Genomic DNA, 71,274 nt, shown 5'->3' with positions numbered 1-71,274 from the left:
TGAGTGCAGAGCCAGGAGTAACCCCTGTGCATCGCCAAGTGTGACCCAAAAATAATTAAAAAATAACTGAAAAAAGAAACTTACTTGAAACCCATTTCAATTAGTAAACTGCCTTACTTAATTCGAGAACAGATTTGGGGAGAGAGACAGAGCGAGAGAGAGAGAGAGAGAGAGAGAGAGAGAGAGAGAGAGAAGAAAAGTGCCTGCGACAGAGGCAGATTGAGGAGAGGTGGAGGGTGGGATGCTGGGGACACTGGTGAAGGAAGGGAGTTGGAACATTGTATGATTGAAACCCAATTGTGAACAACTTTGTAACTGTGCATCTCACAGTGATTAGATAACAAATTAAAAATATAAATAAATAAAAATTGAAGAATTAAAGAGAACAGATTTGATTGGCTCAAGCTGGACTTCCATCCAAGACAATGCAAAGTACTAATAAAAATGCTTTCTGATTTGGGAATCCAGAGACCTAATCCTTGGTCTAGGTGAATAGTAGAATGTGGTGGCTCATAGCACAGACCCTGGGGTCAAGCTGCTTCAGTTAACATCCTGGCTGCTGCGCCTTGAACAAGTGGTTTATGTTCTTTCTGAGCTGCTTATTCATCTGTAAACTGATTGTGCTAAGCAGGCACCAGTAACGTCTCCATTGTGAGACTTGTTACTATTTTTTGCATATAGAATATTCCACAGGGAGCTTGCCAGGCTCTGCCGTCCGGGCGAGATACTCTCCGTAGCTTGCTGGGCTCTCCGAGAGGGGTGGAGGAATTGAACCCGGGTCGGCTGCGTGCAAGGTGAATGCCCTACCCGCTGCGCTATCGCTCCAGTCCATGTAAACTGATTTAAAAAAAACAGGGCCTGGGAAGTAGCTCTAAAGAATGTATCATATGCCTTGCTTACAGGAAGCCAGGTTTCCATCCCTAACTCTGCATGTTCTCCACCTGCCTCCCACTACTGCCAGGAGAAGTTCGCCAGGAACAGTCACCAAACACTGCCAGGCTAATGTGCAGAGTAAGTGAAGTCATATATGTTCGGCAGCACCTATAAGATCTCAGTCAGTGTTGAATTTTACTTTGAACCCTAACTCTGTGACCTTCAGAGAGTCAATTCTTCTCTCTCTCTCTCTCTCTCTCTCTCTCTCTCTCTCTCTCTCTCTCTCTCTCTCTCTCTGAGCCTTGGTGACCCCAGGACTTACTTGAGGCAGCTTTCATTCATACAGCTAATCATCTAATGCGCATAAGGTTGTCACTACCTTCTAGAGACCGCAACTGATAACTTTGTCCTTCGAAGGACCATCAGTACTTCTAAGAGAGAAACGAGAGAGGGGCCGAACAGACACAAAACTAGATCTGTGTATTTTCATTACTCTTTCATAAGTATCCCAACTTGCTCACTCAGTTTCCACCCCTGAACTCTAGTTTCTTCTGCATTGCCCAAGCTACCCAACTCCCTTGATTGTCTTCTTCACAGAGCCTAAGGGAGATCTATCCCGAGCGTTTCTCTCTTTTGGAAGGCTTCTCTGACCCACTCGCATTTGAAATTAGAGCCCCAAGTCTTCCTTTAGATTTCTCTTCCCTACTCCTCTCCACCCCCAATGCCAACCCAAGGAAATGCAATCACATCAACCTCTGCTGCCCTCTGCTGTCCAGTTCCAGATATGCTGACTCCAGCAGGACAGGTTAAGTCAACTTCCAAGCACCCACCCATCAGTTCCTCTAGCACTTCGTTGCCATCCTGACTTCAGGAATAGGTCGATGAGGCCTTTGGAAACACCAGCAGTCTTGTGTCATCTACATACAAGCACAGTCTTTCCTATCCAGACCCAATATACCCTACCACAGCTGATGTGGACCATGAGTTTGGCACCATTGTCTGCAACACAGGCAAGCTACTCGAGTCAGCCCTTTCCAATATTGTTTACATGAACAAAATATGATCTACCCATACAATGGAATACTATACAACAGTAAAAAGAATAAAGTACGGCATGTGACTACTTGGATGAACCTGGAAGATAGAAGAAATGAGCAAAGTCAAACAAAAGGTCACATGGTACATTATTTCATTTATATGAAATGCTTAGAACAAATAAATCTACAGAGACAGAAAGTAGATTTGGCTCCCAGAAAAATGAAGGGCTAGAGTACATGCTCTCCATGCACAAAGCCTAGGTTTCATCTGCAGCAACATATGGTACCCTGAACCTCGAGCACTGTGCCAGTATTCCCAGAGCAACTCTGGGTGTGGCCCCAAAATAAAAAAAGAAAGGAATTTGATTTGTGGTCACCAAAGGACAGGAAGAAGAGGAAGGATTGGGCGTAACTGTTTGGTGAGCATGATGTCTTATTTGGATAAATGGAAATAGTTTGGAAATAGATAGAGGTGGTAGTTACACAATATTGTGAAAGTACGAAATGCTGTTGAATTATTCACTTAAAATACTTCAGAAGAAGGGGCTGGAAATATAGTAGAATGGGTAGGGCGTTTGTTTTGCATGCAGCCAACCCAGGCCAACTCTGCATCCCGTACAGTCCTCCAAGCACCCCAGGAGTAATTCCTGAGTGCAGAGCCAGTAGTCCCTGAGCACCGCCAGATAAAGCCCCCAAACTGGAAAGAAAATGAAATGATTCATCTGAGGGCCTGGGAGATAATTCAGAAGTTAAGATATTTGCCTTGCGTGCAGTCAACCCTGGTTTCATCCTGGTATTGCGTATATATCCCCCAAGCACCACCAGGAATGACTTCTGAGCACAGAACCAGGAGGAAATCCTGAACATTCCTGGAAGTAATCTGCAAGGATAGAACTGGAGTAACCCCAGAGCACTGACAGGTATAACACTAAATCCAGAAGTCAAAAAGAAAATCACTTAAGTACGTAATTTTTTTTATTTGATGTTAACCTCAATTTATTCTTTTTTAAAAAGCTGTATGTGACATATAAAACAATATAGTAAGGGAAGAACAGTCTGTTGCCACTGGACACAGATAAGAGGGTTGCCCTAAACAGAACTTAGTTTACCAAGAGGGTGGGTTGGGGTGAATAAGAGGGGCCCTTGAGACAGTGATGAAGGGACACTGACACTCTGGTGGTGGATGCGGTGATGGAACATCAGTGTCTAAACTTTATTATTAATAGAATTGTAAACTGCAGTGCTTAAATTAAAAGAGAGTGGAGGGGCATGGATAACAAACAAGGCAGCTGTTATTCTTTGTTTTTTTTTTGTATTTTAGGATTTTGGGCCACGGGAGTTACTCCTTGCTCTGTACCCAGGAATTACTCCTAGAAAATTCTGGGGACCACATGGGATGCTGGGGTTGGAACCCAGGTCAGCCGCAATAAGAGCAGCACCCTATTATCGCTCTGGCCCTCTTACATCTTCTTAACTAGTCTCAGAAATCACCAATATCCCTATGTTCAAAAGTCAAAACAGTACAGATAACCTGCTCATTGTCAAAGTGAGCAAACACAGCCCTACACACACACACACAAAACACACACATGCGCGCACACACGCACGCGTGCACGCTTCTTAGTAGATGAATGCTACAAAGTCACAGACAGAAGAGTGATAGAAGCTAAAATCAGGCCACAGCTCCACAGTGGGTGAGGTGAGGATGGAACTTGACTGACTGAGATAAATGAAGAGACATGGCACATCCCAAAGGAAAAAGACAAGATCCTTCTCCCTGAACATCAACTGGGAGAGGCCCTGATTTTTTTTTTCTTTTTGGGTCATACCCGGCGATGCACAGGGTTACTCCTGGCTTTGCACTCAGGAATTACTCCTGGCGGTGCTCAGGGGACCATATGGGATGCTGGGAATTGAACCCAGGTCAGCCGTGCTATCGCTCCAGGCCCCAAGATCCCGATTATAAAAGAATACATTTATGAGACCGGAGAGATAGGACAGTGGGTAAGGAGCTTGCATTGCATACATCTAACCTGGGTTCGATCCTCAACACTCCACATGGTGCCCTGAGCCCATCACATGTAATTCCTAAGCATAGAACCAGGAATAAGCCCTGAATACAATCAGGTGAGGCCCCAAAAGGAAAAAATATGCCATACATGATTAAGAAATCAAAAAGGACTCGGTCCTTTACAATGTATATGTATAACAGAGCATCACAACAGGCTAGGGATGTACTTAGGTGGAATAGCACCTACCTGGAAAATGTGAAGCTCTGGGTTCAATTCCTGGTACAGAAAAAAAAAATCAGATCATCATGATGTGTAATTTGAAATATCTTAAAATTTTATCTGTCAATTATATTTTCATGATGCTAGAAAAAATCCTTAGGCATAACAGTACACATTTCCCCCCAAATTAATCCATGCATCAAATACAATCTCAATTCATATAATGACATGAATTTTGTTTTGTTTTTATGGGGGGGCATACCCTCCAGGGCTCAGAGGTCATGTCTGGTGGTCATGGGACCAATGGACGCAGCTGCGTGCTAGGCTAACACTTTACCCTTTGTACTATCTCTACCACCCATGATAAAAATTTTTTTTGTTTTTGTTATGAGGCCACACCCAGTAGTGCTCAGGGCTTACTCCTGGCTCTGCACTCAGAGATCACTCCTGGCAGTGCTTTAGGGACTATATGTGGTGCCAAGAATTAAACCCAGGCTGGCATGTGCAAAGCAAGGCCTAACCTACTGTACTCCAGAACCCATAAACTTTTATAGGACCTACCTGAAGGGGGCTTCTTTTGAGATCATCTGGAAAGGAAATTCGCTAATTCAGACTAAAATATTTGAGAAAGGGGGGAAGGAAAATTTGCACTACCAACTATCAGAACAGAATATCACACAGCATATAATAATAAAAGTAGTGTAATTTGGCACATTAACAAATAGATAAATATAATAAAACATCAAGTCTTGTACAGTTCCATGTATATGTGTGAATATAATATGCACTAAACAAAGCTTTGCAAATCAATGAGGAAAGATACAACAATCAATAATTGATGTTAGAAAAATTGTCAAGTGGGAAATAATACTTTGTTATCTTACAGACAAGTTAAATATGCAAACATATAATATACAAATATAAATTCCAAATGGAATAATTAGCTAAACACACATGCATTCACCAAAACAATCCACATTGCTATAGGAAAATATGAGACATTTCCTTTCAAGCAAATCACCAATCCTAGAAACCATAATATAACATCTTGATAGATTATTGAATGCATAAAATATGTGCACTGGTGAAGGGATGGGTGTTTGAGCATTGTGTAACTGACTTAAGCCTGAAAACTTTGCAACTTTCCACATGGTGATTCAATGAAAAATTAAAAAAATAAAATAAAATAAAAATTAGACAGAGTTAAAAGTGAGAAAATATTCTTGCAACATAGGTATTTGTAGTAAGTCAAATAGATAAATGAGGGATATGTGAAATACACAATGATCTCCTTTTACAAGTCAATAAGAGGGGCTGAAACATTTGTGTACAGCAGGTAAGGTGTTAGCCTTGCATGTAGCCAACCCAAGTATGATTTCTGGCATACCATATGGTCCCCCAGTACCACCAGGAGTCATTCCTGAGTGCAGAGCCAAGAGTAACCAAGAGTATTATATCACACAACATATAATAATTGTTGAGCATTGTTATGTGTGACCCCTGAGCATTGTTATATGTGACCCAAAAAGCAAAGAAAAATTGTTAAGGATTTTTTAAATTGGTACATGCATTTTTCTTTTTTAAAAATTTTTTATTAGTGAATCACCGTGAGGTACAGTTACAGATTTGTATATTTTTGTGCTTGTGTTTCAGTCATATAATGCTTGAATACACATCCCTCCACCAGTGCCCATTCTCCACCACCGATGATCCCAGTATCCCTTAACCCCCCCAACCTATCCCCCCACACCCAACTCTGCCTCTGTGGCAGGACATTCCCTTTTGTTCTCTTTCTTCTTTTGGGTGTTGTGGTTTGCAATAGTGGTATTGAGAGACCATCGTGTTCGATCTATAGTATAAGCACGCTTCTCCCATCCCAAGCGGGTCCTCCAACCACACTTTACTTGGTGTTTCCTTCTCTATCTGAGCTGCCTTTCCCCTAGCATGTGAGGCCGGCTTCCAAGCCATGCAGCAAACCTCCTGGTACTTATCTCTACTATTCGTGGGTGTTAGTCGTGTTAATCTCCCATTTTATTATTTTATATTCCACAGATGTCTGTCTCCTTCTTTCTGACTCATTTCACTTAGGATGATACTTTCCATATTGATCCACTTATATGCAAAGTTCATGACTTCATCTTTTCTAACAGCTTCATAGTATTCCATTATGTAGATGTAACAAAGTTTCTTTAACCAGTCATCTGTTCTCGGGCACTCGGGTATTTTCCAGATTCTTGCTATTGTAAACAGTGCTGCAATGAACATATAAGTGTTATTTCAACTATACTTTTTGGGCTCTCCAGGATATATTCCCAGAAGTAGTATTGCTGGGTCAAATGGGAGCTCAATTTCTAATTTTTTGAGAAGCGTCCATACTGATTTCCAAAAGGGCTGAACCAGTCGGCATTCCCACCAGCAGTATAGGAGGGTCCCTTTCTCCCTACATCCACGCCGACACCGGTTGAAAAGCAAATAAAAATTTTTAATAAAAAATGAAAAAAAGATGAAAATAAAAATAAAATAAAAGGGAATATGTACTCAGAAAGGAAAAAATAAAGACAAAACATACAAAAAAAACATATTCAATATTTACTAGTAATTGGATAAACACAAAACAAGAGAACAATTTACCTTACAAATTGACAAAACTGAAACATGGATGCTATTTTGTATAGACTGTGGAAACAGTTCTTTTCATACCTATGGTGGAAGTGTGAACAACTGGTGCAACTTTTCTTGCAGAGCAGTTTGGCAGAATCTCCTGAAATTAAAAATGTACACTTCTACTTCTCGCTATAGCCCCTAGAGAAATCCTTCTATTTTTACACAGATTTGTACACTGTTTGAAATGATGCAATGTTGGAAACAAAGTGAACATCCACTGGTAATGGAATGCAGACAGGTTTGAGGACAAAGGGAAAGGTCTAGAATTCTCTATAGACAATGAAGACAATGGGAAAGGAAGATGACCCAGGGTGAGTAAAAGGATTGCTGAGTAAGCCTCTAGAATTCTTCTAGCTTGAGCTGCATAGAGTGAGTGCAGTGACTCCAATCAATACAGTTCTGATATTTTATCCTACAGAGAAACCAGAAGAAGAATGAATAAGCCCAAATTCCTGGGGTTCGCTCATTCATCCAACAAATACTTGAAAGTGCCTACCAAGTACCGGGCAGCATTCTAAGCTGTGAGACATGGCACAGAATATATAGAGTCCCCTTTTTTATGGAGCATATGTCCTAGTGGAAGAGATTAACAGAAATAAGAAAATAGAATGCTCTGAAGAATAAAGCAGAATAAGGTGATAAAGGATTGAGGTGCTTTTAAAATAATGAGACCAGGGAAAGCCTCTCTAGAGAGGTGAGGATGTGAAGGAAGCAGAGTGAAGCATGTTGACATCTGGGGAAAGAGCAACCTTATTAATGGGAATGGTATGTGCAAATGCCCTGGAGGGAGTGTGCTTTAGGGAGTGTACTTTAGGGAGTGTGCAGACTGACTGGAAGGCTGTAGGAGGACAAAGGGGCAAGAGTGTTAATAAGTGGCTGGAAAGATAGTCCAGGGGGTAAGGTGCTTTCTTTGCATGCACCTGACCATGATTCAATTGTCTGTACTGCATATGGTTCAAAGCATCTCCAGGAATGACTCCTAAGCACAGAACCAACCAGAAGTAAGCTCTTAACATCATTAGATATAGCACAAACTCCTTCCCCACCACACGCGCGCGCGCGCGCGCACACACACACACACACACACACACACACACACACACACACACCAAAAAAAGTGCTAGTAAAAGAGAGGTTGGGATAATGAGTTGGTTTACTTTGATCAAAGAGAGAAGGAAGGAAGCGAGACTTCACAGATGTTGATCAGTGGGAAGGAAAAGGTAAGAAGCTTCATCTTGGCGTGGTGATGAGGCCTGATGCGATGTCATAAGATAAGAGACATGAAGTGGCAGTGAAGTCAAAAAGGAAGTATAAGAAGAGTTGTGTGGGGGTGAGGGTGGGGGGGAAATTGCCAGGTTGTGACAATGTAGTCAGAGAATAGGATGCTGGAGTTTATTATACTATTCCAAACAGAAATGCACCCACAAGATATTGCCTTTGGTTTGGGCACTTGGAGAGAAGTGGAATAGTAAGGGCTTTGAACTGAGCAGCCTTGAACCTGAAGAAGCAGAACATGAGACAGATCTTGAACAGGAGCCTTGGTGTCATGCTGACAGTATTTCTCAACATGGGGGGGCATATGACCCCCATGCACCTCCAGGATATTCCAGGAAGGCCACAGGTGAAAGTTACATAGTGTATGGGGTTGGAGTGATACCCTACCCATTGTACTATCGCTCACGCTCCTATATATCTTAATACCAGGAGATAAGGAAGACAATACAAATTCAAATAAAAATAGAGGTTCATATAAAATATTATGGAAGGCACCATGACAAAGAACAGAATTTGAAGCAGAGATCAAGGTTTGGTGAACAAGGTGACTTTTGTGCTAGAGTCTGTTGGATGAAGGAGAAAACTTCAACAGGAAGATATGGGTAATGGGATATACCAGAAAGCAAGGGCTGGGGCTGGAGCAAGTGTACAGTGGGTAGGGCATTCGTCTTGCACACAGCCAACCCAGGTTTGATCCCTGCCATCGCATATGGTCCCCTGAGCTCCCCTTGGAATGATACCTGAGTGTAGAACCAGGAGTTAGCCCTGAGCACCACCAGCTGTGGCACCTCCCACACACACAAAAGAAAAAGAAAAGAAGGCCTTTGATCACTGGGCTAGAAAGATTGGGACAGGAGTGATAGTACAGAGAGTAGGGCATCCTATGTGTTTTCTCAAACACCACCAGGAATAATTCCTGAATGCAGAGCCAGGAGTTACTCCTGAGTATCATTGGGAGTGACCTGCCTCCCTCCCCCCAAAAAAGGGAGATAGATTTACTTCTAACTGGAGGACAGTTGGAACCAAAGAGAAACTTCAGATTGGGGTCATGATGAGGCCTGATGGAGAGAACATGGAGTCTGAAGCTCCTAGACCCAGATTTGAGTCCGAGTTCTACCACTGATAAACCTATACGGCCTATACTTCTCTAGCCTGTCTCCTCTCTCGCAGATGAGGACTCCATCTTTTTTGAGCATGGTTGAAAAATCTGGTGGAAGAATGAGAAGGAGATTTTCAGGTGGCTGCAGGCATGACCCAGGGCATCCGGTCCCTCAGCCTCTGAGTTCACATCATCAGTGAGGTCACATGTCGCCTTTCCATCTGCAGGATTTCAGACCCCCTTTCATATTGTGTTTTCAATATGTTGGGGCATCTCCGGGGCTGGGGGTGTTTCACAGTTCCCAGACTTCCCGTGAGTCATTGATTTTCACCCTAGTGCTGCCTGTCTTTACTCTCTCAAGCTGTCATTTATCCTCCCAGCCAATTTGGCCACAGACCCACCCATGACCGCTGGCCTCTGTGCCACTTCTGTGCCTTGCCCTTTCAATGTGTGCCCCACTGCTGCTTCTGAGAACTTCCAGGGTTCTCTATGCCACTCTGACCTGCAGGTTCTCATCTTTTTCTTGAACTGTCCTTGAGTTCCACCCTTCCAGAGGGTTCCACAGCATAGCCACTTACGGCCCCAGGACTAACACTCCTGGTGGGCCACCAACTTCACGTGCACTTACTAAGTGACACAAATGAATGGCTGTCATCCAGATCTGAACTATGACTCAGGACACCTCTGTCATTGAGTGAGAGAAATACAAATGCATTATGACTAGAAGTTAGTTAGGCAAATATGGGGCCCCAGAAAGATCCCACCAAGCTGGGAAATGTGGTATAACATGCCTGTGGTGGATCAGAGCACACACATTTATAAATGTCATTGTTGGGGCGGGAGTGGTAGTACAGTGGTTAGGGTGCTTGCCTTGCATGCTGCCGACCCTGGTTCGATCCCTGATATCACATATGATCCCCCGAGCCCACAAGGAGTGATCTCTGAGTGTAGAACCAGGAGTAATCCTTGAGTATCACCAGGTGTGCCCCACCTTCCACAATAAAAAGAGGCATTGCCAAAAGGAATCCAGAAGAACAATTTCTCCGACTACAGGATATGAGTATATGAGTGTAGGCGAGCTTTGCTCTCCCCCCCAAAAAAAAGTAGAGATGAGCTCTCTGTGCTGGCCACGCAAGACTCTAGGGATTTCTGGTTCTTCCAAATAACTTGAGACAAGGACATTTTGGCCGTTCAAGCTCGTTCACCCTTCCCGTCCTGAATCATTTCTTTCCACTCCAGGCCTACTGCCAACTTGGGTTCAAGTTCCCCAAACTGATGAGTAAAGACATTGATTTCATGATAAAGAGATAAGGGAGGGAGTGAAGGTCAAAATGCGTTAAGCCAGTCATTGCCACCAGAGTCAAGATAGGCATGGCAGGGACAGCCCTTTGTAGCCATTGAGACCATCCCTGGGCAGAGTCCAGAATATGGTGGGAGAGATGCCTGCTCAGTTTATATTCTTCCGGGATTGGCTGCCTCTTCTGCTGAAATGGTCTCTGTTTTAACATGAACTACCATTTCAGCAGAGTTTGCTGCCAGGGCAGAAAGAACAAGGTACAGACGAGACTGGTTCCCACTCTAGTTCTGCACTGACCTAACGAACACATAGCATTTTTATTCCCTATGTCCAGCATGTTCTGAGAATTTTACAGTTCTCACACCCCCACAAAACTTAGGTATATTATGATCCAATTTCCTAGATGAGAAAACTAAGGACTTAGAAGATCTAAGACTCTTAAGAATGTTCCCTAAGTTACCAAGCTATTGGGTGACAGAGCAGGAATAGACAACAGGAAGTCTAATCCTACGGGTCATGGGTGAAGGCCAGCTGGGTTTGTCTGAGGAGGTTATTCTCAAGGCTCCTCCCCCAGATGACTCCAGCAAGTCTATCTGCTTGTTCATCCAGGTAGTTCACATAGTGCACAGGGGAAAGCCTTGGAAGAGCATTGCCCCAATCTAATCTCTGGGAATAATTTTATTCCAGTGATAAAATAGGGAGGAGGGAACAGAGCAGGAAGCCAGTGAGAGAATCAACTCACAGAATCACACTGAGTACTCGCATGCCTTGTCCCTAGTCTGCTCTGGATTTTTGCTTTGTTCTGTTGGTTTTGTTTTGGGGCCACACCCAGAGGGCTCTTAAGCTATGGCCATGCTAGGAGGACCCTATGTGCTGCCGGGAACTTGAACCAGGGTTGGCCCATATGCAAGGCAGCCATCTTAACCCCCGTACTATCTCTTTAGTGCCTAGTTCTCTGCTTTCCCCCCTGAAAGTGCCATTTCCCCAAAGCTCCTAACTCCTTTCGACATCCCCCCTCCTTCAGGAAGGCCCATGAGGTCCCTGCTTCCCTCTTTGAAGGGGTGTCCTTTATTGTATTTGGATATCTCATGTGAAAGTGGCCTTAAACTTGTAGGGCATAAACAGAGCATAAAGACATTAAAAATAAGATGAAGGGGCTGAAAGGTGTGGCTCACCAGTGCCTTCCACGTGTGAGGGGTTCAATCCCAAGAACCAAATTGCTCCCTGAGCACCACGGAACCATCACGCATCCCCTGCCCCTGAGCACCAAGCTGGGAGTAGCTCCTGAGAACTGCTCAGTAGCAAGGTGTGGTTCCGAGAGAAGCAAATGAAAATGATAGGGAATGGGGATGTGCCTCTGACCTCCTCCAGGCTAGTTCAGCAGAGTTCTGGGTGCATCCATCCTGGAAGCAGTCATCTCTGAACGCGTGAGGGACGGAGTCCCAGAAAGAGGAGCAGAGGGGTTCTCAGAGGGCAAATTGGGTTCACTGGAATGCTCTTCTCTTTTAGTTTGGGCGACCACAAATTTGGGGAAAACATCTGATAGTGCTCAAGGATCACTCCTGGATCTGTGCTCAGGGAACATCCCTGGAGGGTTCAGGGGACCATATTGGGTGCCAGGGATCAAACCCGGGTCTGCCGCATGCAAAGCAAAAGCCCTACCTGCTGTACCTGTCTTGGCCCCTGGACGTGCTCTTTTTTTGTTGTTTGGGGGAGCATGCCTGGTAGATCTCAGAAGCTATTTTTGGCTCTGTGCTAAGAAGTGACCCCACCTTCGTTTCATACAGTGGGTCCTCCATCGGTGGCATCGGTGCTCTCAGATGCCCATAGTGCTAATAGTCTAGATCTCCCAGAGTGGAGAATGTGCCACAGAATGGGCCTTGGCCACACAAACCATCCCTGGGCCAGTGGCTGGTGATACTACAACACTGTGCATTTCGGAGAGAGCCATAAGAACTAACTAGAAAGCCATGCTCGCACCACACGCAACAGCTACCAGAGAAGCAGGGAGGGCTTCTGGGGCGCCAGGGAGAGAGGATGCTGGCGCTGGCTGAAGCCATTCAGCTCAGAGGGGGGACAAAGGGTAAACATTCATTTCCAAGCAAGGCTGCAGCCAGGACCCTGGGTGGGGAAGCTAATAGGAAACAGCTTGCTGAAGGGATGGGGACAGAAAATGGGGGTGGCTGGGGCTGGCTGCTGACAGAGGGGGCTGGGAGAAGCAGGCTAATTGAAACCAGCTGTTGCTTCTCCACCTTAGAGATCTTTGGACTCGGCCGCAGCCTCTGGACTCTGCCCGGGCCAGGCTCCTTGTACTCCTGGAGGCACCAGAGCGGCCAGGGAGAGCTGAGACTCCTCCACTCTCCTTGACTCCTGGAACCCTCAAATTCAAAAGACCAGGGCGCGTTCTTCTTCCACCTGTCGGAGGCCTCCTCCCCATCACCAGCCTCCATCCCCTGGTCACTCCTGCCCTGCAAAGGCCTACACGAAGAGAGCAAAGGGAGCCAGCCCTGCCCATTCCGCCCCGTCCCTCCATCTGCTCAGCTCCGGCTTCCTGAGACCCCATGGCCTGGCCGGACAGGGGCTGCGGCCCCTGGCTTGTCCTCCTCTGTGGTATGTGTCTCCCTTTCTGTCCCTTTATAGCAGGGCAGTTCGGCTCTGGCCTCTGGCTTCTGACTTCTGAGCTCAGAAAGGGTTTGGAGGGAGGGCTGGGACATGCGGTGTTTCTTTTGCTTTTTGTCCTCTCTAACTGGTTTAGTTTGGGGGCCCCATCCAGGGAGGGGTCAGGGACTGCTCCCAGCTCTGGGCTTGGGGGACTGAGGCGCTGGGGCTTGAAGCTGGGCTCCTTTGGGGAAAGCATGCATTCTGCCTGTTGAGTTATTTGTTCAGCCTTCCCCTCTAATTCTGAATCAGCACCAAGGGCTCCAGAGGCTCAGATTTGGGAGTCAGAGAGGTTTGAGGGCTTAAGACAGTTGCTTTGCATGCCTCCAATCCAGGCTCAATCACCAGGACCCACCCATGATCCCCTGAGCACTAACATGGGTCACACAGAGCACAGAGCCAGAAATAGCCCCTGAGCATGGATGAGTTGTGACTTCTCCCCATCAAAAATATTTCTGGTTTGGCAGTATTCGTTTCACTTGTTCAAGAAAAAATAAGGGGTCAGATAGATAGTACAGAGAGCAAGTTTGCTTGCCTTGCAGGCAACTGACCCCTGTTTGATCCCTGAACCGACCTCTAAGCACATAGCCCTGAGCACAGAGCCAGGAGTAAGCCCTGAGAAGCAGTGAGTGTGGCCCAAAAATGGAGAGAAGGAGAGAGAGAAAGGGGGAGGGAAGGGAAGGGAAGGGAAGGGAAGGGAAGGGAAGGGAAGGGAAGGGAAGGGAAGGGAAGGGAAGGGAAGGGAAGGGAAGGGAGAGAAAGGAAGAGAAAGGAAGGAAGGAAGGAAGGAAGGAAGGAAGGAAGGAAGGAAGGAAGGAAGGAAGGAAGGAAGGAAGGAGGAAGGAGGAAGAAAGAAAGAAAGAAAGAAAGAAAGAAAGAAAGAAAGAAAGAAAGAAAGAAAGAAAGAAAGAAAGAAAGAAAGAAAGAAAGAAAGAAAGAAAGAAAGAAAGAAAGAAAGAAAGAAAGAAAGAAAGAAAGAAAGAAAGAAAGAGATCCTGGCACTTATTAAAATGGCCAGGAAGACTTTATTTAAGGCATTGCAATAGGGAGAGATCAGGCTCAGTTCTGAATGCAGCAAAGGCGGCTGAGAACTCAGAGCCCAGTGAGCAATACAAAGGGCCAGTGAATGGAAATTGCTAAGAGATGACAAGAGTAAGGAGATTCTGGCTAAACAGACTTTACTATAATCTTTGCTGAATGCAAGCTACAGTGTTCAGATATCAAGCAGAAGGGTGAGGAATGTGATTGGATGGCATGAGCAGGGGATTCTCTTGAAATCAACCTAGCTGGATTCATGCTAAGACTGTGTAACATAGGTCCAGTAGGGATAAGATGAACATCGAAAGGAAGAGCAATTCCCTGCTCGGTGCTTGGGGAATCATTCTTGGTGGTATGCCTGAGATTGAATCTGGAACTCACACTACAAAGTTCTAGTTCTCGAGCTATCTCCACAGCCTGAGAGTTTATTTTCTTAACCAACTCCATTTTGAGCTTATGAGACAATCTAGGCAGGATATTCATGGTCATGAATTCTAGCCATCTCCAGGTCAACCCAGTCAGAGAGTAAAGTCAGTGTCTCCCCACTCTCAGGCACTATTATCTCCTGAGGAGATAGCCCTTGCATCAGCAGGCATCTAAGAGATCACTGGACTTTCAGGCTGAGGGACCCAGCATCTATAGTACTTGGTCCAGTTCCTGTCAAAGATAGACACTCAGGACATGTTTGTTCAAAAGATACTGGCGAGTCTTTTTGGGTCACACCAAATTTTCGACAGAATCCAAAGCAGAAATGTTTTCACACATACTATCCCCTTCGTGTCATTACTTTGCCATGATGGACAATTAAAAAAAATCAGGTGTCCGGGTTCATCATCTTCCTGTCTTGCTGTTGCATCACTCTGGCAAAACTTTTGTGAGTGACCAAACCTGCGTGAGTCTTAGTTTTCTTCTCTATAGAAAGTAGATGGTAAGACCCACTGTAGTGGGTTGTTGCAAATATGGAACGAGATACAACCGATAAAATGCTGAATTCAGTGTTTGGCACGTAGTAGGAGAGTGGAGAGGTCTCCATGCTAACTCACCTTTCCCCACCAGGAGACAATGTTGGAATGGAAATGCCTGGAATGATAGGCAGATTTAGATCGTAAGGAATGGTGGATATGGGCCTTGAATTTAAGCAAACCCAATATATATATATATATATATATATATATATAATTAGATTTATAGAAGGGTGAAATGAAGGTGGGCTGATTATTTAGTGAGATCCTCTAGAGCATTTCAAAGAAAATTTGATTACAAAATTTTAATTTCCACACAACTTTTCCAGTTCGGTAGACCCTGAAAAGACCCAATTAGATTAGAAGGGGGAAAAATTGATTTAATGAACACTAAAACTCACCCAAAAGTAGCAATAACTTGTCGGTGAAACAGGTTTCTTTGATTGTAACCCAGGGTGCCATCTGATTCAGCCTGGTTTCCTATGAAATGTGATTATTTTTATCAAGTGGCATTCGACAGAGAGGACGGAGGCCCTGTGGCGATGAGTGCAGGGCGGTGGGGGCAGGGGGAGAGGATGCGCGCCGAGCTTTCTAGGAACTCTGGTCACGAATGATCCTGGACTTTTCTCCTGGTTTACAGTTTGTGTCTCGGGCCATCACAGTCCAGCGAACCTAGGCCGAGAGGATGTACGGAACTGTTCCACCAACCCCCCGGTGAGGCTCCGCCCCGCCGCGGCCCCCCCCCCCCCACACACACACACGCAGCTCCCACCGACCTCCCATCCCCCATTGGCTTAGCTGTTAGCCCCTCGCTTTCACCCGCCTTTCTCCCCATTTCCGGACTCTGGGGCCCCTGTTTCTGATTAACATCCCTCCAGGCGGGCAGCACATTCTCAGGTGTCTGACATCCGCCCCATCCCTCCCCCAACACATTCTTCCCGCCATCCCCCACACAAATAAGACCCCCATTCCCACAGCACGTATCTACTTCCAGCCTGGCAGGGAGGAAGGAGGGGCTGTAGAGGGGCGGGAGGGCCCCAGCTAGTCTTTGACTGAGGCTAAGGCAGAACCGAAGAAGGGGGAGGATGGTGAGCGGGGGAGGAAGGAGGGAGAAAAGGAGAAAGAGAGGAAACCCAAGTTGTAGAGGAACAGTCAGGAAAGAAGCAGAGAAGGGAGGGAGGAAGGAAGAAAATGGGGCTAGAAGAGCCAAGGGAAAAAGGCAAGGGACTTGGGCGAGGGTTCTGGGGTTGGGGACAGGGGTAAAGGCCTCGCAAATTGGAGCAAAGACACTGGAGGCCAGAGCCCTTCTTGCCTCCATCAAAGCCCCACTTCCCAGGCTGCTGGGCCTGCAAGCAGTTCACGAAAGCATAGGGGCCATCTGCTTGCAGTGTCAACTTTATGAGCGCCCTGGGGCAGGCAGATGGGTGGGCAAACCACAAACTTTTATTCTAAGACAGAAGTGGATATAATGCTTAGTGAAAGGCAAAACAAAACAGAAACTTCGCCCAGTTTATTAGAAAGAAATGACTGGTCTTGGAAGACCTTTCTGGATTATGGCCCCAAATTGCTGGAGCAAGAATCGGAGGAGGAAGGAACCTCGTTCATTCTCATCATTTTCATCGGAGACCAGTGAGGGGAAGCTTGACAAAGTCCTCCAGTGAAATACAGGATGATTGGTTACGTGTAAATTTCCTGGATAAACTTATCTCTAGGATCCAGATAGTGCACGGGACACGTTTCTATTAAAACTTCATTTGTCACTACCGGGAGTGTCCTCTAAGTGCAGAACCAAGAGTGGCCCTCCGAACACTTACAGTGCACACCACCTCCACCACCACCACCTCCAAAATGATTATAAACCTTTGGTTGTTGATTAGCTGAAATTCAAGCATGTCTGTATACGTAATCTGAATCTTTATCTACTAAATCTGGCAACTCTACCTCTAGATACCCAAAGATAGACAGTCCTCCACCTGGCTTAGTTCCTGGGCTCAGATCCCTATAATTCATTGCTAGCCCCCCGCTCCACCATCCTAAAGTCATGTCCTATTACTGTCACAAAGGGTCCCTCTCCAAGGTTTTCAACAAATTCATCTCCATGTAGCCCAGGCACCTGATTCTAGTCTATTTTTTGTTGGATTTTTGGACTACACCCAGCAGTGCTCAGGGCTTCCTCTTGGCTCAGAGATCACTCCTGGTGGGATTCTGGAAACCATATGCAGTGCTGGGCATTAAACCCAGTCACCTGTATGAAAGACAAGCACCCTAACTGCTGTCCTATCGCTCCAGCTCCACCTGATTTGAGACTAATCCTAACATCTTTTCCCATGCTCCTCCGAGTGGCCCTCCTTCTCCTGGTTCCCAAACAAAAGCTAGTGGCTGCTGTAGAGGCTGGAGGTACAAGTGTCATTTTCGGCAAGCACTGTGTGTCTATGTGTATGTGTCTTGCTGTCTTTCTGCTGCCAGTACCTTCCAGGGACTGCAGTCAATACCACAGTGCAGCTCACCGCACTCCGCCAGCAGATGCGTGCCCACAATGTCTTAGCGTACATCATCCCCGACACAGATGCCCACATGGTAAGTACCGCTCTTTCCCACACCCTTGCTCTACCCTGCCCCTGAGGTTGGCCACTGAGAACTGGCCAGTCGAAGAAGGCTTCTAGACTCAGGAGATGACGGCAGAGAAAAGATGGGTCAGGCCAAAGGAAGAAAATGGGGAGCTTGGATCAGGGAGTTTAGGGTTACTGAAACATTGTATTCCTTTATAGCAGAGATAAGACATTGGAAAATCTTATTTTTAGAAGAAGAGTCACACCAGGCAGTGGTTAGGGGCTACTTCCAGCTCTGTGTTTGGTGGTTGCTGTAGGCAATGCTAGGGGGTCAGCCGGTATAGGGGCTTGATCCAGGCCTTCCACATACATAGCATGCCCTCATCCCATTGCCCTTTCTCTCCAGCAACGCCATATCGTCTTGACCACAAACAATGATGCTATTAACAACTTCAGAACTGATTTTTATCCATTTCTGTGCATTTTGTGGCAAGTGATGCCAGGGTCTCGTTCATGTGAGGCAGGCAGTCTGCCACAGAGCCACATACCCGGCCCTGGATCAATTTCTGAACAGCAGATCCAGGATTAGTTGTTGGGGTACTACCCTAAGTGGACTTAAAATTAGACTAAAAGGACTTTAATATGCCCTTCAGAGGCTGAAGCAATAGCACAACAGATAGGGCGTTTGCCTTGCACACGGCCAACCCAGGTTTGATTCCCAGCATCCCATGAGGTCCCCTGAGCACTGCCAGGGGTGATTCCTGAGTGCAGAGCCAGGAGTAACCCCTGTGCATCGCCGGTGTGACCCAAAGAGCAAAAAAGAGAAGATGCCCTTCAGCCCAGCTCTTCTCATAACCTGAAGGATGAACATTGAAATGATCCAGAGCCCCCAGAATATGTGAGTCAGACGTGTAGGTAGGGGAAAAAGAACAGACAAGAAACAAGATAGAGGACCAGAGAGATAGTACAATGGGTAAAGCACTTGCCTTGCAAGTAGTCAACCCAGGTTTGTTCCTCGGCATCCCATATGGAGTGATTCCTGAGTGCAGAACCAGGACTAACCTCTGAGCATCCAGTGTGTAACCCAAAAAGAAAAAAAAAGAAGAAGAAACAAGATAGTCTGAAAGGAGAATTATAGTTCTGCCCACTTATCCCATCCTTTTCCACTACTGACTCCACCTCGACCCTATTCACCTTCCCAGTAGCAGCACAGTTGAAAAAGCCAAAATGATAGTTTAAATTAGTTTTCCCACTTGCTGGGAAGGGCTAAGAACGGGGAGTAAAGGTGTGAACTTCTGAGGCTGTTTCTTTTTCTGCAAAATAGAAATGATAAGATGTGTGCATCGTGAGGATCAAAATACAATAATGTGTAAAACTTCTGCAAAATGACCTTACGCTGAGGCTGGAGAGGCAGCTCAACAAGCTGGGCACATGCTTGGCTTGCAAGAGGTTCCAGTTCAATGCTTAGCACTCCACGGTCTCCAAACACCTCCAAGCTCTGGGAGCAATCCCTGAGCACAAAGTCTGGAGTAGCCTCCCAGCACACCAATGTGGCCCCAAAGCAAAAAAAAGTGATGTATGATGTAGCCAGAGTAATCATACTAGTCTGAGAAGAGAGGGGAAGTAGACACAGCTGGAAGAAAGAACCCAGGAACACAAAAGACCTGATCTCAATCTGCACAGAATGCATATGTGTATTCTCTCTAGGGGAAAATACGATTCTATTACACAGGAGTCCACTGCAGACTGTGGGGCTTAAACTCCAAGAGATAGAGTAGTTCAAGTGACAGGAAGATCTTAAAGTTGGGGGAATTCCACAGAATTTCCTGGAAGAGGTACCCAGAGTTCCTGGACTAATAGAACTGGTTGAATCTAAGTCGACAGATAAAGGGTCATGGGTAGAACTTTCTGTGTGGGGTCTGAAGAAGCTGACAATCGTATTGTTGATTTCCTAGAGCGAGTATATTGGCGAACATGACAAGAGGCGTGCATGGATGACAGGCTTCACGGGCTCTGCAGGTGACAGCCATTTACCAGCCCTTATTGCTTCTGTTAGATCAAAAGATGGTCATGGAGACCATGGCATGGCTAACTCTCAGCTGCCAGGACCCAGAGTCCTGAGGGCCCTCTCTCTGCTTCAGATGGATCACCAGGGAGGTGCTCCATCAGCTTGCCCAGGACACACAATTCATAGGCCACCGGCCACACTGCTGTGCGAGGCAGATCTGCCTCCTTCCCTTCAGGAGCTCTGCAGCCAGCTCTCACAGAACACTCTGCCAGCACACACCCACATCTCCAGTTCTGAAACCGTTGCTACTTGCACATCTGGCCACTAGGGGTCCACTGATTCTGTCACACAACGACTGGAGAGGAGCGGGGGTGCAGAGTTTTACAGCTAGTCTCAGCCAAGGAGGCCAAGTGTGACACAGAGAAATCCTATGTGTTTCTCCAGGGGTCCCTGACCCTTATCCGGGCCTCTTGAATGAAATGCCAGCTTCCCCTGGGTCCAAGTTGCCCTGGTTGGCCCATCATGAACCCATCTTCTTGACCAAAGTTCCTGGAGTTGGCTTCTCTGCCTGAGCTCACCTAGACCCCTGACTGTCCGTCAGCCACAGAGTTCGCAGATCAACGACCACACCCTCTTCCCTGACAGCAACTATGGGCAGCATCACCTCTGTGGAAAGGGAACCCCACTTCTGCTGCTAATGGCCTAAAGTAGAAAAGTCCCTCCACACAAAACGGAAGTGCCTGACCCAGACTAGCGTCTGGGTTGGCTTCCCCTTTACCCTCACCTGCCTTCACCTCCTTCCTGTGCAGGAGAGACAATTTTCAGAGGGCCCTGGTGGCAGGTCTAGTTCTATATGACTCATGTCCCCAATGATGCCTCACCTTCCGCATTACCTCCTCCTTTCTCCTCGCTGCCTCAGGAACTGCGGTGGTGACAATGAACAAGGCAGCTGTCTGGACCGACAGTCGCTACTGGACCCAGGCTGAGCGGCAGATGGACTGCAACTGGGAACTCCATAAGGAAGGTGAAAAGGGCCCCACACATTTGTTCCCCAAGCCCTGAGGAAGGTACGAATGAGGGGGGTAGGCCATGCTGGGCCTCTTGGGAGAAGCAAGGAGAATCTGAGGTTGATATCCAAAAGGACAAATATGACAGGACTGTCACCCACAGAAGCTTAGGAGGAGGTCCTAAAGTTGGGAGGCGACCTTTATACACTTCCTGTCTTTCAGTTGGTACTTCTTCCATTATCACCTGGCTCCTGGATGAGGTTCCTGCGGGCGGGAATATCAGCTTCGACCCCTTCCTCTTCTCCATTGGTAAGTTCTTCCCTCAGCCCCTGCATCTTCCCTCAGTCCCTCCCTGGCCCACATAGGAGAGGGCCGCTCAGCTCCACTGACAGGCGAAGAGGCCTACATCGAAGGGAGGGGCGAGGTAACTGTGAGGACACCATATTTGAACTTGCAGTTGCCAACTCTTTCACAGCAAGGGTGTCTTTATGAACAGTGCAAAGAACGAAGGCAGATTATTTCAAAGTCAGGAATGCAGAGACCCGACCTGGAAAACTTGAGGTCTTGCTAAGATCTAATGGATCAATAGGGGAGGGTGTTCTTCATTTTCCTCCTGCTACTTTGCCACAGACCCCAGAACATGAGGTGGGCAGAATCACCTCACATGACCTGGCCACCGCTCAGCCTTGTCCAGCTGTAGCATCCTATGTGCCCTGGGCACTTCTAAGGCCGCCGGGCCAGCTTTTAGGTGCTGTCTGGTTGGAGATCCCTAGCAGCCAGACTGCCAAGAGCACTTCAGTCCTTAAGGGCTGCAGTGGGGTGTGAACTTGCAGCCTTGCACTAGCCAGGCTTCACATCACTATGTCATCTTCGGGGTCCCCTATCAGGATGCTCTTGATCCCAGAACCATGCTCGGTGCTGGGAACTCTAACAAGTAGGGCACTGGGATCACTTGTGAGGGCTCCTCTAGGAAGCTCAAAGGAGTTGGGAGGGCTTCTCCGTCAAGAAACCAATTTCCCCTTCATCCCAGTACTCAAGAATATGACTCCCTGAGCTCTGGGGTCCCAGGCAGCTAGCCAGACTAAGGGGAGTCCCCCAGGCCTCCCGCTTGAGCCCCACTTTGTCTGCTAGTTTTGAAGTGGCCTGAATCACACCCCATTCCTTTGAGCTGGGAAACTGAGCTCAGTTAAGATAGATAGGAGACCCCGAAAGGGGCCCCAAAGCGCTGGCATTTCAAATGGCCGGCTTAGTCAATCAACTGTGGACAAGATTGTGCGGGCCAGTGCAATTAAACTTTGAAAGCAGAACGTGAAAGTTGAAGACAACTCCCAGTAATGGGGCCGCAGGATGTTGAGCCGACAAGGACAACTCTTGCTTAAGTCATAATTTTCCTTGGCCAGGAGGGTAAATGATGCTTTCTTGTCTCCACAGCCTCCTGGGAGAGTTATGACATGGCCCTCCAAGGCTCTGGCAGAGAGCTAGTGTCCATCACCACCAACCTTGTGGACCTGGTGTGGGGGTCACAGAGGCCCCCAGTTCCCAGCATGCCCATTTATGCTCTGAATAAGGAATTCACAGGTAATTTCTGAAGCCTGTCCTGCTTCCCAATTTGCAGCAGTACAGGTCCCTGCTGCTGGTCCTTTGGCTGAGAAATTCATCCAAAGAGGTACCAAGGCAGCATCTCTCAAACCTTAATGGATAACCCCAGAGATTCTTGTTTAAAATATAGACTTCTGGGTTAGAAAGATACTACAGTGGGTAAGGTACTTGCCTTACACTGATCCAAGTTTGATCCCCAGCACCCCACCAGGAGTGATCTCTGAGCAGAGCCAAGAGTAAGCCCTGAGCTCTACTGCGTGTGGCAAAAATAAATAAAAATAAAATAAAATGTCGATTTCTGGAGGGCCAGAGAGATGGGGCACATGCTTTGCATGCAGGACAGCTGGGTTCAATCCCTAACACCACATCATCCTAACACAGAGCCAAGAATTTCCTGTAAGCATTGCTGGGTGTCCCCCTCACATTCAAAACGTTAAAAAAAAGGAGCTGGAGAAATAGTACAGGAGATAAAGCACTTGCCTTGCGTGCAGTTGCATGGACTGCAACAGTGGTTCAAATCCTGGAACCATATATGGTTTGCTGAGCACTGCTGGGGTAATTCCTGAGCACCACTGAGTGTGGCCCGCCCCCGCCCCCCACAAAATAACAATATTAGTAAATAGATATAAAACTACGGTTCTGGGCATTGGGGAGATAGCTCAGTCATGGAGGGGTACATGCTTTGCTTGTATGTGCCAGGTCCAAGTTATAAACCTGGTGCCACATGGTCCCTGCAAAGCACCAGTAGATGTGGCATGGGGTCCTCTGAGCACTAGCAGGGTGAGCCTAGTGTTCTCTGGCAAGCAACACTGTATCTTCCAGCCAAGCTCTGAACCATCCACCCCAGTTGGCTCAGATTCTTTGGGAGGGGCCCTGGATTATTTGAGCCTTACTTTGGAAGCCTCCCCCACAAGTCAAATAAAGTGTGGTTCTGGGGTCTCTCCTTTCAGAGAGATTGGTTCAAAAAGTTATCAGATCATATTTAGAAAATGCTGGAAGAGTATTAGGATTTGAAGCATAAAGAAAATGAAGGGAAAGGAGAAAAGGGAGTGGAGCAGAACAGAGAGCAAAGGAGAGAAGAGCAGAGGAGGGGAGGAGAGGGGAGAGAGGGGAAAAGAGGGGAGGGGAGGGAAAAGGAGGGAAGGGAGGGGGAGGGAGGGGAAAAGGGGAGGGGAGGGAAAAAGAGGGGAGGGGAGGGAGGAGGAGGGGAAAGGAGAGGAGAGGAAGGAAAGGGGAAGTGGGAGATAAGGAGGGAAGGAGAGGGGAGAGGAGGGGAGGGGAAGAGAGGGGAGAGGAGGAGAGGGGAGGGAAGGGGAGGGGAGGGTAATGGAGGGGAGGGGAGGGGAAGAGAGAAGAGGTGAGAGGAGATGAAGGGAGGGGAGAGGAAGGGAGAGGAGAGGAGAGGAGAGGAGAGGAGAGGAGAGGAGAGGAGAGGAGAGGAGAGGAGAGGAGAGGAGAGGAGAGGAGAGGAGAGGAGAGGAGAGGAGAGGAGAGGAGAGGAGAGGGGTGGGGAGGAGGAGGGGAGGGGAGGAGGAGGGGAGGGGAGGGGAGGGGAGGGGAGGGGAGGGGAGGGGAGGGGAGGGGAGGGGAGGGGAGGGGAGGGGAGTGTTACAGGTGATTTGGTGAAGTGGGGAGCGAGGGTAATAGACAGGAGAAAACAGTGCTTCTACCTCCCTGCTTGACCCACCTCAGCCACCCAGGGAAATGCCAGGTGTGGGTCAGGACTTGGCAAGTCTGTTCTGAACACCTATAGGCACAGACATTGAAGTCCTACCAGCCCCAAAGGCAACCGTCAGGATGAGCCTGAAGTCCATCCACCGCTTGAGGTCTCTGGGATCCCTGAACTTAGACTGGAGGAGAAATTACTCTTTGCAGGGAAGGAAAATCAGTCCTAATCTGAGCATAGGCCTTCCCTAACAGAGAAGAATTTCAGGAGGAAGCAAAAGAGTGAAGCCAACTATTTTAGTGAAAGAAATTTAGAGAGATTTGGAGAGAGAGAAAGAGGGAGAGATGTGCTCAACGGATGATATAGGCTTTCAAAGTGAAAACAGTAGAGAATGTCTTTGGAGAGGAGGTTATCTGTAGTTTCTCCAATTTACCTTCCCTGGAGTTCTCTGCATATTGAAAAGTTAATCTGGGTGTTGTCATAGGGAAAACCTTATACCTTTGATTGCCCTTTCATATTCTTATCAGGTCCTATAACTTGTCCTTTTCTGAGAGGGTCTAATCTTCTCTGGGAGGTACCTCAGTTTCTCCATCTCCAAAGAGCTCAGGATTGGCATTTTAAAGGAATGTATTCCTCGTGCCTTTGGGATAATTCAGGCCTAAGCAATTTCTTCTTAAGTTTATCATTTTCCAGAGAAGGGAGGACGGGAGGAAAGGAGGAAGGAAGGAAGGAAGGAAGGAAGGAAGGAAGGAAGGAAGGAAGGAAGGAAGGAAGGAAGGAAGGAAGGAAGGAAGGGAGGGAGGGAGGGAGGGAGGGAGGGAGGGAGGGAGGGAGGGAGGGGGGGAGGGAGGGAGGGAAGGGGAGGAGGAAGGGAGGGGGAGGAGGAAGGGAGGGAGGGAAGAAGGAAGGGAGGCAGGCAGGCAGGTAGACAGACCACCCCCTGGAAGGGAGAAAAAAGTAATATGAATTTCCTGTCTGGTGTTGAGACTGGTGTGAATTGAACCATTCAAATGCTGACTCCTGGTTATGGTTCACCTTTAAGAAGGAATTTAGATGGAACATAACTGCCAGCGGGTGTGGCAGAGTGGACAAAGGAAATAAACTACTAAGTTTAGGGTCAGGCTGTAGTACAGACTGGGGCTTATGGAGCATAGACTAGGGACAATTCACAAAGGAAAGTTAACTCTCCCAAAACTCTCCCAAACTCTCACATCAGTAATCTTGATCTCACTGGCACCCTGTATGGCAAAAAAAGCCAGGACTCTCCATGATTCTAAAAATTGTTATTATAGGGGGCTGGAGTGATAGCACAGCGGGTAGGGCGTTTGCCTTGCACGCGGCCGACCCGGGTTCGAATCCCAGCATCCCATATGGTCCCCCGAGCACCGCCAGGAGTAATTCCTGAGTGCATGAGCCAGGAGTGACCCCTGTGCATCGCTGGGTGTGACCCAAAAAAGCAAAAAAAAAAAAAATAATAAAAAAAAATAAAAATAAAAAAAAAAATAAAAATTGTTATTATAATACTGACAAGGAGGACTGGAGTGACAGCACAGCCGGTAGGGCATTCGCCTTGGACACGACTGACCCGGGTTCTATTCCCAGCATCCCATATAGTTCCCCGAGCACTGCCAGGAGTAATTCCTGAGTGCAGAGCCAGGAGTAACCCCTAAGTATAGCCGGGTGTGACCCAAAAAAAAAAATTAAAATCCTGACCAGGGCCAGACAGGTTACTGATTATGAATTAATGTCTTCACCACTGTACACCCTGCCTCCCCGGGAATTCTAAACAAGCCAATAGACTTAGAATCTGCAGGATATTGGGCAATGTGAGAGGCCCTTGCCCATATACTTGGGTCCATGTACATTTCTGGTTTGGAAAGCTGTCCAAAAGGCAGGAGGGAAATTTCAAAATAGCAGGTCTGATGAAACAACTTATATTTGGTCCAGTTTTCTCTATCCGCTCTGATGTAACTTGCAGAACCATTCTTTCTGCCTCTTGACACCATTGTGTGTGTGTTTTAGGAAACATGTTCTCCAAGACTGTTCAAACATAAACAAAACTCATCCATTCAGATAAAGAAGGGTATATCCGTGCCAGGAAGGAGAGGGGATTTAGGGGGGAAATCTCCTGGGGATATATGTGTGGGGCTGTGGGGGGAATAATAAGATGGATTTTGACATTGCTTCCCACAAATAAGGGAATGCAAAGCCATCTGGGGCCAAATCAAGTCTTGGAAAGCCAAAAGCAGAGCTTGCTGTTGTGTGTGTATCTGTGTGTGTTGTTTTGTTTATAGGTAGGGATCTACTCACCACCATACCCCTGCAGTTTCTGGGGTGGGAACCTAGGGGGAAGCCGCTCTTAGTGATTCTAAACCCAGTGATGTAGGCTTGAGTGTTGCGTGCTGGGACCTGGTGGAGCTCTACATGTGGTGGTGGTGTTTGGAGGTGGTCACCAAGGCAGTGCTAAGAATATAGATTTCTCAAGTCTTCCAGAAACTTTCCCCAGCCACTCACTGGTTTTAAAGAGGATAAAAGGCAAAAAAGACAAACTTAAAAAATTGGTTACTCAGGACTGGAGCGGTAGCACAGTGGGTAGGGTATTTGCCTTGCATGCGGCCGACCCCAGTTCAATTCCCAGCATCCTGTATAGTCCCCTGAGCACCACCAGGGGTAATTCCTGAGTGCAGAGCCAGGAGTAACCCCTGTGCATTGCCAGGTGTGACCCCCCCAAAAAAGTTGGTTACTCAAAAGGGGCTGGAGCAATAGCACAGCGGGTAGGGCGTTTGCCTTGCACACGGTGATTCCTCCACCCCTCTCAGAGAGCCTGGCAAGCTACCGAGAGTATCTCACCCACACGGCAGAGCCTGGAAAGCTACCTGTGTTCCATATGCCAAAAACAGTAACAAGTCTCACATGGAGACGTTACTGGTGCCCGCTCAAGCAAATCGATGAGCAACGGGATGACAGTGTTACAGTGCTACTCAATGAGAGCTATATGCAGCCTTTTAAATTCATTTGTTTGTTCTCTCAAAAATGTGTCTCCTCTAGGAGCTGGAGCAATAGTACAGCGGGTAGGGTGTTTGCCTTGCATGTGACCGACCCGGGTTCGATTCCCAGCATCACATACGGTCCCCCGAGCACCGACAGGAGTAATTCCTGAGTTCAGAGTCAGGAGTAACCCCTGTGCATTGCCAGGTGTGACCCAAAAAGCCAAAAAAAATGTCTCCTTAATGAATTGTGATGATGTAATTTGAAGTGAAAAAAGCCTGTCAGAGAAGGCCCCAGATTGCCTGGCTCCATTGCCATGGCCAATCTGGCAGAGACCAATACATAGAGACAGAAATTAATCCCTGGGTTCCAGAAGGGGAGGGCAGAGGAGGGACTGTCTAATAGCTACAGGGTTTCTTTAGAGGATGATGAAAATGTTCTGGAGTTAGGTAGTGGTGGTGATTGCACAATTTTGTGGATTTTTTAAGTCACTGGATTGCATTTGAAAGTGCTTTAAGTTATATACTCAATGGTCTATGCATTTTACCACACCAAAGGAGAAAAAAAAACTAAAAAATTGAATTGACTCAAAGCTTTAGTTCTTACTGAGTTTTGCTTGTTCACATAAAGTGCATCCCCCCCCCCCTTTTCCCTTTTGTATTAAAAATTGAGGGTCACAAAATTTCACAAAGGTACCGGCTGTGGCGGGGCAATACCTATGATGCCTACCCAGGGAAAGTGTGTGTGGACTCTAAGCCTTTGAGCTATTTCCCTGTCCTGTGTTAATGGCATTTAGTGCTCACTTAGGCTAGCCTTAATGCTTAGGACGTGCCAGCAAATTACATAGTCCACAGGAGCAGGCTCTTTTTTTTTTTTTTTTTTTTTTTTTTTTTTGCTTTTTGGGTCACACCCGGCGATGCACAGGGGTCACTCCTGGCTCATGCACTCAGGAATCACCCCTGGCGGTGCTCAGGGGACCATATGGGATGCTGGGATTCGAACCCGGGTTGGCCGAGTGCAAGGCAAACGCCCCACCCGCTGTGCTATCGCTCCAGCCCCAGGAGCAGGCTCTTTATAGCAGAAAGCTGGGGGAAAAGATGAAAACTGAAGTCCTAGAACCAGGAAATAAACATCCAGAAAGAACATCTCTGTGATATGGAGTTAAAGGACAGGTTTGGAATCTGACAATATTTGGCGAGACTCCAGTGTTTATATTGACCGAGTGTGGGATATGTAATCAAGGAGACTGCGGTTCCACCTCTTGCCGTCTTTAACATGCCCCCATCCCCAGTTCTACCCTTGCCATTTGTAACACACCCAACTCCAGTTAAGTTACTTTACTTCTCTCAGGCCACAGCATCCTAGTGGACCAAATAAAGATTAAGTACACTTAGCTGATGAGCAAAGTCAGAAGAAAAGGGATAGATACAGAATGATCTCTCTTACATGTGTGACTTTGTTTTTAACTTTTTGGGTCCCACCTGGCAATGCTCAGGGGTTACTCTTGGCTCTGCACTCAGGAATTACTCCTGGTGGTGCTTGGGAGACTATATGGAGTACTGGGGATTAAACCAGATTGGCTTCGTGGGAGGCAAATGCCCTACCCGCTGTACTATTATTCCAGATACTGTATGTGGGACTTAAAGATACACAAGAAGGTAGCAAAAAGGATCCAAAGGCAAAATAATGGGAGAACTGATCCACACAATTTAATTGGCAGCATTTGGAAGGAAGGGTGTTGGGGTACTTGTGAGGGAGGGTACACTGGTTATGAGTGTGGTGTTGGAATTTTGTACATGAGAAACCATAATTAATAGCATTGTAAAACACAGACTCTAAATTAAAAATTATTTTGGGTTTTGGGCCACACCCAGTGTTTAGCATTTACTCCTGGCTCTTCACTCACAGATCACTCCTGGGGTAGCTCAGGGGACCATATGGAATCAAACCCTACACACGTACTACTGCTCCAACCCCAAAAGTTTTAAAAGTACACTTAGCTTAGTCTGAATCCAGGGATTAGTGAACATGGCATTACTGTGGGGGAGAGGTTTCAGACATGGCCTAGCCCCCTACCCTTTTCAGCTTCAAATAGACTTACTGTCTTCATTCCTGTTCTGCACGAACATTCATTCATCAGAAAATTAAACCCGGCTTATCCTATGCCAAGGAACCATATATACAGAATGCACATTACTACATTTGATCCTCAAAACAAATATTGAGGCAAATTCTATTATTACAAACCATCCCGGTGGTAAAGGTGTGCAAAATAAGGCATTGTAGATATAGTACAGCTGGTTAAGTGTGTGCCTTGCGTGCCAACCTAGGTTTGATTCTGGCATAATATATTGTGCCACCGTAAACACAACCAGGAGTGATCCCTGAGCAACAGAGCCAGGAGTGAGCTCTGGACACTGCCAGGCATGGCCCATCAAAGTAAACAAACAAAAAGGATTGAGAAATAGGCTCATAGGGGTTTAATAATGTCCCCCAGGGTTACCCAACTAGTAATAACAGAAGCAGGATTTGAATTCAACCTGGTTCCAGAGCCCCTGTCCTTCATCATGACACATGTAAGATTTTGGTTGGAGAAAGGATTCTGCTTTTAAAGCAAAGGGGCCAGAAAGATTGAATAGGAGATAAGGTGCTTGATCCAGGTTAGAATCCCTGGCACACCACATAGGTTCCCTTGAGCACTTCCAGGGGTCACTCCAGATCTGAGAGCCAGGAATAGCCCCAGAGCACTGCTGGATGTGGCCTAAAAACAAAAAGCAAACAAAAAAGAATGGAAAACTGTCTGCTATAGGGAATAATACCAAAAGGAAGGGAAGTAAATGGCTTATGCTTTCTCTGGGCAACTTTGCTTCTAGGGAGTACCTGGCAAGAGAAAGTAAATGGAATACGCAGCCAGATGCAGAAAAATCGCAAGGCCCCAACTGCCGTTCTTCTGTCAGCGCTTGATGAGACAGCCTGTGAGTATGGACTTGGGGACCCAGGTGGATGGCCAGGCTCCCCTCAAGGCCCACAGCTCCTGGGCCCTGAAGCAAATGGCTCCTCCTCATGATCATGCATGCAGAAGTTCTGAGGGCTCTGTGGCCATACTCTGTGAGAACCAAAAAGGCAGGGCAGGAACTCATGCCTCCTGAATAAGAAAGTGGTGGGAGTGGGGAGGGATAGTACAGTAGGTAGGGCATTTGCCTTGCATGAGACCGATCAGGGTTTAATTCCTAGCATCCCATATGGTCCCCTTATCACTGCCAGGCATGATTCCTGACTGTAGACACAGGAATAACCCCTAAGTATCACCAGGTAGGCTTCAAAGCAAAAGAGAAGAAAGGAAAGAAAGAAAGAAAGAAAGAAAGAAAGAAAGAAAGAAAGAAAGAAAGAAAGGAAGGAAGGAAGGAAGGAAGGAAGGAAGGAAGGAAGGAAGGAAGGAAGGAAGGAAGGAAGGAAGAAGGGAAGGAAGGGAGGAAGGGAGGAAGGGAGGAAGGGAGGAAGGAAGGAAGGAAGGAAGGAAGGAAAGAAGGAAGGAAGGAAGAGAAATAAGGAAAGAAAGAAAGAAAGGAAGAGTTAAAGAAGATAGAAAGAAAGAAGGAAAGAACAAGAGAGAAATAAGGAAAGGAAGGAAGAAAGAAAGAAAGAAAGAAAGAAAGAAAGAAAGAAAGAAAGAAAGAAAGAAAGAAAGAAAGAAAGAAAGAAAGAAAGAAAGAAAGAAAGAAAGAAAGAAAGAAAGAAAGAAAGGAAGGCAGACAGACTCAGGGCACTTGCCTTGCATGTGGCCAACCTGATTCAGTGATTCTTTTCCCCAGGGCTCTTCAATCTTCGGAGCAATGACATCCCCTATAACCCTTTCTTCTATTCCTACACGCTGCTCACCAACTCCTCCATCAGGTACAGCTTTTCTGTGACTTATCCTGGGCTTTCGCCAGTCTCCACCCCTTACTGCCCTCATGGCAGCATGCTCATGAACTTGGCACCTATCTAAACAGGGACCTTTAAGAAGCCTCCCAAGGGCTTTTCCTGACCACTCACCTCAGTTCCCATAGACTCCAAATCTGATCTACTTAAGGTCCCTGGCACAGCTTCCTCTGACCTCTGGAAACCAAAGTTCTCTCGTCCTTACAGACTACCCCACACCAGCTCCGTGTTTCCTCTCCACACAGTTTATTTGCAGACAAGAATCGTTTTAGCTTGGAGACCCTAAAGTACCTCAATGCCAGCTGCACGGGTGCCATGTGCGTGCAAATTGAAGCATATAGCGAAGTCCGAGACAGAGTCCGTTCCTATGCCTCGGGAAACGTGAAAATCTGGATTGGTGCCAGCTATACAACCTACGGACTCTATGAAGTGATACCCAAGGTGGGTTTTCTAGGTCCCCAGTCCCAACCAGGTTCTCCCTGCTGCAAGAAGTCCCAAGCCTCAGTCAGATGGTTGATTGGTTCACAATGCTAAGTCCCTTTGGAAGCCTCCCTGGGGAAGAGGAGGAAGCAAGATGTCTGTCCACTGAGAGCTCAGAGATTGTCTGGGATGTTGGGCAGCGGGAGGGGATACAAAGTATAGACCTTGACACAGCAAAGGCTCTGGGATCAGTCAAACCTGAGGCTGAATCCCAACCCGGCCCCCATCTGGCTGTGCGATGACTCTGGACAAGTGACTTAGCCAGTCTGGGCCTGCTTCTTCACCTGTAACGAGGCTGTAAGAGTGGTGACTTCAGGAAAGTTGCTTAGTGGAGACACTGTGCGTGAATCTCACGGTTAAACACACAGCCGTATCCAGTAAGTGGGAGTTGTTTTGGATATTGACACAGCAGCCACTGTCAGCTGACACTAGTCAGGCTCAGATCTGTCCTAGAGCACTGATGGGATAGAGGGGCAAGGAAGTGGGGAGAACACAGAAGACAAGGAAAGGCTTACAGAGCCAGGAAGCAGGCACCCAAGGGAAACAGCATTGATGCTGTAGGGGCTCTCCAGTTGCTTTGACACACAAGGCTCCCCGCAGCTGGGCTTTCCTGCTAATCCTTTCCACACACTACAGAGCCCTGGAGGGGACTCTCAGACCTCTTGTTCTCTGCCTGCAACAGGAGAAGCTCGTAATGGACACCTACTCCCCGGTGATGATGACCAAGGCGGTGAAGAACAGCAAGGAGCAGGCCCTACTCAAGGCCACCCACGTAAGTCCATGGCAGGCAAACATAGACTTTGAAAGCTTTGTTTTGCTGGGTTCAAAATGAGAACTGAGTCGGAGAGATAGTGCAAGGCTTAAGGTATTTGCATTGTATGTGGCTGACTCCAGTTTAATTCCCGGTACCCCATAGGGTTCCCTAAAAATTTCCAGGAGTGATCCCTGAGCAGAGAGGGAGGAAGAAACCCTGAGTACAGTGAAGTTTGGCCCCAAAACAAACAGGAAGGAAGGAAGGAAGGAAGGAAGGAAGGAAGGAAGGAAGGAAGGAAGGAAGGAAGGAAGGAAGGAAGGAAGGAAGGAAGGAAGGAAGGAAGGAAGGAAGGAAGGAAGGAAGGAAGGAAGAGGGAGGAAGGAAGGAAGAGGGAGGAAGGGAGGGTGGGAGGGAGGGAAGGAGAGCCTGCAGAAGGAGCCTGAGGGAGCCCACTATGACACTGAGAAGGAGACACATAACTCCTGGACACACCTCTGAGACACAACTCCCCCTTCCCTACAGGGTGCTTAGTTTAGTGCATAGATCCTGGAGTTAGGCTGTTTGAGGTTGAACCCCAGATCGTCACATACCTACCCACTCATTATTTGGGTGACATTGGTAAGTCAGTTACTGCATCTGTAAAATGGATCTACAGTATATGAATGTTGTGAGGATTAAGTAATTATCATTTATGGCATGAAAGAGTACAGTGGTTAGGGTATACACTTTGCACGCAGCCAACCAGCCAACTCTGGCACTACTATGGTCCCCTGAGCATCACCAGGTGTAGCCTTGGAAGCCTCCAAGCACTGCAAGGGTAGCCCAGGTCATCTTTGGCACTGTAGGGCTCAAGCAGCACCACAATCTCTGGCCCTTGCATTGAACCATCAGTCAAACTGTTCAGGAATCTCTGGGAGGGACTCCTGATCCCCCTGAGCATCACTTGGGAGACCCCCCAAATTATATATATTGATATATATGTAATATATTATAACCTAATTAGAACATAAGTGTCTTAAATAATAACATATATTTAATTAACTTCATATGTTAATTTGAAACTGGACTTAATATGTAATAATATATGCTAGCATGCATGCATATATCCAAGTACTATATGCTGGTCATACAAATAGATATAGGCATCATTATATAAATGTATAATTATATGTATGTATTTTATACAAATGATATTGCTATATCAATTTATCATGTAAACTCATCATCATCGTCATCATCATTCTGTTGAACATCTATTTTCTCGAGCAGTCTCAGTAACGTCTCCATTCGTCCTAGCCCTGAGATTTTAGCAGCCTCTCTTTACTCGTCCTTCCCAACAGTGCCGCATTGGAGGCCCTTTCAGGGTCAGGGGAATAAGACCCATCATTGGTACTGGTTTTGGCATATGAATAGGCTATGGGGAGCTTGCCAGGCTCTCCCATGCAGGTAGGAAACTAAGTAGCTTGCCAGGTTCTCTGAGAGGGAGAACCTGGCAAGCTACTACTTGAACTAGGCAATAAGATGTCGCGAGGCTTTGAAACGCACGCTTCTGGGAGCTTGGTTTTATAGTCTCTGGATGTTGGTCATTGATGGGGTTATGCAGCACTGAGGGCAGTTTCTGGGAGTGACCGCCTAGCTACTGGAAAATGAGGGATATGGGCGGAAGAGGCCCAGTCCCTGATCCGAGCAGGCATGGAGATCTCAACCCCAGGTCCCACACACTATCATGTAAACTATATTAGCAAATAAAAAATGCTTTGAACATTGCCTAACACATTCCAAGTCCTAATTAAGTGCTAATGTTTTCCCTACCCTGATCAACAGATAAATCCCTCTTTTGGGTATCTCTTTTAAACTCAGGATAAACTGGATTGGGAATATGGCTCAGTGGTAGAACACTTGCCTTACATGTGGAAGGCTCAGGATTCAATTCCCAGTACCACATATGGTCTCTTGAACAGCACCAGGGGTGGCCCCTGAGCATGGAGACAGGAGTATGCTCTGAGCACAGCAGGTTATGTCCCTCCCAAAGGTGATGTGTGAAATTAGAATAAACTGTCTCATTTTTACAAGCTGCTTCTGGTGGAATATTTTAAATATTTACATATATGGAGAAGATAATATAAACATCCCATCTGCATCGTCACCCAGTTTTAGCAATCATCAACTCATAGCCAATCCGATTCCATCTCCAACCCCACACTCATTACCTCTGCTTCTGGATGCTTTTAAAGCAAATCACAGCTATCATATTCTGCTAACACCTCAGTATGCACCTCTATAAGAACTCTTTCCTAAGCGTCATATAAAAAATGATCACATGATCATATATATAAACACTACCAAGATTTCCTTCATTTTATCAAATAGCTAGAAGACCTTTCTTTTAATATTTATTGTTTTTGTTTATTTGGGAACCACACCTAGCATTCCACAGGGACTAATACCAGTATGGTACTTGGGGGTCGCTCCTGACTTGAGAGAAGAGACTGCTGGGGATAGAACCCGGGCCTCCTGAAAGCAAAGCAAATGTTCAGCCCTTTGGGCTCTCTTTTTACACCCCTCTAAATTTTTAAGCTCAGTTCTTGCTGGAGTCCCAGTAGACAACATTCTTCAGCCCACTTCTCTGCTTCCTCCCATCCAGGTGCGGGATGCAGTGGCCGTGATCCGATACTTAGTCTGGCTGGAGAAGAACGTGCCCAAAGGCACAGTGAATGAATTCTCAGGGGCAGAGGTGGTGGACAAGTTCCGAGGGTAAACCAATGCAGTTGTCTCTTTGGCTAACTATCGCTGGGTTTGGGGGACAGTACTGGGAGGGTGAATTGGTCTCCTTACTTAGGGAAGGCAGAAGACCTTCCTTGAGTTTGGAGCCTCTGTCCGACAGGTTAGTGGAGGTCAGGGAGGTGTGCAGTCGTTATTCTCCAGTGCCTCTGAAAGTCTGACAACTCGAAGGGACACAACACAACAGCGCCCCCTAGTGTCATTTTGGGCTAAGGTTGACCTTCCATGGGGCAGGCTGACTAAGGCCAGGTCACTTAGACCCTGAACCACTAGAGACTATCCATATGGATACTGAAGCTTCCTGAGGACATGCTTGGCTCAGGCTACGGGTAGACAGTAGTTTTGAGGAGATGGTTGCTACTTTGGGGCTTGAGGCAGTTGCATGGATTTCCAGAGGTAGGGAGCTAGGATTCTTCTTCAGTCCCTAGAGGACATAGGGACTTTGGTTTCCCCATCTATAAAATAGAGGTAGCACTGTAGCAATGCTGTAGCCCTGTCATCCCGTTATTCATCGATTTGCTCAAGTGGGCACCAGTAACGTTTCCATTGTGGGACTTGTTACTGTTTTTGGCATATCGAATACACCACGGGTAGCTTGCCAGGCTCTGCCACGTGGGCAGGATACTCTCGGTAGCTTGCCGGGCTCTCCAAGAGGGACGGAAGAATCGAACCCAGGTCCACCACGTGCAAGGAAACACCCTACCCGCTGTAAAATAAAGGTGTAGGAGAAAAAAATGGCTGTCTTCAGTAAGGTGGGGCTAGAAGAGCAGATAAAACTTCCTCTGCTTTGATTAGAGGCCCTAGGTCCAACCTTGCTCCTGAGCACATTCAGTAATCATTCCTACGTTGTGCTTTTCAGAGAAGAAGAGTTCTCCTCTGGAATCAGTTTTGAAACCATCTCTGCTACTGGTTTGAATGCTGCCCTGGCCCACTACAGGTACTTTAAGAGAAAGAACTTTCTAGAGTCCTGTGTGTATATGTGTATGTGGGTGTGGGTGTGTGGGGGGTGTGGAAATCCTAGTGTATGTAGGGAGGTATGGAAGGGAGGAGAGGGGGTGCCAGGGTCTGAGTCCTTATTTAACCTTCTAGGCTTTCACCACTGCAGGGTGCTAGGTGTCACCTTGGGTATGGGTCATAGAGCCCAGTGCAGGGTTAGCAGTCTTCTTGGAATTTAAAGGCCTGAGCAGTTTTTCCCCAAAAAGCTCAGACCTCATGAGTGCTCAGAGCTGGGGGATCTAAAAGAGAGTCAGGGTTGCAATCAGATGATTTTCTTTGGCTTCCCGTGAGTTATTTATGTGAGCCAATTCCTAAAGCTCCCAAGGCCGTGAGGAGAAAGGCTGGTTAATTCAGCCTGAACCAATCAAAGTAAGCCCAAAATCTAGCTAGCCAGACATTCGGTCTCATAGAAGACAGACACGTGCAGGCCTGCCTGACGAAATTTCAAGGGCAAGCCAACAAGATGCCGCCACTGGGCATCAACACAGTAGGGAAAGGCCAGATGCCTCCAAGGACCCAGCCTGCCAAGCCCAGAATGTCCTCCCCTGGTATCTCCCAAGTTTGCAGCTGCCTCAGTCCGGAGAGGCAGAGTAGGGGCTCCTCAGCCCTGCTAACTCTTATTCTCCCACCCGCCTTGGGAGACCCTCCCTTTCTGTGACCTGGCTCCTGGAAAGCCTCCTCTCCCTCAGAAGTGGCAGAAGGTTCAAGAAAGAATACTGACTTGAGCCTTTGGCTCTAGACCAATTCCCCCTGCCTTTAACTTCATGTTTTCTTACAAGAGGTGTATCTCCTTATATCAAAGTTGTTGCTGGTCTGTGGCAGGGGTAGGTGGTGGCAGTCTCTAAAGTTCTAGCTTGCACTTGCTAGGTTCTTTCTTTTCTCCCCTCCCTGGGTTCGCTGAGATGTTGGGACAAACGTCTGTGTGCTCAGGCTATCAGTGGCCACAGCTTTGTACTCTCACAAGGCGGCTTGTGAGATAATGATTTCCCCTCCAACGGATTCAGCCTGGAGACCCAAGCCCTACGGCTGAGGAGAGAGTCCCTCCAACTTTACTTAGGACCCCCAGCCCTTCCTGTGCAGGGTTAAACTGCTCCTTTCTCAATGTCTCTCCCTTCCCAGCCCAACCAAGGAACTGCACCGCAACCTGTCCACAAACGAGATGTATTTGCTGGATTCCGGGGGCCAATACTGGTATGTACTCCCCAACCCAGACCTGGCCCAGCAGGCTCAGCTCGACCTCCTGGGCCAATCAAGAGCAGGCCAATAACTTGGCCTTCCTGGGCCTTTTGTCTTCATCTGAGAAATAAGAGACCTGGTTGAATGCGGGTACGCATTGTTCTTATTTCCACACTTGGTGGGGAGGGTCCCTGCCATGAGAAATGGATGCTGAGACAGCAGAGCTGCCTGTTTGAGAATTTAGAAGAGATTCCCTTTGCAAGTCCAAAGGATTCCAACGCCCCAGCTATCACTGCACACTCTCCAGCCATGCTTTGAGAGCTGGCCGCACGTATACACTTCCTATTTCCTCAACACAACCTTGCACAGCACAGACACTGAGCATGCGCTTCAGCCTTGTCTCCGCCCCTCTCCCTCCATACATGGGGAAGTCTCTCTGTCAGACTGGGGATGGGAGCAGGGTCTGGCCTCCAAATGCAGCTGGCAGATGAGACAAGCCACATCAGCTGAGGCCTGGAGAACACTTGGGCAGGGGCACACCGTTAGCGTCAATGTGTGTGTATGTGTGTGTGTGTGTGTGTGTGTGTGTGTGTGAGAGAGAGAGAGAGAGAGAGAGAGAGAGAGAGAGTGGTTATGTGGGTTATGTGTGCCTGTGACTAGCTACATGCGTCTGAGAGCTTGCATTACAAGGTGCTGAGCTAAGTAGGAGGAGACTTGCCTCTGTGCTAGGACTCTCCAATCTGAGTACCCCCCAGTGCTTTTATTGAAATCTGAATGCAACCATGATGTTCAGCTTCCCCCCTTAAGAATTGTTACTCCCAGTGCAGAGCCAAGACATGTACAGAGTAGGCTAACCCCATTCCTTCCAAATGCGGGACACAACAGCTAGTATGAAAGGAACTGGAAGATTTTTCCCTTTGCATCTAGGAAGCCAGTGGAGAAACACAGGGTGGGGACAGGAGGGGTGCGCGCCCAGCTAATGGCGAAGTGGGAGTTGTTTTGAAGTTTTCCTCTTTCAGGCTTGTGGATGGGCTCCTGACAAAAACCCTGTGAGAGTCCCTAGCATAGCCCTGGGAACCATGGATCCAAGGCCCCAGGACCTTGCAGCCTTTGCTAGGCCCTAGTTGGGTGTCCTGTGTACCAGAAACGGCCAATGGCAAAGGAGAAGTGGTGGGGTGTTATTCCCCTGGGGCATGCTCAGAGCAGGGCGAGGCTGGGGAAATGGTCACCTCACTTCCTCTTCTTTTCTTAAGAAGTCAGCCACGCCTCATGACCTGCTTCTGAGGAGGAGTAACTGGGACCCTGAGCACTAATGGTTCCCTTCCCCCTCTCTCAGGCATTTCTGGGCCTGGGAAGTGCTGTTGCTGGGGTTTAGGAGCCAGAGCCTGGCTTCTACTTCTGGGTCACTGGGTATCAGAACAGATTTTTTTTTTTTTTGCTTTTTGGGTCACACCGGCGATGCACTGGGGTTAACTCCTGGCTCTGCACTCAGGAATTACTCCTGGCAGTGCTCGGTGGCCCATGTGGGATGCTGGGAATCGAACCCGGGTCGGCCGCGTGCACGGCAAACGCCCTATCCGCTGTGCTATCACTCCAGTCCCTCGGAACAGATTTTTTATTTTAAATTTGAGGGCACACCTGGCGGTGCTCAGAGCTTACTCCTGACTCTTACCTCAGGGGCCACCCCTGGCAAGATTCACGGAACCATGTGTGGTGCTGGGGAAGGCCATCAACCTGGGTAAACCACATGCAAGGCCAGTGCCTTACCAGCTGTACTAGTTGCTCTGGCCCCACAGATTCGTTTTTATGATGGTGAGAATGGTGTGTGTGAAGTCAGTGCCAGCCTTGGCCTTACTTCACGGGTTTGGAGAATGAGAGAGCCTCATCACCTCAATGGCCTCCTCTGGGAAATGGGGAGAAGTAAGCAGGCTTGGGCCCCTGTCCCAGGGCACTGCAGAAGTGCTCTAAAACACAATAGATAGCGACGTGAATAAGCAAGTTTGGCTCTCTGGACCTCAACTTTCTCCTCTGTAAAAATAGGACAACTGTTCCTGCTTCCCAGGACACTAGAACCAGACTTCCTTGAATTTAATTTAATTTTTGGCTTGAAGACCACATCCTATGCTCAGGAATCACTCCTGGTGGGGTTTGGAGGACCATATGTGGTGGTAGGGATCAAACCTGGGTCAACCCTATGCAAGGCAAGAGCCCTACCCACTGTACTGTCTCAGACCCCCTCCTTTTAGAGCCAGCCTGATTCAAGGGAGTCCAAGGCAATGGGCTTTAGCGGAGGGAGGCGGACACTCTGGGGGTGGGATGGTATTAGAATACTGCATGAAATTATTACAGACGGTATTGTAAATTATGGTACTTCAATAAAAATAGAAGGGGAAAATAACACTCAAACTGTGGCCAAAGAAAGAGTGATTTTTGACTTGAGAGCTGTATAAAACCCCTTCACACCAAGATACTGAAGATGGAAATTTAATATTGCCTCCCAACCCCAGTCCAGTTCCCCAGCCCCAACTCCTATACCTGGCCATCATCCCTGCCCCCATGTGTTCGGGAGATCCAGATATGTTGATTTTCTTTCTCTACAGGGATGGAACCACAGACATCACTAGAACAGTCCACTGGGGCACCCCCACTGATTTCCAAAAGGTAAGACTTAGACCCAGATGTCCCATGCCCTCCCTCCTCCAAGGGATACACCAAGTGATTTTACAAGGATTCCAAATCAGGCACAGAAAGATGAAGTAATTTGTCGAAGGTCACACAGCAAATTGTCACCAGAAAGCCAGTCCTCTGTCTACTTCCAGAGAGATATTTCAGATCACTAGTAAGACATCAGCTCAAGGGTATCATCATCTCATTTCAATGAACTGGTGAACAAATATTTATTTATTTATTGGTTTTTTGGATCATACCCAGCAATGCTCAGAGGTTGTTCCTGGCTCTGCACTCAGGAATTACTCCTGATGGTGTTCAGGGCACCATGTGGGATGCGGGGCTGACTGTGTGCAAGCAAACACATTACCCACTGTGCAATCACTCCAGCCCCAATAAATATAGAGTATATCTTGGGCCAAGCCTAATGGGCTAACTTTTGACTTTTAACTTTTTTTTTCTTTTTTGGCTTTTTGGGTCACACCTGGCAATGCTCAGGGGTTACTCCTGGATCTCCATTCAGGAATCACTCTTGGCAGTGCTCGGAGGACCATATGGGATGCCGAGAATCAAACCGGGGTTGGCTGCATGTAAGGCAAACACCCTACCCATTGAACTATCACTCTAGCTCCAACTTTTTGACTTTAACTTCTAACTATTTCTGAATGTGTCATTCACCATTCACACGGAAATAAGATTTTTTCTTATCTTCCTCCAGTAGCAACTACTATTTAGTTGTCTGTGTCCTTAGGCCTCTGCTCAGTAGAGAGGAGGAAGAAAGGTATTCCAGAGGCAGAGAAACAGCCCAGCAAAGCCATAAAGGTGGAAGGCAGTGAGAAGTTTGCAGGAAGCAGTGAGGGCTGGTCTACCCAGGACACAAGCTGCAGCATGATTTTTGTGCACAGGAGGGGCCTTGGGTGGAAGCAGGGGGTGAAGGAGAGCGGGAGCAAGCATACATTTGCTGACTGTGGCTCTAGGTTTGAGCTGGAAACCAAGACCAAACTCCCAACGCTGGTCAGGCCTCAAGGTTTGGCTGGTTGAAACAGTCCAGGGCTTGTGTATCAGATGAGCTTCTGTCGGCTCAATACACTTGCAGGGTCAACAGGCCCAACACAACCTCTAGATCTTAAGAGAGCTCCAGGATGGCCATGAGCTTGACAGTGGTACACTGACCTCTATTTGGGCATTTACTGTTTGGAGCATCTTTTTTTTCCATTTTGGCTTTTATTGATTGTGATTCTGTGATTTATAATCCTGTTAATGATGGGTTCTTATGCACATACTTGCAATATGACACCCATTACCTATGTATACACTACTTTCCTACCCCAAGGACCCAAACATCCCTCCCTTTCAACCCACCCCCCCAACTCAGTTGTATGGATCTGCTCTTAGAGCATCTCTTCCGGGGGGCGGGGTCTCAAGCAGTGCTCAGGTTGTCAGTTCAGTGCAAGAATCTGCGGCTGTGATGTTGCTCAGGCCCTACACTGCTGGGAACACCCAGGCCACAACCATCAGTGCTGGGGGCCCTTTAGGGATGCACCATATGATGCTCAGAGGACCATTTCGGGCCAGAAATTGAACCTGCATTGGGCATATGCCAGGCACCTACCCTAACCACCATAGTATCTCCTGTTCTCTGTTTGGATTATCTTATGATCATTTTATCTGCATAAGTCGGCCTGTTCCTCCCACCTTTACAAGATTGCACTGTGACAGGTCCGTGCCAGAGGAGAAAACTAAGGCACAGAGCAGTCTAAGTCGCTTTCTCAATGTCTTGACATTTCACAAATGACCAAGTCAGGATTCCAGTGCAAGGAGTTGGCCTCCCAGTGTCTGACTGTTGTGGGTTTCCCAGGAAACCTGGAAGTGCATTCATTTTGAGATTTTCTTTTCTCTTCCCTGCTCCTACCTCCCTTCCCCAGTCATTGCCATTGATGATGTTGCAGTGACAAGTGGTGGCATGCACACATGTGTGTACAAGTAGTGGCATGCACACATGTGTGTGTGCGCGCACACACAAACACACGTACACACCCAACTGTGGTGCTCATTTGGGTGGTGGTGTTCTCACACTACTCGAGGTGCTGCCCAAGGTTTGCCCTCCTTTAGTTGCAGTGCTTGAACATGTGTAGTCTCTAGGGCTCACCATTTTGGGGAGGGGTTGGTTGGGTTGTTGGGGCACACCCAGAACTACTCAGGGGCTATTTTGACTCTGTGCTCAAGAGTATCGCCTGGCAGTGCTTAACCAGGGTTGGCTGCATGTAAGGCAAGTGCCTCAACTCTTTCCGGTCCACCCTTTAACAAAGAGGGCATACACACTCTGAATACAGTGCTGGCTAGTGTCACTGCAGTGGTCAGACCTGGGCTCGCCAGGGGTCAATATTCCTGGCCTTGGCACTTATATTTTTGCTGTTGTTGTTGTTTTGGGAGGAGGGCATACCTGGTAATGCTCAAGGATTACTCCAGGTTCTGCACTTAGAGATCATTCCTGGAGGGCTTGGAGAACCATATGGTGTGCTAGGGATTGAACATGGGTCTGCCACCTGCTAAGCAAGAGTCCTACCCATTGTACTATCTCTGTTTCCATCAAATGTTTTTTTGGGGGTGGGGGTCACACCTAGCAATGCTCAGGCGTTTTCTTGGCTCTGCACTCAGGAATTACTTCTGGGGTGGGGGGGTTGGGGGACCATATGGGATTTCAGAGATTAAACCTGGGTCTGTCACATACAAGTCAAACCCTACTCACTGTACTATTGCTCCAGCCCCCATCATCAAAAGTATTTTTAGTTGTGGTACTAAACAGGGGTTGCATCCCTTTGCATATATTACACACTTCTTGCTGTGGTGTTACCAAAATCAATCAGGAATCAGAGCTGCCAACATCAGTGTCGGTGCATGTGGGACACCGGAGATTTGAAGTTGTGACCATACATCTGCAAGGCTAGAAATCTAAGCCTCTGTACTATTCATTTCAGCTAAAATTTTGAGGTATTTTTGTTTTTGTTTTGGGGGCCACACCCAGTGGTGCTCAGGGCTAATTCCAGCTCTGTGCTCAAGGATCACTCCTGGTGTGGCTCAGGGTACTAAGGATTGTTCCTGGGTCGACCGCTTGCAAGGAGTGTAACTAACCTACTATTAAGCTCAGTCCACCGCTTCCTCTGAGTCACCCCATGGGCCAAAGAGAATGTCAAGACAAACCCCAGCCTTGGTAAGGTAACCATAGCTTTCTCTGGTCATATTCCAAAACCCAGGGAACTTCACAAGTGTATGCACATACCCCACTGGAATGGACCCCAATACTATATGCATGCACAAGGGCCGAGCAGGTGGAAGCTTCCCAGCTATTCTTCTTACATGCCACACATCTCTCCTTCTTCCCTATCAGGAGGCGTATACACGTGTGTTGATGGGAAATATTGATCTGTCCAGACTCATCTTTCCTGCGTCTACATCAGGTAGGTTTCAGAGACCAGGCTGGATCCACAGCCTCAGGCCCTGATTTTCTGGACCACTAACCTGGGAGGAGATTCTACCATCATTCCATTTATGGTTCATTTATTTATTTAATTATTTTTGACTTTTGGGCCACACCTGGCATGCTCAGGGGTTACTTCTGGCTATGCACTGAGGAATTACTCCTGGTGGGCTCAGGGGACCACATGAGATGCCAGGGATTGAACCCAGGTGAGACACATGCAAGGCCCTACCTGCAGTACTATCACTCCAGCCCCCACCATCTATGGTTTAGATGAGAAAATTCAACCTAGAGGGAGAAAGTGATTTGCCCAGGGTTACACGAGGCTGATGGCAGAGCCTGCGCCTTGAGAGCAGGACTTATTTCTCCTAAATTGCTAAACTATTGCTCAGAAATGGGGGGGTTATCATTGGGTGCTGCAGCAGCCATGGGAGGAAGAAGTTGGTTCCTGATGAACAGCAGAAAATTGAAATAGAGTTATGTATCCAGGTAATGGGTACTGGGTGTGCTGTAACTGGTGTTTGCTTTCCTGTCTCTTAAAAGCCCTCTCCCCAGGTGCCTTCCAGGTAATTAAGTCTGGGGCAAGGATGCCAGAAGAGGCCGTGCAGACAGTCTGGAGTCCAACCAAGTGACTGACTAGAGACTGTTTTTCTCTTCCAGGGAGAATGGTGGAAGCCTTTGCCCGCAAAGCCTTGTGGGACATTGGACTCAATTATGGTCACGGGACTGGTCATGGCATTGGCAACTTCCTGTGTGTGCATGAGTGTATGTGTCTTCTTTGCTTACCCCCCACCCATGACTCCCCCTCTTATGAAGGAGGCAGGTATGGAAAAGAATGAGTCCCACAGAGACACACTCAAGGTGACCCAGCTGGTGGGAGACAAGGCACAACAGGGTAAGTGAGATGTGCTGGCAGCCATCCACTCCTACTGGCTCCTTGGAGAGAAAAGAGTGGCATGTTAAGACCTAGGAGCTGACTGGCATTGGCCCCAGAGAACTAAAAGCCAGAGTCAGTCTGGCATGTACCAACCCCAGGTAGACAATGCTGCAATGGACAACGTTTTCTAGAGATCCCCAGGGATCCCTTGTGACCTCCTCTTCCCTGGAACCTGCTCATTGCCAAAATGGTATGTATCAGAGACCCAACACTACCTCCATCTCCTTTCCAGGGCCAGTGGGATTCCAGTCCAACAACGTAGCCATGGCCAAGGGCATGTTCACTTCCATTGGTATGGCTCTCAGGTTCTCCTATCCCCTTCCCACCTCAATATTAGCCACAAATACAATGGTCTCACTCTCACACCAGACCCCTTCAATTGCTATGCTCACTTTGTCCTTGGGAAATGGTTCTGGACTATCCATCCAAACTCTAGTGTCTCCGATCAAATGTTGGGTAGTCACAAAACAGAGAGCACAGGAAGATAAGAATGCCTCCAGGATCCAAACAAGATGGGGATATTAGAGGCCCATCAGGTTGCCTCAGCATAGCCCACAAGCACCAAACAAGTGGTTGGTCTACCTGAGCTGATGACCAGGTGCAGCTAGGACCACAAGATGCTCAATGGACACAAGAGGCCCTAACTTGGGTCCACCCCTCTGCTTACTGCCACCAACATCTCTATTTTTCCCAGAACCTGGCTTCTACCAGGATGGAGAATTTGGGATCCGTATTGAAGACGTGGCCCTCGTGGTAGAAGCAAAGACCAAGGTAAAGTACCACATAGGAAACAGAGTGATAGTACAATAGGTTGTATGTGCTTGATCCTGGTTTGAATCCCCAGTACTAAATAAAGTCCCACAAACATCACAAGCAGTAATCTCTGAGTAAAGAGCCAGGAATAATCCCTGATCACCACCAGATGTGACCGTCAAAAGACAAAGATTAAGTGCCATTAAGGTGGACTAGAGGTGTGGACAGCATGACAGTGACTTGGGCTGAGATGAAAGTATATGAAGGCAGGGTTAGAGCACATGCTTTGCATGCAGGAGCCCTGAGTTCCATTCCCGGAACCATGTGTTGCCCTGGACTCTGCTAGGGGCAATTCCTGAGCAGAGTCTGCAGTAACCTTCAAAAACCAGCAGGTGTATTCCCCAACAACCCGCCCTCCCCCACCTCTGCCAGACACACAGAAATTTCAGGAGCTAGAGAGATAGTACAGGGGTTAAGGAGAGACAGGCAACACTCATTTGATCCCTGGCACTGCATACGGACCCCGAGTATGACCTCTAAGCACTACTAGGGGTAGACCCCAATCCCCAACCCCTCCCTCACCAAAAATATCAAAGACAAGAATTTAATGAGTGATAGCATAGCAGGTAGGGCGTTGGCCTTGCATGTGGCCGACCTGAATTTGATTCCCATCATCCCATATGGTCCCCTGAGCACCGCCAGGGGTAATTCCTGAGTGCAGAGCCAGGAGTGAACCCTGTGCATCGCCGGGTATGACCCAAAAGGCAAAAAAAAAAACCAGAATTTAATGTGTGAATATAAAATTATTTGGAGTCTCCCATAGCTCCATATAAACTCCATTGATCAAGGATAGAGCACTACCAGAAGTAATCTCTAAGCACAAATCCAGGAGTTAGCCCTGAGCACAACCAGAGGGACCCGAAGCCAAAAATAAAAAAGAAAAAAAGTTCATAGATCAGTTTCTCAAGCCTGTTGGTTTATTAGAATGTTATGCTTCTTAGAATATTGTAATCATCTTAGGTTGGAGAGATAGTTCAACAGGCTGCCTTGCAGGTTTTACAAGGTGGGCTGAGCATCACCAAGTTTACTGAATACCCCAAGTACTGATACAGGAGTAGCCCCTAAAAACCACTTAATATGGTCTCTCAAAAAAATTGTCTTTGATGTTTGGGCCACACCTGGCCATGCTCAGGGCTTTCTGCTGGCTCTGTGCTCAGCAATCACTCCTGGAAGGGCTCTGGGGACCATATGGGGTGCCAAGGATCAAACTCAGGTCATCCACGTGCATAGCAAGCACCTCACCCACTATACTATCTCTCCAGCCCCCATATATATGTGTGTGTTTATATACACATATATAAACATATACATATGTTTATACACACATATGGATCCTCTAAAGAAATTTTTATGCTAATGCCTGGGTCCCTCTCCACCTCTCCAGACCAAATGGGTCAGGATCCCTGCCCTAAAATGACGGTTTCTCAATGACCTTAGTAATCAACTTATTCAAAATAGAGTCAATGGCTACAGAGATAAGTCAAAGGAAAAGCTGAAGTGCTTGATTTGTACCTATGATCCCCTGAGTAATGTGCTGGAAGTGGCCCTTGAGCACAGGAAAGAAAAAAAGAGAGGAAGGAAGGAAGGAAGGAAGGAAGGAAGGAAGGAAGGAAGGAAGGAAGGAAGGAAGGAAGGAAGGAAGGAAGGAAGGAAGGAAGGAAGGAAGGAAGAGGATGAAGCGATAATACGGTGGGTAGGGTACTTGCCTTGCATGTGACAGACCCAAGTTCAATCACTGGTATTCCATATGGTTCCCTGAGCATATCAGGAATAGTTCCTAAGTGCAGAGCCAGGAGCATATCACCAGGTGTGGCCCCCAAAAGGAAGATAAAGAGAGAAAGATTCTGCAACTAACAAGATAAAGTACCCAAATATAAACTTTTTTTAAAAATCCCTACTGAGAGACATAAAAAGATGTAAGTAACTGGTACTTTCTAGAAGGAATCCTTAATATGATGAAGATGCCATTTCTCCCTGTATAAATCTATAAATTCAAGACAACCTCAATTTCAGTGCTAACAAGACACTTTTACAACTTCACAAATTGAGAATAAATATATGTTGGTTTGTTTACTTGTTTGGAGCAAAAGTAACCATGCAGAGGGCCAGGGATGTGGCTAATGTGGTTGCACATATGCCTTGCATGTGAAAGGACTTGCATTCAGTTCCCAGGACAGTATTTCCCCCAATCTCCCACCCACTCCCACCCAGCACTCCTGCGTATATCCCTGGAAGCCCCACTAACCAAGCACCAATGTGTGACCCACAAAACAAAATAACATAGACAGTTCAGAAACACTCTGAAGTAGAAGAGCAATGAGGAAAATCAGCCTATTTTGAAAGAGTAAAAAACAGGTTGTTTAATGGGCAAGGGGCCCATAGAGCTAATCATCTGTAGGGGAAGTGTTGGCATTGAAGAACTTCGCTGTTCCATCAAAGTAAAATTCCAAGCCAATCAAGCTTTAAAGATAAAGCTGTCACAGATGAAGAAGAAAATCTTTATAAATTCATTTAGAATCCCAGAGTAGCTTTTCAAGACCCAGAAGCCAAAAAGAAAAAAGTGGATAGCTTAAATGAAATTAAAACAGTATATGGAAATAATACCATAAGCAAAGCAAAAAGTTATATGACAAGTAGAATTCATGTGACAAAGGGTCATTTCCTCCTTTTACCATGAGTTTTACCAAATCGGTAAGACAGAAGGTGTGAAAACAGAAAGAAAAGAAAAAGAACACAGGAGAATGGCACGAAGAGGTAATTCTCTAAGATCAATACGATCTATACACATGAAAGATGCCTGACTCCATTCTTGAGGAAATGAAAATGGAACCAGGCATGTAGCTCAGCGATGTTTTACATGTCCCTAGTTTGCTTCTAGGCACTGAAAAAAAGCAACAATAAACATCATGTTTTAACTGTCCGATTGGTACAAATTAGACTTTGATAATAATATTGCCCGGGAACGAGCAAGGAAAGTGGTACTGTCATTAACTATTCAGAAAGTACAAATGAGCACAACCTCTCAGTTGGCACACTCTGCTGCTATCTCCCCAGCAGACGAATGAAAGCCCCTCACCCTTCCAGGAAGACAGTTTGACAATATCTATAAAATTTTGAAAAACGGAGTCAGAGAGATAGATGCTTGCCCTGCATGCCCCTGACCTGGGCTCAATCCCTAGCACCCAATGGGTCCCATGAGCATCTCCAGGAGTGGCCCCTGAGCACAAAATCCAGGAGTAAGCCCTGAACAAAGTGAGGTATAGCCCAACCTATACACCAATTATGACAAATGTATGTACCTTTTGTCACAGCAATTCTCCCACCATCCATGTACAGTTTCAATACAGTCCCAAAGTTCATCAAGATGTTTATACAGTGATTTTTATCTTAGCACAGATGGTAATAATAAATCAACAATGACCAAAACAGTTGAAATATCCATCACTGGCTAGAGCTGTTATCATCCCCACTCAAACTATGAATTAAAAAGAATGAAGGAGGGGGCCAGAGCAATAGTACAGAAGATAGGCCATTTGCCTTGCATGCAGTTGACCCGAGTTCAATCCTCAGCATCCCATATGGTGCCCCAAGCACCGTCAGGAATCATTCCTGAGTGCAGAGACAGGAATGATTCCTGAGTATTGCCAGAATGTCCCAAAATTTAAAAAAAAATTAATGAAGGAGGGAGCCAGGAGTAAGCCCAGAGCACTGCCAAGTGTGGTCACAAAACAAAGTGAAAGAAGATTGATGGAGGGCCAGGGAGCTAGCTCACAGGACTAATGTGCATGCTTTGCTTAATGAAGACCCAGGTTGGATCCCCAGCTCCACTTGGTCTCTTCAAACATTGCTGGGAGCAACCCTGAAATACTGAGCTAAGAAGTAGATCCCAAGCACCACCAGGTGTGGCCCCCAAAAGAAATAAAAAATTTTAAAAGGAAGCCTAGAGAGTACAAGGTTAAGGTGCTTGTCTTACGTCCCAGACCCCACTGGGAATCCCCAGCACAACATGGTCCCCATAGCACCTCCAGCTCACTATTAAATGCAGAGCTAGGAATATCCCCTTGAACACTACCAGGTATGGCCCAAAAACCTAACGCTCCCCAAAAAGAAATAATGAGGCACATATCTCTGTATATACTGCTTTCCTTTTTTGTTGGGTGTCTTTTGTTTAGTTTAGATTTCCTAAACACAAACACCAGATTCTTGAGTGCATTCTTTCATTTTTAATGTTGCCTCATCATAATGCTGATGAGAAAAAAAGTCCCGGATGAGGACCTGATTTTCCTTATATGTTGTTTTGCTTAAAGCACGGTTTCCAAGGACCTGTCAATGACGTTAGATGAGGACTTACTGCACATGCCTGGGCTCCCTGACAGATGACAATTATCAGCTGTTTTTTCTTCTTTATATTTATCTCTATGATCAATCAGTTGATACATAGACATAGCACTGTATAGCACTGTCATCCCGTTGCTCATCAATTTGCTCGAGCGGGCACCAGTAATTTTTCCATTGGTCTCCATTGTGAGACTTGTTACTGTTTTTGGCATATCGAATACACCACGGGTAGTTTGCCAGACTCTGTCGTGCAGGCGAGATACTCTCAGTAGTTTGCCGGGCTCTCTGAAGAGGGTGGAGGAATCAAATCTGGGTCGGCCGCGTGCAAGGCAAATGCCCTACCCGCTGTGCTATTGCTCCAGCCAGATACATAGACATAGAAAGATAAATTTATATAGATGTATAAACCTCAGTAGAGGAATAATAAATGTTCAAAGGCATCAGAAACTGAGAGAACTAGCCTCCATTAGGAAGCTTATCACTGGGACAATGGTGGAAGGAAGTGAACATTCTGGTGGAGGATTGGTGCTGGAATGTGTTATGTATAAAACCATACCAATAACAAACTGTTTTGTAAACCACAGTGCCTAAATTTTAAAAACAATAACAAATACCTGAGCCAAGTGTAAACTCTGAGCACAGCTGGATGTGGCCCAAGAACAAAAAGAAAAATCAGATATTTATCTTAAATTGATTATTTGGGGGGAGGTTTGGGGATTATACATTGTGATGCTTAGGGAGTACTTCCAGCTCCTTGCCTGGGGTCACGCCCTACCATGATCGGAGTCAAACCTGGGCCTCCTACATGTAAAACATAAGTTAACTCATTTAATTCTCTCTGGGTCTCTTCAAACTATTGAAATGTAGGTTCCCAGACTTGCTCTAGAGATTTTCACTCTGATGGTCTAGAATATTTCTTCGGCCTTTGACCCCTGAGACCCCCTTTGTACCTTATTTCCTTCCTGTGCCTTTGCCGTGTCTATTGGTTGGCCCTTTAGTCTCAAGTCCTACTTTCCAATTGACACAAAGTCCACATGAGACCCTCTTGAAAATCCTGGGGTCCTACAGGGAAACCCTCTAGCCTCCAGTTGAGAAATGCTGATCTACCTCATGGGCCCTGGAGTTTGAGTATTTGACAACTTCTGTAGATACTACAGTACACTGAGAAATCAGACCAGAAGTAGGAACTTAGGGATATGGAGGGCAGCACCAAGGTGGGATGCTTAGTGGTAGCCAAGCATTGGCCCTGAGCATTATGGGAGACTCAGGACAACCTCACCCTATGCCCATGCCTGCTGGGTGAAGCATTCCCTTTCTCTCTTCACTTAAGCTCCTCCTCTTGCCTCATTTTCTCCTTTCTCACTTGTTTGTCGTCTCCCAGTATCCAGGAAACTATCTGACCTTTGAAGTAGTGTCCTTGGTGCCCTATGCCCGGAATCTCATTGATGTCAGCTTGCTGTCTCCAGAGCAGGTAAGTGAGTGCTCTCAGCATTGTCCCTGCCTGTGAACACCTACTGCCTTCTCCCTCCCTACATGTCCCTCTCACCAAACCTCCCACAAGGAGAATTTAGCCTAGACACACTATGGGGAATCCTTCCTTAGCTCACCAGAGATCCCAGAGCTTCTAGAACTCTCCATTCAGAGGACAGAGAGCTATTGTAGAGGTTAAGGTGCTTGCCTTACATGCAGTTAATCTTGGCATATGGTCCTCCAAGCACTGCCTAGAATGACCCCTGAACACAGAGCCAGGACTAAGCCCTGAGAACCACCAGGTGTGGTTAAAAAATATAACTCCCCAGTCAGAATCAAGTGCCCAGTACCAAGGAGAAAATTCCTGTAAAATCTAAGGCTGGATGGATATACTCTGCCACAAGTCCTAGGCCATAACCACTCTCTTATCCTTCCTGGGACTCAATCTTCTGTAAAATGGGGAGAACAGCACCTGCTCCACTTGCTCTCATTCCTAAGCCTGAAATTCACTCACCGTAAAAGTTACTGTGACTTGGCTGGAGCGATAGTACAGTGGGTAGGGCACTAGCCTTGCATATGGCCAACTTGGGTTTAGTCCCCAGCACCCCACATGGTACTCTGAGCCCCTCCAGGAGTGATCCCTGAGTGAAAGTCAAGAGTAAGCTCTGAGCACTGCCAGGTGAGACTCAACTACCACCCTCACCCCCAAATCCTGCAAAAAAAAAGGCTACTGTGATATTAACAAGTCGCCATGAAGACAGGCCTCTGAAAGTCCCAGAAGGATGATGGCCTGACAAGCAATGGCTGGGGACCTCTGGGGGATCTGGGGGTCTCTGTGCTAAAGTAGGTAGCAGAGTTCCACAGCAGGGGACTGACTCATCCCTTGGCAGCTTGACCCAGGAAGACCCTCAACTCTCCTACCCTTTGCAGATCCAGTACCTGAACCGCTACCATCAGACCATCCGTGAGAAGGTGGGCCCAGAGCTGCAGCGGCGCCAACTACAGGATGAGTTCAGGTGGCTGCAGCAGCACACGGAGCCCCTGACTGGGAGTGCCCCACGCGCTGCCTCCTTGGCCTCGCTCTTGGTCGTCTACACTCTTGCCATCCTTGGCTGGAGTGTCTAGAAGTTTGGGGCTCCACTGTTGATCCTCCCACTCAGATCCCTCCACCCATGCCCACAGTGCTTCAGGCAGCCCACTGCATGGAGGGCGGCCCCAGCATTCACAGACATGTTAGAGGAGTCAGAGGGGGGCTGAGGGAGGGCACTTTGTCTGGAGTGAGAGGCTCAGCCCCGTGGCCGCCTGCCCCTCTTTCCGCCCCTTCTACTGCAGCCTATCAATATGTGTATAAAGAAAGCGTGAAAAGGCAACGATAATAAATGGTGCCATTCTTTAGTGCTGGCCATCTGTCCAGAGTGACAGGACGGATCTGTCACTCCTGAGGTCCTGGGGGAAGTATCCAAGTTCACTACCTGCAGCTTGGTGAGGTTGCTACCTTCCCCAGCCTGCTGCCCCAGCACCGCCATCTGGGAAAGGGTGGACACACTCTGCCCTCAGCCGCCTTCCCCAGAAACCAGCCCCATAGACATAGGGCTTCTGGGTCCTTAGCAGGCCCCCTTCTGGGTTTATACACTTCTGCTCCTGATTGCCAAACCCCTAGCCCCAGGATAGGAGTGCCAACCCCCTAGTTCTCCCACACACCCCGTTGGCTAAACTTATGACTGGGTAGAGCCTGTTGATCCTGCTCCCCCTCACGCCCCAAATAAGACCAATCACACATTTGCCCTCCTCCCAGAGGCTTCCTGGCCCTGGGAGAGCTTAACCCTCTCACCACCTGCTGGATGCATCAGAGCTATTTCCACCCCATCTTCTCATGTCCTGAGGCTGTCTCTGGGCACCTCGGCCACATAAGTGAGATGGGGAGAAGCCATAGGAATATGGTTATGGGGTAGAAGGGAATGAGCCCAAGTCCCTTCGGGAACTTGGTCCTCTCCAGAACTAGGAATTGTGTGGGCAGCAGTGCCCAATCCCTCGCCATAGCTTCCCTTTGAACTTTCCCCAGTAAGCTATAGGGACCTCACTGTCAAATCCACTAGAGTTCTTGGATGGCCTGGAACCAGTGCGAATGCTTCAAGTATCCCCATTTTACAGACAGGAAAAACAGAGTGGCTGATAATTAGGACCTATCCTAGGACATGGTGGGGTCACAATGGGCCAGCAGTTTTGTCTGTCAGCACATGCAGAAGCCCTGAACTTACCACCTAGCTCTCAGCCTGCTGTGGGGGAGGAGGGGGGAGAATAGAGATGGAGGGAGTGGGAGGGCTGGGGCTTGCCAACATTTACTCCAGCGAGCCCAGCCGTTAGCCACCTGGGCTCACATCCTGCTCGCTGCTTCAAACAGCCTGGCAGCGCAGCCCTCGTCTGGCCTTTGCACGGTGTCTGCTGTGTTGACTGGGACTTCTCTCATCTGTGGCTTTTGTGGTAGGGGAGCTTGAGAGGAGGTGAGGTGGGGGTATAGAAGTGACGCTCCCCGGGAGCTTGGTGTGAAGCATTAAGTACTTGAGAGACTGCATGTGCGCGTGTGTGCATGTCTATGTGGGAGCACCCGCTGTTCACAGGTCAGCCACGCCCAGCCAACCACGTCCTGTGCCTGAAGGTGATACAGCCTTTGGAGGGGTGAAGGTGAGCTGTACTCTGTTGAGGCACTTGTCAAATGAGGTCTGGCCAAGTTGGCGCGGGCACCTTTGCTCAACAGAGCATAGTAAGGGAGAGGCGAGAACCAAGTCTCGGAGGCACAGCGGACCCCAGTCAAGGACACCAGGCCTACTTTGAGTGTTGAGTATGACCTGTGACAGCGCTATCGAGGTTTGCCACTGAAAGGGCCAGCGCTGACACATCCTCACTGAGAGCCTGCGGCGTCCATTAGTAGGCCTCTGTGAGTCATTTGCTCCCTTGCATGCTCTACTGGTATTCAAAGTAACGTTGTCATCATCATTATATCATCATCCTTGTAGTTTTCGCTTGCTAAGTGTTTAGCATGTACCAGACACTGTGCTTTACATGCATGCTCTTTAAAAATATTTCAAACACACATACACATTTGGGCTGGAGAAATAGTACAGAAGTTATGGTGGTACTTTGCATGTGATCAACCCAGGTTTGAATCTCTGGCACTGCATACGGTTCTGTGATCTCTGCCAGGTGTGATCCCTGAGCACAGGGCCAGGAAATGAGCCCTGAGAACCACTGAGTGTGGTACAAAAACAAAAATAGAAAAGAAAAGAGGAAAAGAAAATGAAAAACATTTTGTGGGGAGGGCATTTAGGACTATACCCAGAGATATGAACCAGGGAAAAAATGAGGGATAGAACTTGGGTCAGTTACATGCAAGACAAGTGTCTCAATTTCTTTCAGTCTTATTGTGCTAAAATATCAGATAACATGAAGTATCAGACCTGTCCTCTTGTTTTTTTAGGTTTTTGAGTCATACTGAGCGATGCTCATATGTGATCCTGGCTCTGTGATCAGGAACCACTTCTGGTGAACTTGGGGGACCATATAGGATGCCAGGGATCAAATCTGATTCAGCTGCATGCAAGACAAATGCCCTATCCACTATACTATCACTCTGGCCCCAGATCTGCCCTCTTAATACACTTTTAGTACACAATGCAGCACTGCATTTTCCCACTTAATCCCCACAGCCTTGGAGAGGAACCTTTTGTCATGCCTATTTTGCAAGCAAAGAAACTGAATAAGATTGCCCAAAATTCACCAACGTGTTCAAGGTCACACATCAAGGAAATGAAGAGTCAGATTAAAATCAGCCAGAATGACACTGGAACACACCCTCTCAGATAAAGGGCCAACTGGGTAGCACTTATTATTCTCCAAATACAAAAACTGTCACTCAGCCAGGATCACGAAGTTGGTGAGAAGCATAACCGTGTTCATATCCGGCTGTGTTCTTTCTATACCATCCTGCATCTCCGGGAACTGCCCAGCCACACTTTTGACTGTGCTCATAAGTTTCTGGTAGGTAGGTGACATCAGGAGGCCTCATGTGCCTGACTCAGATCCACTCAAAACTTTTCAGCCCAGGCAGTTCACAAACTTCCTTGTCCTCCCTGGGGTGCAAGACCCCAGGGTTTCCCCAAATATGACTCCCGCCTTCAGTGCACCCCATTTGGGGATTAAGAACCCTGGTCGTAGAAACATGGTGAAGAGGGCTGCAATCACCCCAGCTTTTGACCATTCTACTAAGGGCCCACTGTCGATCAGGCAGGGAAGCACTCTGGCACACACACTGCAGGCCAACACAACCAGGGCACTGGAGAGCGCCTCAGGAATACAAGAGAGATAAACTCCCTCTCGGCCTCTGAGCTGTGCTGTAGGCTTCAGGATGAGGCTTATCAACCCCTCACTGCCTGACTGCTCCTTTTCCAAAAGTTAAGATTTAAAGGTCTGTTTAACTCACAGCTTGTTTTTTTGTCAGTTAGTTGTTTGGGGGGCTACATCCAGCTGTGCTCAGGGCCCTCCTCTGTACTCAGGGATCACTCCTGGCAGAATCAGGGGACCACAGTGGGTGTCAGGGATAAAACCTGGCTCTACCACATGAAAGGCAAGCGCCCTACTCCTGTACTATCTCTTCAGCCCCAAGGATTTAAAGGTTCTAGTAGTCCGCAGCTGTGTGGCCTTGGTCCTGTCTCTTCACCTCTCTGGTCTTTAGTCATCCTGTCTGTAAACTATCTGCATCCCTTCCCTATGAGGGTGCAGTGAAAAGCCTTTAATTGCCGGATGTGGCAACACTCTTTTAGCCAGGAAATCAGATGCACAGAAAGGTGTTAATACTATTATTCACCCAGCCCTAGTTCAATGCTTGCCTCTCCTTTGAAAATAGTTAAAGAAAAATTTGAGAAATGAAGTTTTGATATCTACATGGTCAAGACTAGCTAGCTTTGAGCAAGCATCTGAGTTGTTTTTCTCAACTATAGTCCCTGGAGCCTTGGAATCTTCAGAAAGGCTGATAAGGAAAAGCAGAGTTCCAAGAGAAAAGGACCACCCACAGGGGCGTCCCATAAATTTGCTCTGGAAAAACTTGCAGGGCAAGTTTCTTGTGTCAGCAGCCTTGTGCTCAAAGTCATCCTGCACTTGGCGGAATGCTCTGTTGTCACCATCTTGACACTCAGAAGAACTTTTCCAACAAGGGACCCCGTGTTTTGCTTTTGCACTGCACCCACCAATCCCGCAGCCAGTCCAGACTAGGAATTCCACAAGCAAACAGAGAAAAAAAAAGATTCAATCCCTTCACTGTGCAACGGAGAAAACTTTTAGCAGTAGCTCTGTAAAAGGAAGGAACTTGCCCAAGGTCAAACACTGCCCGCTGGGGCCAGAGCTGGGCTGAAATACATGGCATTCTGCCTCCACTTCTCGCTAGCTCTTCTCTCGCTGTCGCTCCTTTCCTCCCTCTGAGGAGCAAACTGAGGCCCAAGGCAAGCGCTTTGACAACAGTAGTGACAACATTAGTGATGATAGGTTTGAGTTCCTATTTCTTGGCACTTTAAATTCTTTATGGGATAGGAAAGAACACAGGCAGAGTGATAGAAATACATGTGAATACATACACATGCATCCATGACGAGTCTAAAGGGAAGGGCTGGAAAGACAGTGCAACGGGTAAAGTGCTTGCCTTGCCCGCAGCTGATCTGGGTTCCACCCCTGGCACCACATGTGGTCCCCTGAGCTCCACCAGAAGTGGCCCCTGAGTGCAGAGCCAGGAGCAAGCCCTGAGTGAAAAAAGATTAAAAAAAAAAACCTCATGAGTTTATTTCTTTCATTGCAACTAAGTCAGTCCTCTCTCCTTTGCCTACCTACTGGTTCTAGCTCATCATGGACAAGGATCAAAAAAGAATGGGCACTGGTGGAGGGATGTAAACGAGATGCAAACATGAAAATTCATAAGTTTGTAACTGTACGTCACAGTGATTCACTAATAATTTGAAAAAAAAGAAAGAAAGAAACTCAAATGGTTACTCTTCTCCCAGCTAAATCACATCACTTGTGATTTTAACCAACTCACTGGACACCTCCTTAAATCACCGGCTGGGCACACATTGCCTCCAAACTAACAGACATATGAAAAATTCAGGGGCCAGAGCAATAGTACAATGGGTAAGGCTCTTGCCTTGCATTCTGATGACCCAGATTTAAGCCCCAGCATGCCATACAGTTCCCAGAGCATCGCCAGGAGTAATTCCCAAGTGCAGAGCCAAGAAGAACCCCTGATTATCATCAGGTGTAACCCAAATACCAAAAGCAATAAAAAAAAGAAAGAAATGTGAAAGGTTTCACTGAAAAGGTTTCCTCCTTATCCATCAATGCCCTTCTAAGCTGGCAGCTAGCAGTGGGAGCTACTCCCCAAAACCTGTTCCACCTCACCTGCCCAGCCAGCCCTGCCTCAAGGCAAGTCCATCTCCACTTCCTTGCTGTGAAGCAGGAACTGAGCAAGCATTGTGAGTAGGGTAGGTTGAGAAAACCCTAATGGCCCATAGCAAGGCCATGAAGCTGATTTCCAACCCGTAGGGAGCCTAATAGTCCTAATACCCTTCCACTAATATTCTAGATGTCACATCTAGAATAGCTGGGACTGAGAGATGCTGCCCTAGACGGGAAACCTGCAGGATATGGGCCACGGGGCTCCACAACAGAGATTTCTATGTAGCCAAGATGAAAGGAGTTGGGTCTGGAGTGATAGCACCGTGGATCAGGCATTTGCCTTGCACGCTGCTGACCCGGGTTCAATCCCTAACATCCCATATGGTTCCCTGACACCGCCAGGAGTAATTCCCGAGTGCATGAGCGAGGAGTAACCCCTGTGCATCGCCGGGTATGACTCCCCAAAAAAGATGGAAGGAGTTGGAAAAAAAAGAGTTGCCATAGACAGAGTTGCCCAGGCAAGAGGAGAGAGAAATTGGCTGACCTCAGAGACGAACTTATTTAGCTGCTAGGTACCAGCTGTGTACTGGGCTGAATACGTGTTCTTGATATGTGCCATCAGTAACTGGTTACTGATACATACCATAGTCCTCCCTACAAAGCCCACATTAAGTGCATGTGCCATGTGTGGCCCCAGCTGTTCTTCCAAGTCACTCTCCAGTCACTGGGAGAACTCCACAGAGAACCTAGAGCCAGGGCTCACACAGTCCTAGCTCAGCACAGAGAACGTTGCTTGAAAGTTCAGTGTGACATCAGGTGCCTTAGCTCCAATGTGGAGGAGATCCAACTGGGCACATTGGTGGAGGGTAGTGGACACTGGTGAAGGGACCGGAAAACTCATAGTAACTTTGTATTCATGATGATTCAATAAAAAATTAAGTGGGCAAGATAATATGCGTCAGAAGATTAAGTCCAACAAACTTTATCAACATCCTGATTCCCATCAATTCACAACATATCCTGCCCAAATAAATATGCTTCCCTGTCTTTTTCTCTCTTTCCTATAAAAGCTGGGTTTTTTCTTTTTGGTTTTGGGGCCACAGCTGAGTGTACTCAGGACACTGAGGACTTATTCTGGGATCTGGCTTCAGAGACCACTCCTGGCCAGGCTCAGGAGACCACAGGAGGTGCCAGGGATCAAATGTGGGCCAGTTGTGTACAGACCGAGGCAAGTGCCCTAACCACTGTACTATTTCTCCAGCCCCAGAAACTGTATTTTTCTATCAATGCAAGATGGTTCTCTAGGATATAAATCCTCCAACTTCCAACATGCTATAGACTTGTTGCAAAATAAAGCTCTACCTGTTTTTTCATACTTTGGTGAGAGTGGGGGAAGGAGAGAAGAACGAGTCAATGCTTAGAGCTTACCCCTACCTCTGTGCTCATGGATCATCCTGGCGGGACTGAGAGGGTCTCTATACAGTACCAGGGTTAGAAAAGGAGTTGAACATGTGCAAAGAAAGTGCCTAAACTCCTGAACTATCTCTCCAGCCATTTAGTTTTCTATGGCCCACTTTATCGTTTTTGTTTTTTCCACAGAACTCATAGCTCAAGGTGACTTGTCCAAGGTCATACATTCAGTAGAGCCTAGTTTCATCAACTGTGGGTCATGATGACATAACTTTTGAAATTTTTGTTTCAAAAGATATATCTATGTGACTTAGTACCAGTGTTTGATTTGCATATTTATTTTGTATACCTACATACCAGGCGTCATGTGAAAATTTCTTGGGCAAAAGGGGGTTGCAATTGGTAAAAGTTTAAGAAGCCTTGTAATAGATGATGTAGAGCAGCTTAAACTTGGTTTCACTTGCCTCCATTTCTGGGAATTATTCTGCTCCTAGTTGTTCTTCTGGGAGTTGTTCTTCCCTGTGCCCTTGACATTTTTCTCCAGTGAACTGCCCAACAACCCTTGCCTTATAGCCTTGGGACAGAATTCTAGACAGTCTCCCACCCAGTGAGTGAGGTTTTTCAATATTTTTTATCTTTATTTAGACATAAAGTTGTTGACAACATGGTTTCAGAGACACTATGTTCCCATCTCCACTCCCACCATCACTGGTGTCTATCCTTCCACAAATGTCCCTAGGTTCTCTCTCACAGCCCAACCTGCCTCCTTGACAAATGCTGGATGTTTTTACTAATCTGTGTTATATAGAATTAGATTACAAAGAAAGGGAAGGTGTCAAAGGTGGGCAAACCATTGGCTCTAGATCCTAGAAACAAAAAATCCAGTGAAGGACAGAAAAGAAAGGAGAAGCAAGGACAAGTGGTCTTGAAGCAACATAGGAGCAAAGGTCAGGGGCCTCGAGGCCCATCTGTGCTGTAGAGGTGAGATATCTGTATCTAAGTCACTAGAGCCCATACAACTATAAGCATGGAAGCCAAAATGTGTCTGTGCAGTGAGTGATTTTATCTGTGCCCCAAAGCCCAACCTCCTCTCTTCTTGTGGTAATTGCCACAGCTGCATGCAGGTGTTTCTTGTTTTTCCACCAAGGCTTAATCATGAGTTGCAAGTTTAGAGAGTCAGAGATGACTCTCATTACCTCCCATCAGCTCGTGTTCCTGGAACTGTGCTGTCTACGCAGAAGGAATGTGTGCCCTTGCCAAGGGTCCCGCACTCAATGTTCCCCACCTCTCCCTCCTTTACTTTTGTTCTTCTTACCCTTGCTGCTTAAGATTACCATCAAAAAATCTGCCAGTGGGGCTGAAGCAACAGTACAGCCAGCAAGGCTGTACTATTGCTTTGTACTCAGCCAAACCAGGTTCAATACCTGAAATCCCATATGGTCTCCTGAGCCTGCCAGGAATGATTCCTGAGTTCAGAGCAGGAGTAACCCCTGAGTACTGCTATGTGTGGAGGAGAGGAGAGGAGGAGAAAGGAGAGGGGAGGGGAGGGGAAGGGAGGACAGGAAAGGGGAGGAGAAGAGAGGAAAAAAGAGAAAGGAGGGAAGGGGAGGGGAGGAGAGAGGGGAGGGGAGAGGGGAGGGGAGGGGAGGGGAGAGGCATGCAAAATCGGATACAGGCCAGTGAGATAGAAGAATAAGGTATTTGCCTTATATGCAGTTGACCCTGGTTAGAATCCCAACACTCTTATGGTCCCCTGAGCACTACAAGAAGTGAGCCCTGAGAACAGAATCAGGAGTAAGCCTCAAACACAGAGCCAGAAATAGCCCCTGAGCACTATCAGCTATGGAGAAAGAAAAAAAAAGAAGGGAAGGGAAGGGAAGGGAAGGGAAGGGAAGGAAGGAAGGAAGGAAGGAAGGAAGGAAGGAAGGAAGGAAGGAAGGAAGGAAGGAAGGAAGGAAGGAAGGAAGGAAGGAAGGAAGGAAGGAAGGAAGGAAGGAAGGAGTCTGCTCTTGGATCAGGATACCAACCTTAGCCATCACCTTGGAAATACCCAGGTGTTACCAAGGGACTATGTGATCTCTGCTTGAGCATTTCTAGAGAGGGGTGGTTCACTTCCAATTACTGTCTGCAGATGGAAAATGTCTTCCTAGGAAGGAACCTAAAACTCCCATTGTGTTCCCCATCATTCCTGGTCGCCCAGAACTTCTCCACAAGACAGTCATTTGAAATCAACTTGATTGCCCACCCAACCCTGTATGGTTGAACATTAGAGATGTTAAGAACTCCTGACGTTGAATGAGTTTCCAACAGATCATGGCCACGCACTTGATCCTCGCTAACCAGCTATTGTGCCTATGATACTACTTCCCAGTGCCCTCTTCTCCTTCACTCCCTGCAGGGAACAGGAACTAGCAACTAGCATAGAGGGCTGATTCTCTCATCATCATCTCTTTCAGGAAGTTTGCATCATAAGTAACGGTTGATAGAGTAGGCCCCAAACCCCCATCAGACCTGTATTTCAAATTTGACTCCTGTCAGTTCCAGCTCTATTATCTTCCAGCCTTCTGAAGCTCCGCTTCTTCCCTGGAAAACTTGACTAACAGTTCCTACCTGATAGAGTGGTAAAGCCCACAATTCCTCTACCATGCATAGCATTACTTTCTTTTTCTATATTTGTTTTGTTTGGGGGCCACACTCAGCTGAGCTCTGGGCTAACTTTTGGCTCTGTGTGCAGGGGTCACTTTTAGCAGTGTATAGGGGACCATATATGGTACCAGGGATCAAATTGGGGCCCATTTGCATGCAAAACAAGTGCCTTACTCCCTATACAATCTCTTTGGCCCCTATAGCATCATCGTCAACTGACTATACGTGTGTGCAGCAGAGAAAAGTGAGAATACAAAAAATTTCAGGGGCGGAGAGATGGCTAAATGGACCGGACACATACTTTGCATTCAGGAGACCCATGTTCAATTTCTGCTGCCACCTGGTTCCCCAAGCACCACCAAGAGCAACGTTACTCCTGAGTTGGTGGCAGCCCCTGAGCATCACTGGGTGTGAACCAAAAGGTAATTGACTAATTAAATTATTTGTTGTGGTTTGTTTTGGAGCCACACCCCGCGGTGCTCAGGGCTTACTCCTGGCTTTGTGCTTAGGGATTGCTCCTGGCAGGGGTCAAAGGACCACATAGAGTGCCAGCGTGCCACGATGAGTCATGTGCAAGGCAAGCATATTAGTCGCTGTACTATCCCTCTGACCAAATTAGATATGAATTTTTTAAAAATATTTTATAGGGAGAGATAGCTCAGAGGGCAGAAGCACATATTTAGCTGGGGGTCCCGACTTAATTCCCCACCACCACATGGTCCCCTGAGCCCTGCTGGGAGTGGCCCCCAAACAAAATCATTTGGCAAGTTTTCCAGTGATGTTTAACTCTTTGCTCTCCAAACTCTTATTCATTCAAATATGGGTCATGTAGATTCAGAGTAAGGGACACTGCCACACCCCTCTGAGTCCCACCAACCCAATTACCCCAGCCACAGGCATCTACAAAATTAGAGGGGTGATTGCTCTACGTGAAAGTTAGATGTCATATTCTTCGTGTATTTGGCAGCCTTGTGTTCACCTTCTGGAGTTCAGCCAGATCTCAAAATCACTCAACCCACCCGACACACACAAACACACACATGTGCACACAATATACAATCCCAAAATATTACGACAGAAGGTTCTCCTGTCCAGTATTTAGACAGCATCCATTTTCACCATCTTTCTCCCAATTTAAATGACTTACCTCATGGGGTTGTGGCAGGATTAAATAATGCTGGTGAAGTGCCTAATGTAGTGCTTGGCAAAGAACACAGGCTGGGAAATGTAAGCCTGCCATCGCATCCCGGATGTAAGCGCCCAGGTGCAAGGGCCCTTGACAACTATTTTTCTCACAGCTCCTCCAAATGCCCAGAGCTAGCTGCCAGGGCCCCCCATCTGCCCACCCATGATCAAGCTCAAGACAGCCCCGTTCACTGAATGACTGGCCAGGACCACGTCTTCAGCAGAGGCCTCTGTGACTGGAACAGAGTCTGTAAAATAGATATTGCCCAGAAGGGGGAAACTTATTGGAAAAGTATGTTTGAGACCCCTTTAGCCAGCTGGGGTCCGACTTCTACTGGGAGAGAAAAGTAGGGGCCGAGGTAAGTCCCCCTTGGGTTCCACGTGGCCCCCCAGGGTCAGACGGCTGATCAGAGAACACAGATCTGAAAAGCCTGAAGGTAAGAACTAAAAACCCAGCCTCCTTGGGTCCCCGGGCACCAGTCGCCTCTACTTCTCTCTGAGGTCCCCGCTCATGCCCCGCCCTCCCTCAGCCCCCGCCCCCTCGCGCCGTTTCCCAGGCCCCGCGGGGGCGGCCGCCTTGCAGCTCGCTTTGCTGGCTGCCTTTGAAGGCTCTGCGGTTAGTGTGTGAGCTCGGCTCGCTGCTGGGACTGCGCAAACAGGAAGCGGGGCACATCCTGCGCGCCAGCCGGTGGTGGTGGTGGAGGGGGGGGACATAAGCCAGGTCACAGCGCAGACACGGCAAGTGTGAATTCCTCCAGTGCCACTCCACTCCACTCCACTCCCGCCCCGCGTGTCCCAGGTGCCCGACCCGAGCAGATGCGTTCCCAAGCCGCAGCCAGTGGCGCTCCCCTTCCGTCACCCCGGATTGCTCTTTGCACCCAAAGACCCGCGAAGACCCCACCCCACTCCACCCCCGTCCCCCACGCGGGGTTTGTGTTGTGCGCTTGAGCCTGCCCCCTCCGTCCCCCGCAAGCAGCTTTCAGGCTGAAAGCACAGACCCCTGGGGAGGCGCGCTGTTAGCATCTAAGCATGTTCTTACACATCCTCCTCTAGGCAGAGCAGGGTCTAGTCAGACTAGTAAGACTTCAGCTCCGAAAACGATCAGGTCTTCCCTGGGATCACACCGACAGAGGTGGTCGGAGGGCATGGGGCAGGCTGCGGGGGAGGGAAGAGGAAGTCACAAGAACGTCTTGGGAACAGGAGAGGCGGGGGGCCAGTTTCACAAGGGCCACATAATGAAAAGAGACATAGTTTTTGTCCCAGGAGTACCCTGCCAGAAATCTATGGGCAAAATAATAGTGGACGTGACTCTTTTTTTTGTCATTTTGCTTTGTTTTTATTTTATTTTATTATTTTTTAAAAATTTATTTTATTCTTTAATTAGTGAATCACCATGAGGGTACAGATACAGATTCACACATTTTCGAGCTTGTTTTTCCCACATACAATGTTCGTGACTTTTTACCTTAAGGATGCTTGCTTGAAAAGTTGAAAAAGGGGCTGGAGAGATAGCACAGCGGGTAGGGCGTTTGCCTTACACACGGCCGACCCGGGTTCAAATCCCAGCATCCCATATGGTCCCCTGAGCACGGCCAGGGGTAATTCCTGAGTGCAGAGCCAGAGCCAGGAGTAACCCCTGTGCATCGCCAGGTGTGACCCAAAAAGCAAAAAAAAAAAGAAAAGTTGAAAAAAAATTTTAGCCAACCCAAGTTCATCGGGAAAGATTTGGTGATATAATCATAGCGCCTGAAAACCATTACAAATCACCGAATTGAAGAATATTTCATAGCATGAGAAAAAAATGTGCCTGTGTAAGGGGCCAAAGTGATAGTACAGCAGGTAGGAAGGACACTTGCCTTGCATGCAGTTGACCCAGGTTTGAGCCTGGGCATTCCATACGGTCCCCAGAGGAGGAGGGATGCCCAAGTATGAGCCAGGAATAAGCTCTGAGCATAGCCAAGTGTGGCCCAATCCCTGCGATCCCATATAGTCCACCCCCACTCCGCCCAGCCCACCAGGAGTGATCGGCTGCGCTCAGCATAGGAAGTAAGCCCTGAGCACAGCCAGGTGTGGTACAAAAACAAAAACAAAAATCGTGTGCTGCAAGCTCTGATCATCACCCCACACATCAAGCTTGGGTGAGCAAAGGACCATCAGCTTAGCCCCTGACTGAAATATCAGCAACACCACCACTGAGGTGTCTCTTTGCCTCTTTCCAGGGGTGTAACATTAAAAAATTTGTTTTGGGGGGGGCATACCTAGAGGTGCTCAAAGTTACTCCTGGCTTGGCAGTGGCAGGGGTAACATCTAACAGTACTACCCCTACCATATGATGCCAGAGACACATAACTCCTACATGCAGAGTAGGAGCTGCAGCCTCTACAACTATCTCCCCAGTTCAAATTGCACATTTAAAAGGGTATAACTTGGGGGCCAGAACAATAGTAAAGTGGGTAGGACGTTTGCCTAGCATGTGGCCAACCACAGTTCAATCCTCGGCATCCCATATGGTCACCTGAGTACCGCCAGGAGGGATTTCTGAGTGTAGAACCAGGAGTAACCCCTGAGCATTGCTAGCCATGACCCAAGAAGCCAAAAAAAAAAGAAGTGTATGACTTGGGGCGAAAGCAGTAGCACAGCAGATAAGGCATTTGCCTTGCACAAAGCCAATATAGAATAGATCTCCAGCATCCCATATGGTTCCCCAAACCAGCAGAAGTGATTCCTGAGTGCAAGGCCAAGTGTAAGCTCTGATCAGTGCCGGGTGTGGCCCCCAAAGAAAATAGGTATCTAATTTAAGGGATTGGGGGGGTGGCAAACAAATTGGTGCTAAAGCAGCTATTTGTGGCTCTGTGCTACAGAGAACCCCCTATACGGTTCAGACGGCCATATATGGTGCCAAGGATTTCAACTGGGGTTGGCCACATGTAAGGCAAATACCTTATCCCCTATACTATCTCTCCGGAGCCTGATTTAAGATTTGACTTATATATTTTTATTCTCTTTTTTTGATCCACACCCAGTTGTGCTCAGTGCTTTCTTCTGGTTCTGAGCTCAGGAATCACTTCTGGTGGAACTTGGGGGGCCCTATGGAATGCCCGGGATTGAACCCAGGTTGGCTGCATGCAAGGCAAGCTCCTTACCTGCTGTACTACTTTTCTGCATGCCCCCTCCAACTTAAAAATGTTTCTTATTTGGGAGGGAGGTTGGAGTCACAACCAGTGGTACTCAGTGGGTATTCCTGACGCCATGCTCCCAAGCAGTTCACAGGAAACCATATGAAGTCCTGGAGATTAAAACAGGGTAGACTGGATGCAAGGCAAGCAAGCATCTTAAACCTTACACTACCTCTATGGCCTTGATTTTATTTTTTAGTGAATATTGATCGATGCTCAAAACCCAACAAAATATTTATCCAAGCAAGGCAGAGACAAAATTATGGAGAACCTTTGAATTTCTTCTCTTTGTTTATCTGTGTTTGCAAACTTGTATGTGAAGACTATGCATTGATTTTCTAATAATAATAAGTCATTTGTTATTAAGATATCTACCACAGAGAACCCACAAGTGAACATTAAAAACAATGCATAGACGTTTGAGAAATACCTTGTGAAGGAGCCATTTCCGGGGGTTACAAAGTTACAAATGTCAATCGAAGTTACAAGTGTCAATTGTTGTGCTGAAGGCTTCACTGGTTGCCAAAAATACAGATATTGAGTCTAGGGGTAACTACTCTGATGTGGATGGCTATGGGTGGCTGATGGCCGTGAGGATGGTAGCTGGTAGCAGTGAGGTATTGAAAACAGTAGGAGTGATGGCTGGAAGGATGAGGGTGTTGGTGGCTATAGTGATAGTGTCTGTGAAGATGATACAGTGGCAATTGGGAGGCAAATTGAGGCAGATGACTGAGGGTGGGGACTGTAGGTTGCTCCGGAGAGGGTGATGGTTGAGTACTGATGGTAGAAGGGAGCTCTGCAGGTATGGTGGTGCTGAGGTGTAGGGATGCGGTGATGGTTGTAGTGTGGGGGACGACAACAATGATGGTTATTGGCCTAAGTATTGTGGGGCTAACTGGCTGTAATGTGTGTAGGGTGACGGCTGTGAGGCTAATGGTTGTAAGGGGGCTAGTAGAAATTGCCAGGGCTGGCAGGTGTGAACTCTAGTGTGGGTGCTCTAGTGATGAGGGTTGTGAGGATGACTGTAAAAAACTAAAGCTCTCCAAAGGGCACATGCACTCGCAGGCTCTCCGGGCGGCTCTGTCTCACCGCCCATGTTCAGTGTTCTGGAACCGCTGTGTATGGGCTGGATGGGGACAACCGTTGGCCAAGGACAGGCGAAGGAAGAACGAGGACCAAGCTGGTTGCTGATTAGTTACCATTTATTCAATCTTCCATCTTTCTCATCTCCCACACTCCGGCCTCTCTCTCCATCTACTGCATCATCTCTTTCTCTAGTCTCTCCTCCTACTTCTCTCTCCCACCTTGCCCTCTAGGCTACACCCAGCCAGGTAGCAAAATCAGCATAAGAAAGCCCTTCCTGAGGGCAGGGCATTCCAAAGCCCTTCCTGACTCTTAAGGTTTTTTTCCTTTCCTTAGTCCAAACACTCATTAACATCTTAATACTAGTTATTTTTGTATGGACATAGCAAGACATACATTGAGGCTTGCAAGGCAGCGCTCCTGGCAACATCTTGCCACAGGCTCAGACCACAGCACTCAGGCCAGATTAATCATTCCTCACCCTAGCAGGGTCCAAATCTAGTTATCACTGTTTGGATCATGACAACATTTGTCCATGATCAAGCTCTTAACTTATAGTTAAGCATTAGGCACTTTGGCCAGGCCCATCTCGATGCCAGGGTAGCACACAACTCACCGCTTGCCCTGGGTCCGTCTTCTCCCTTGTCAGGACCCTGCTTTTGGGGGTGCTAGGAAGTAAGGGCAGCTGAGGCTTAGGTCTAGATAACAGATGCCCAGGAGGAAAATATCACGTAGAGTCAAATGACTCCCAGGTTACAAAAGCATAGCATTTGCTAAGTCTTCCTGTGTCCATACAAAAAGGACATGGCTCTGAATAAACTATGCAAAGGACTCAAGGAGAAGAGAAAAACAATATTTGCAAGTCAACAGAACACTAAGAAAGAAGTTACAAATAAACACAGAGGAATGGGAGCACTGTAACGGGAGTAACCCAATAAACCTAAACTACCTGAAGCTATGTTATCCTACAGATGACCTTGGAAACAATGGTCATCGGGTATAAGATCAATCGCACTAGGAGAAAGTACTGATTGTAGGGGTGACAGTAACAAGGGTGGGGGCAGGGAGCAATGTAGTGATGTAAGGTGGTCCAGTAGCATTGGCCCAATAGGCAGAGACAGGATCCATCTTCTGGTTTCTGGCTTCCCGTTAGTGAGCTACCAGGCTTGGAGTGAGCCCTACAACATCAGGGTGAGAGGCTGCTTCCGGAAGGACACAGCAGAAGGACGTGAGATGACAGGTTAGGGACTTTTCTCTGCTTTTTCAACCCAAGAGCCGTCTGCCTCAGAATCTCTGGAGACCGAAGCCGGAACTTCCTTCCTCCCCCCAGGGGCCAGCGGCTGCGATTGCTGTAAGAGCAGGTCACGTGGCGGGGCTTCCTGTATGCGGCTACCGCACCGCAGGGTGTCCATGGCCCGCACCCCACCGGCCGCCTCTGCCGCAGTCAGAGTGGCAAGGAGGAGCTGTGTTCATGTCGTGCCGCCCAGGCGGTGCTGCAGGAGCTGAGCGAGCAGCCTCAGCACCTTGACACCCAGGAGAGCGAGGACGGAGTGCCAACTGCATAGAGAGCCATGTTGCGCCGCAAACCCTCCAACGCCAGCGAGAAGGAGCCCACTCAGAAGAAAAAGGTGAGGCATATCTCCGGAAACTCACTTCTCCCTTCCTTCTCACTGCTTTCTCAGCCGGTCACCTGCATGACTCTTAGAAGTGGCTCTAGCCAAACGCCTTAGGGTGACTGTGTAGGCAAGAACCATTCTATTAAGGACAAGGCAGGAGCAACTAGAATAGCCGCCATAGAGAAAGGACTTCGCATTCTAAAGAGATGACTTACAGAATAGACGTTTAGAAAGCGAGTTAAAGAATCCGATCCTGGGACTGAAGAGATAGATAGTACAGTAGGTAGGGCACTTGCCTTACATGAGCAACTAGCCCAGGTTCAGTTCCAGGCATCCCGTACGGTATCTTGAGCACCACCAGGAGTAATTCTTGAATGCAGAGCCAGGAGTAATGCCTGAGCATCACCTGATGCAGCCCAACAACAACAATGACAACAAAGAATTCAACCCTACAACAAGAGGATAGAGGGCTGAAAATTCAGGCCTAGAATCCTAGATGAGAACTGGAGAATTAGAAAATACAATGCTTGAGTCTAAACCTAAGGCTGTACTGAATTTTTGCTCCTTAATTCTGGGCCATGACACCATTTTGGCCTAAGCACGGCCTCTCAGAAAACATCTCACACAAAGGGCCACACAGCTTAGAGTCAGGTTGCCCCCAGGAGCCTGTCTGTTTGTCATGGAATAAACTTACCTCACATGGTTGGTTCTGCTCTGGGAGACCAGTAGGCCCAGAGGAGATGAAGTTAACTTAGAGAAGGGGCCTGAGGTGATTTCCTTCTCAGGGAAAGAACCTTGAAAGCTGCAATGGGTTTCAGAGGGCATACAGACTGTTTCCCAAGAGGTGAGAAATTATTGTGAAAAATAAGAGATGAAGCTGGAAAGACGGGGACTAGGAGTGAGAGCTGAGGAGAAAAACCTAAGTGCTTTGAATGGTCAGGGGAGGGGGGAAAGCCACTATCATGGGATAACTGAGGTGTTCATTTTCCTGGAGCACATGCTAGAAGATTCTTTGAAGTATCTCAGTGTCTCTCGCTGAAGTTGAGGATTTCTAAATGCATTTCTTTGAATTGATTGTAGGAATCTCCCAATCAGCAAGTGCCTCCTACACATCCAGAAGGATCTTAGAACCCTTCCAAAGTAACCCCCCTCTAGACTTAGACCAAGGTCCAGAGCCTTCAGCACAGGAGGTCAGCCCAGGTGCCCTATCAGGAACCCTATTTTTCAGAGAGCAACTTCCACGCAGATGCTGACCTAGCTGGGAGCCCAACTTCAAGGCGCTGGGGTGTGCATCCTGTCCCTTTTCAGGTCCTGGGGAGTCTACCACTTCCGGCTTCACTCTCCCCACTCCACTTGCCTGTCTGAGGTCACAGTGGAGGTGAACAGAATGGGGGAAGGAGGCTCATAAAATTTTACACAAATACTGTTGCACACCCCTGTGCTAAGCCCACACAGTTCGCCAATGAGTGTCCGTGTGCTGTGAGTGGGCCCACTTCCCCTAGCTCTGGGCTAATAGGGGTGGGAAGTGGAGCCTGCTCAAGATGCTACTGGGCCCCAAACCACAGGGGAGCTAAGCTGGGGAAAAGAATCTGAGAAAAAGCTGACACTTCGAAACCAGGCCCCTTTGCTACCTTAGGGGAGTTATCCAGGGTCGCACAGAAGCCATAGAAGCCCTCTTTTGTGTTCCCAATTTCTGTGACCCAGACTCTAAACTTGGCAATCTGGCCTGTGCGATTCCCCCAGGTGTCTTCCAGAAGAAACCAGGCCCATGGGACATTCTGATAACCCCATCCTTTCAGGGAGGAGAGCCCAGGCAAACTCCACCCAACCAATCCCAAAGCCTGAGGTGACCTCCAGAGCCACCTTCTAAGGTCGCACCCTGGAAATATCCTTGGGAGCAAAACAAACTTCCAGAAGGTAGAAATAGTACCTTCCTCAGGACTGACTTCCTTACTTCTCTTCCCCTCACCCCTGCTCTTGCATAGCGACCTTGGGTAAGTCCCTTCCTCTCACAGGTGATATGGCGGAGGGGAATACAGAGACACATAAAGCCTCCATCTTCTCGTCCTGCCTCGCCAGCCAGCCAAATGGAGACTGTGCTAGGCAGAGGCATGAAAGCTGAGTAGGAATCCTCTCAGCTTCTACTTTAAGGACCTTGGATTGCTCACTGGCCTTTGGGCCTCAGCTTCCTCTGGGAATAAAAGGAAACAGCCCCCCCCATCTACCACCTCAGGAGGTCATATGGGTGACCCAAATGATAAAAAATACTCTGATGTTCGCAGACATGTGCACATGAGGGGGTAAGGAGCACTCCGTACAAAAGAACCAACCTTGATTCTAGTCCTAAGTAGCCCTGAAGGTTTGCCAGCTGCCAGGCTCTCTACCGAGAGTTCTACTCACCTCTGAATTCATTGCCAACGTGAGAGTTAGGGGCAGACATTGTCTTTCTCCCCATTTCATATTCAGGGCTCAGAGAAGTAAGGGACTTAACCTAACACGGCACAGCTAATAAGCTGCAGAGGTGAGAGCCAAGCCAACACAGGTCCATCTGCAGAGTCTTAATCCTTTCTCCCTCCACTCTCATGTTCCAACTCATCTCAAAAGCACTAGAAAAATCTGAAGAACATCAAAAGACTTGGCCCATGGATGAGAGCGCTCTCTGGGGCAGAGACACATAGCTTTGAAAAGAGGGACCTTCCGGGCAACAGAGCAAGTCAGGGGCTAGGGCAAAGGGCCTCCCGGATGGCAGGGGTCAGGATGTGGCACTGAGCATGTACTATAAAGTGAAGAAGGACCTAACCCTCACAGACTTTGGACATTTTTGCCTCTTCAATCTCTCTTCACTCCCTTTGGTCTGCTGGCAGGTAGAAGTAGAAAGCGATTTTTTTTTTTGCTTTTTGGGTCACACCTGGCAATGCACAGGGGTTAATCCTGGCTCTGCTCTCAGGAATTACCCCTGGC

At 47.6% G+C, this 71,274-nt stretch overlaps 2 protein-coding genes across 2 annotated transcripts in view; both read left to right on the top strand.

Moving 5' to 3' along the window:
- Nucleotides 1-13,037: 13,037 nt before the first annotated feature.
- On the top strand, nt 13,038-51,887 carry XPNPEP2 (X-prolyl aminopeptidase 2). Its single transcript, XM_055122947.1, has 21 exons — nt 13,038-13,086; nt 15,775-15,848; nt 17,601-17,711; nt 19,639-19,702; nt 20,611-20,715; nt 20,921-21,007; nt 22,130-22,276; nt 29,825-29,926; nt 30,764-30,845; nt 31,118-31,313; nt 32,035-32,124; nt 34,751-34,860; nt 35,747-35,824; nt 37,003-37,074; nt 39,660-39,720; nt 43,115-43,184; nt 43,865-43,969; nt 44,374-44,433; nt 44,836-44,912; nt 50,674-50,763; nt 51,693-51,887. Exons 1-21 carry the CDS (start codon nt 13,038-13,040, stop codon nt 51,885-51,887), a joined length of 2,025 nt encoding a protein of 674 aa, XP_054978922.1.
- Nucleotides 51,888-68,096: 16,209 nt separating this feature from the next.
- Nucleotides 68,097-71,274, top strand: part of SASH3 (SAM and SH3 domain containing 3) — a 21,786-nt gene continuing 18,608 nt past the window's right edge. The window contains exon 1 of the mRNA XM_004606417.2: nt 68,097-68,325. Within this exon, the coding sequence (XP_004606474.2) occupies nt 68,269-68,325 (57 nt within the window). The 5' untranslated portion in view covers nt 68,097-68,268. The remainder of the gene's footprint in view (nt 68,326-71,274) is intronic.

The sequence above is a fragment of the Sorex araneus genome, chromosome X (genome assembly GCF_027595985.1).
Source record: "Sorex araneus isolate mSorAra2 chromosome X, mSorAra2.pri, whole genome shotgun sequence".
In the NCBI taxonomy this organism is placed as follows: Eukaryota; Metazoa; Chordata; class Mammalia; order Eulipotyphla; family Soricidae; genus Sorex; species Sorex araneus.
This window is presented reverse-complemented; position numbering and strand designations above follow the sequence as displayed.

What these genes read in the sequence shown, in the direction of transcription:
- XPNPEP2 (XM_055122947.1), top strand. Translation starts at nt 13,038, where the DNA reads ATGGCCTGGCCGGACAGGGGCTGCGGCCCCTGGCTTGTCCTCCTCTGT. An exon ending in AGGCTTCACGGGCTCTGCAG is followed by an intron (nt 19,703 to 20,610) that starts GTGACAGCCATT and finishes TCGCTGCCTCAG; the next exon opens with GAACTGCGGTGGTGACAATG. An exon ending in GATTCCGGGGGCCAATACTG is followed by an intron (nt 37,075 to 39,659) that starts GTATGTACTCCC and finishes CTTTCTCTACAG; the next exon opens with GGATGGAACCACAGACATCA.